Here is a 72089-nt window from a genome sequence, read left to right as displayed (position 1 = left end):
TATTGGCTCTCCAATTTTTGCTTCCAACAAGGACTTATCTACAAACAAGTCTTCTCTTGACTCTAGAAGTTTTGCGCAAGTGGTGAACTCTTCATAACCTTTAAATGCTATCTCTATTCCAGAAGCTCCCCCCCTATTTGTTGGAAGGTTTCTTTCTCACATTTTCAGAAAGGTTCTCCCTCTATTCAAGCGTTTCTTCTTCTGCGGCCCGAGGCCAAGAGGCTGATCCTCCTTGATATGCAGGAGGAGGTTCTGGATGCTAGATTCCTTTTGGAAAATGAAAGGGTTCATTCTAGTTTGATCTTAGACCTGAAATCACATACTGTGTTGGTGGGCGAGCGCATTATTTCAGACTCTCTCGTTCTAGGGGTGCAATTGTTGAAATCTACAAGAAATTCTTCACACAACTCTCAAGAGAAAAATGGTGCAGGGTTTTCTTCCAAGGATCCTGCCTTGGACTTCACAAGAGGAGTTTCTTTTGAAGCAGCATGTAAAAGTAAGTTTGGCCACCCCATTACCCTTGCCAACTTTTCACATCGAAGGGCTATTTTGCTGGTGGTTTCTTTTGGAAGAGCTATCTTCAAGCTCGATATTCATATTGTTGTTGTTACTCTGCAATCTTACTTTGGAGGGAATGCTGCTTCATTCAAAGTTAAGTTTTTACATGATAGAACTTTTCAATTCTCTGTGGCCTCAACAGCAGTAGGGTTTGAAATTTACAATCAAGCGAAGATTAGCACTCCCTTGTTTGAATTATTCTTGAGTCTTTGGGGTCGTGGTGGCCCAAACTGGTTGATAGAAGAAAAGAGATTTTACAAGGAAAGTGACTCAGAATGGCAGGTGGTAAAAAGAAAAAATTTAACTTCAAAGCGTCTATCGGTTTTTCAGCGCATGAAGTCACCTTCCAAACCTGTTTTGGAGCCCAAGCATAACTCCTATTTTCAAACGGCTTCTTCCTCTGATCACGCAGAAGTCTTTCAAAGCTCTCATTTTAAGAGAGATTCTTTCCGATTAATTTACCGGGCTTAATTCCATTTTTCAAATTTCCCACATTCAATGTTATTCAATGGACCGACGATAGTTACCGTACCTAGTTTAAGGCCCATGGGACGGCCCCTTTAATCCAGGAGGTTTCCTCCTTTTCGGACTTCTCGAGTTTCCTTTTTGGGAAAAAAATATCCCCTTCCTTTGTCGCTTCCGCCTCCTCGCATTCACCACCATCGTCTGCTCCGCAACCGCCCCCTCCATCGACCACCGGCGCCGAGAAGTCAGATGCTCCGACCACGATAATGGCCAACATCCCAATTGACCCCAGGCCGTTCGTACAACTTGGCTACTAGATTCAGCATATTGTCGGGCGCGTTGGAGTCAAAAGGGTGGTGGTTCCGCGCCGCCCGAAGGAGCACGAGCAGTACGCCATTGCCACCATCAACCCTTTTCGTGAAGGCTTGGTTCCTTTTGCTAATATCACTGAGGTCCTTGAGGAGTATCTCACAGAGGTGGCTAGAGTTGGTTTCGTTAGCTTGCATTCTTGTCCGTTTGGAGCAGTGATGTCTACTTCCCCCTCCTTTTCCTGTAGACAGTATTGGGCCTCCAAGAGCAGAGGTTTGTAGAACAGCAGCAAGTTTTCCCTTAAGTGGATCACCCAAGGTTTATCGAACTCAGGGAGGAAGAGGTCAAAGATATCCCTCTCATGCAACCCCGCAACCACAAAGCAAGAAGTCTCTTGTGTCCCCAACACACCTAATAGGTGCACTAGTTCGGCGAAGAGATAGTGAAATACAGGTGGTATGAATATATATGAGCAAGTAGCAACGGTGCGCGAAAATAGCTTGGCTGGCGTGTAGTTGATGGTGGTGGTATTGCAGCAGTGAGTAACACAAGAAACAAGAAACAAGCAGCGATAGCAAGTATTTAGGAACAAGGCCTAGGGATTACACTTTCACTAGTGGACACTCTCAACATTGATCGCATAACTGAATAGATAAATGCATACTCTACACTCTTGTTGGATGATGAACACATTGCGTAGGATTACACGAACCCTCAATGCCGGAGTTAACAAGCTCCACAATTAATGTTCATATTTTAGTAACCTTATAGTGTAAGATAGATCAAAAGACTAAACCAAGTACTAACATAGCATGCACACTGTCACCTTCATGCATATGTAGGAGGATTAGTACACATCAATACAATCATAGCAATAGTTAACTTCATATTCTACAAGAGATCATGATCATAGCTTAAACCAAGTACTAACACGGATGCACACACTATCACCATTACATCGTGCAGGAGGAATAAAACTACTTTAATAACATTGCTAGAGTAGCACATAGATAAATTGTGATACAAACACATTGCAATCATAAAGAGATATAAATAAGCACCTCACTATGCCATTCATAACAGTGAATAAGTATTCTCGTGAAATATAGCCTAAGAGACCCACACGGTGCACACACTCGTCACCTTTACACACGTGGGACAAGGAGTCTCCGGAGATCACATAAGTAAAACTCACTTGACTAGCATAATGACATCTAGATTACAAGCATCATCATATGAATCTCAATCATGTAAAGCAGCTCATGAGATTATTGTATTGAAGCACATATGAGAGAGATGAACCACATAACTACCGGTACAGCCCCGAGCCTCGATGGAGAACTACTCCCTCCTCATGGGAGCAGCAGCGGTGATGAAGATGGCGGTGGAGATGGCAGCGGTGTCGATGGAGAAGCCTTCGGGGGCACTTCCCCGCTCCGGCAGCGTGCCGGAACAGAGACTCCTGTCCCCCAGATCTTGGCGTCGCGATGGCGGCGGCTCTGGAAGGTTTCTGTGGGTTTCGTCGAACGTATCGAGGTTTTTAGGTCAGGGGCTTTATATAGGCGAAGAGGCGGTGCAGGAGGGCTTCTGGGGGGCCCACACTATAGGGGGCGCGGCCCCCCCCTGGCCGCGCCGGGGTGTGGTTTGGTGGCCCTGTCCCCCTTCTCTGATCCTTCCCGGTGTTCGGATGCTTCCGGTGAAAATAGGAACTTGGGCGTTGATTTCGTCCGATTCCGAGAATATTTCGTTACTAGGATTTCTGAAACCAAAAACAGCAGTAAAATAGGAACCGGCACTTCGGCATCTTGTTAATAGGTTAGTTCCGTAAAATGCACGAATATGACATAAAGTGTGCATAAAACATGTAGATAATATCAATAATGTGGCATGGAACATAAGAAATTATCGATATGTCGGAGACGTATCAGCATCCCCAAGCTTAGTTCTGCTCGTCCCGAGCAGGTAAAACGATAACACAGATAATTTCTGGAGTGACATGCCATCATAATCTTGATCATACTATTTGTAAAGCATATGTAGTGAATGCAGTGATCAAAACAATGTATATGACATGAGTAAACAAGTGAATCATATAGCAAAGACTTTTCATGAATAGCACTTCAAGACAAGCATCAATAAGTCTTGCATAAGAGTTAACTCATAAAGCAATAATTCAAAGTAAAGGTGTTGAAACAACAAGGTGTTGAAACAACACAAAAGAAGATTAAGTTTCAGCGGTTGCTTTCAACTTGTAACATGTATATCTCATGGATATTGTCAACATAGAGTAATATAACAAGTGCAATAAGCAAGTATGTAAGAATCAATGCACAGTTCACACAAGTGTTTGCTTCTTGAGGTGGAGAGAAATAGGTGAACTGACTCAACAATAAAAGTAAAAGAATGGTCCTCCATAGAGGAAAAGCATCGATTGCTATATTTGTGCTAGAGCTTTTATTTTGAAAACATGAAACAATTTTGTCAACAGTAGTAATAAAGCATATGTATCATGTAAATTATATCTTACAAGTTGCAAGCCTCATGCATAGTATACTAATAGTGCCCGCACCTTGTCCTAATTAGCTTGGACTACCGGATCATCACAATGCACATGTTTTGACCAAGTGTCACAAAGGGGTACCTCTATGCCGCCTGTACAAAGGTCTAAGGAGAAAGCTCACATTGGATTTCTCGCTATTGATTATTCTTCAACTTAGACATCCATACCGGGACAACATAGACAACAGATAATGGACTCCTCTTTTATGCATAAGCATGTAACAACAATTAATAATTTTCTCATTTGAGATTGAGGATATATGTCCAAAACTGAAACTTCCACCATGGATCATGGCTTTAGTTAGCGGCCCAATGTTCTTCTCTAACAATATGCATGCTTAACCATAGGGTGGTAGATCTCTCTTACTTCAGACAAGACGGACATGCATAGCAACTCACATGAAATTCAACAAAGAGTAGTTGATGGCGTCCCCAGTGAACATGGTTATCGCACAACAAGCAACTTAATAAGAGATAAAGTGCATAATTACATATTCAATACCACAATAGTTTTTAAGATATTTGTCCCATGAGCTATATATTGCAAAGGTGAATGATGGAATTTTAAAGGTAGCACTCAAGCAATTTACTTTGGAATGGCGGAGAAATACCATGTAGTAGGTAGGTATGGTGGACACAAATGGCATAGTGGTTGGCTCAAGTATTTTGGATGCATGAGAAGTATTCCCTCTCGATACAAGGTTTAGGCTAGCAAGGCTTATTTGAAACAAACACAAGGATGAACCGGTGCAGCAAGACTCACATAAAAGACATATTGAAAACATTATAAGACTCTACACCGTCTTCCTTGTTGTTCAAACTCAATACTAGAAATTATCTAGACCTTAGAGAAACCAAATATGCAAACGAAATTATAACATGCTCTATGTATTTCTTCATTAATGGGTGCAAAGTATATGATGCAAGAGCTTAAACACGAGCACAACAATTGCCAAGTATCACATTATCCAAGACATTTATAGCAATTACTACATGTATCATTTTCCAATTCCAACCATATAACAATTTAACGAAGAGGAAACTTCGCCATGAATACTATGAGTAGAAACCAAGGACATACTTGTCCATATGCTACAGCGGAGCGTGTCTCTCTCCCATAAAGTGAATGCTAGGATCCATTTTATTCAAACAAAATAAAAAACAAAAACAAACAGACGCTCCAAGTAAAGTACATAAGATGTGACGGAATAAAAATATAGTTTCAGGGGAGGAACCTGATAATGTTGTCGATGAAGAAGGGGATGCCTTGGGCATCCCCAAGCTTAGATGCTTGAGTCTTCTTGAAATATGCAGGGATGAACCACCGGGGCATCCCCAAGCTTAGCCTTTTCACTCTTCTTGATCGTAGTATATCATCCTCCTCTCTTGACCCTTGAAAACTTCCTCCACACCAAACTCGAAACAACTCATTAGAGGGTTAGTGCACAATAAAAATTAACATATTCAGAGGTGACACAATCATTCTTAACACTTCTGGACATTGCATAATGCTACTGGACATTAGTGGATCAAAGAAATTCATCCAACATAGCAAAAGAGGCAATGCGAAATAAAAGGCAGAATCTGTCAAAACAGAACAGTTCATATTGACGAATTTTAAAATGGCACCAGACTTGCTCAAATGAAAATGCCCAAATTGAATGAAAGTTGCGTACATATCTGGGGATCACTCACGTAAATTGGCATAATTTTCTGAGTTACCTACAGAGAATTTTGCCCAGATTCGTGACAGCAAGAAATCTGTTTCTGCGCAGTAATCCAAATCTAGTATTGACTTTACTATCAAAGACTTTACTTGGCACAACAAAACACAAAACTAAGATAAGGAGAGGTTGCTACAGTAGTAAACAACTTCCAAGACACAAATATAAAACAAAGTACTGTAGTAAAATAACACATGGGTTATCTCCCAAGAAGTTCTTTTCTTTATAGCCATTAAGATGGGCTCAGCAGTTTTAATGATGCACTCGCAAGAAATAGTATTTGAAGCAAAAGAGAGCATCAAGAGGCAAATTCAAAACACATTTAAGTCTAACATGCTTCCTATGAAAAGGAATCTTGTAAATAAACAAGTTCATGAAGCATAATGCAACAAGCATATAAAGATAAAACAAGTGTAGCTTCAAAAATTTCAGCACATAGAGAGGTGTTTTAGTAACATGAAAATTTCTACAACCATATTTTCCTCTCTCATAATAACTTTCAGTAGCAACATGAGCAAACTTAACAATATAACTATCAAATGAAACATTCTTATCACGAGTCTCATGCATAAAATTATTACTCTCCACATAGGCATAATCAATTTTATTAGTAATAGTGGGAGCAAATTCAACAAAGTAGCTATCATTATTATTCCCATCAAGTGTAGGAGGCATAGTATAATCACAACAAAATTTACTCTCCATAGTAGGTGGCACCAAAAGACCACTATCATTATAATCATCATAAATAGGAGGTAAAGAATTATCAAAGTAAATTTCCTCCTCAATTCTTGGGGGACTAAAAATATCATGCTCATCAAAGCCAGCTTCCCCAAGCTTAGAATTTTCCATATCATTAGCAACAATGGTGTTCAAAGCGTTCATACTAATATCATTGCTACTAGCATGCAAATAAGATTCCATAGGTTTTTTAATTTTCGCATTAAACCATTCATGTCTTGACTCAGGAAATAGAATAAAAAGCTCACAGATGTTTTCCATTATGCCTTACTAGTGTAAACAAGAAACAAAAAGTTGCAATTGCAGGATCTAAAGGAAATAGCTTCGAGTACTTACGGCGCCGGAGAATAGCTTAGTAGCCGAGATCCGGAGTGTGAGTACCTTTTACCTTTCCTCCCCGGCAACGGCGCCAGAAATTAGCTTGATGTCTACTTCCCCCTCCTTTTTCTGTAGACAGTGTTGGGCCTCCAAGAGCAGAGGTTTGTAGAACAGCAGCAAGTTTTCCCTTAAGTGGATCACCCAAGGTTTATCGAACTCAGGGAGGAAGAGGTCAAAGATATCCCTCTCATGCAACCCTGCAACCACAAAGCAAGAAGTCTCTTGTGTCCCCAACACACCTAATAGGTGCACTAGTTCGGCGAAGAGATAGTGAAATACAGGTGGTATGAATATATATGAGCAGTAGCAACGGTGCCGTAAAATAGCTTGCTGGCGTGTAGTTGATGGTGGTGGTATTGCAGACAGTAGTAACACAAGAAACAATAAACAAGCAGCGATAGCGTATTTAGGAACAAGGCCTAGGGATTACACTTTCACTAGTGGACACTCTCAACATTGATCACATAACAGAATAGATAAATGCATACTCTACACTCTTGTTGGATGATGAACACATTGCGTAGGATTACACGAACCCTCAATGCCGGAGTTAGCAAGCTCCACAATTAATGTTCATATTTTAGTAACCTTATAGTGTAAGATAGATCAAAAGACTAAACCAAGTACTAACATAGCATGCACACTGTCACCTTCATGCATATGTAGGAGGATTAGTACACATCAATACAATCATAGCAATAGTTAACTTCATATTCTACAAGAGATCATGATCATAGCTTAAACCAAGTACTAACACGGATGCACACACTTGTCACCATTACATCGTGCGGGAGGAATAAAACTACTTTAATAACATTGCTAGAGTAGCACATAGATAAATTGTGATACAAACACATTGCAATCATAAAGAGATATAAATAAGCACCTCACTATGCCATTCATAACGGTGAATAAGTATTCCGTGAAATATAGCCTAAGAGACCCACACGGTGCACACACTGTCACCTTTACACACGTGGGACAAGGAGTCTCCGGAGATCACATAAGTAAAACTCACTTGACTAGCATAATGACATCTAGATTACAAGCATCATCATATGAATCTCAATCATGTAAAGCAGCTCATGAGATTATTGTATTGAAGCACATATGAGAGAGATGAACCACATAGCTACCGGTACAGCCCCGAGCCTCGATGGAGAACTACTCCCTCCTCATGGGAGCAGCAGCGGTGATGAAGATGGCGGTGGAGATGGCAGCGGTGTCGATGGAGAAGCCTTCCGGGGCACTTCCCCGCTCCGGCAGCGTGCCGGAACAGAGACTCCTGTCCCCCAGATCTTGGCGTCGCGATGGCGGCGGCTCTGGAAGGTTTCTGTGGGTTTCGTCGAACGTATCGAGGTTTTTAGGTCAGGGGCTTTATATAGGCGAAGAGGCGGCGCAGGAGGGCTTCTGGGGGGCCCACACTATAGGGGGGCGCCCCCCTGGCCGCGCCGGGGTGTGGTTTGGTGGCCCTGTCCCCCTTCTCTGATCCTTCCCGGGTGTTCTGGATGCTTCCGGTGAAAATAGGAACTTGGGCGTTGATTTCGTCCGATTCCGAGAATATTTCGTTACTAGGATTTCTGAAACCAAAAACAGCAGAAAACAGGAACTGGCACTTCGGCATCTTGTTAATAGGTTAGTTCCAGAAAATGCACGAATATGACATAAAGTGTGCATAAAACATGTAGATAATATCAATAATGTGGCATGGAACATAAGAAATTATCGATACGTCGGAGACGTATCAAGCAGCATATGTACAGTTCAGGAATATGTCGGTGATAGGGACATGCTTATTTCCTCTAGTCCTAATCAGTTTGGAGATGTCACTGTATCCTTTGTTAGACATGATGAGGGTCCTAATTGGAGAGGGGTTACTTTTAATAGAGATGTTTGGATGCTCCTGGTTGGTCCTCCTCTGGATCATATGAAAACTGAAGACTTGAATGCATGTTTTGCTATTGGCTCTTTACTTCTATGGGAGAGAGATCCCAACAGAAAAGGTCGAGTTCTGGTTAAAGTTAGAGTCACTGATCTACAGGACATTCCAAGAAGCATTAGGATGACTCGAGCTCCGGGCCCGATGCAGAGTCTTGGACTTTTCTTGTGGAAGTTTTACAACACAATCTTCTTGGAGGTTGGCCACCGGATGAAGATCCTTTACCTGATGAGGGAGTGGACCCTCACCCATTGCCTGGACATGCTTTGTCGGCTCCTTTGTTTAATCAAGCACCAGCACAGCCAGATGATCAAGATAATGCAGAAGTTGGTGATGGATGGGGACACTCAGGCCATGGGAGCGGAACAGGCCTATGGAAGTGGAAGTGGAGGTCCAACTGCCTCGCTCAAGCAAGAGGAAATCTATCTATTATATTATTAAAACAACAAACAACCAACGGTAAAGATTTGACATCCTAAAACTAGACTAGTAAGTGTGCACGTGCAACGCACGTTTCAATACCAACTAATACAAATTGCAATAACCGATATTTATAAACAAAAAGCTTTTCATAATACAATTTTGCCTAAAAATAGTGTATTTTCTGATGATTAAAGTTTGATTTACAATGAGAAATTATAGCAATTATAACTCGAACACATTTTGAAAACAAAATGCAGGGTTCTACAAAATTGAAACCATACTTAATCGTACATGAGCTTAGTTTAACCATGCACAATCTTCTTTGAGGTATCACTTAAGTTCCAGATTATTAGATCTCCACCAAATAGAATGCCAAAACCTTTCTCAAGGAGATACATGTCTTAAAATGTTCACGGTAGTAGTTTATTAACAATAGAACAGAGATACCTATATTTTTTATTTTGAGCATTACAAAATGAATGCCAAGATCAACTGAAAGCGTTACTTGCACTCCCTGGTTTACACTAGTAAAGGTGCACGTGCCACGCACGTTTTATAATCTAAATTTTTTTTTGAGTCATGTTTATTTTTATAAAGAGCCACTTTAATGTGTCTCACGTCCAACCATCTGAGGAGCGCGCGTAAAAAAGATCCACCCACAGAAATTTCTGATCATATAAACATATTTATTATAGTTAATTTAAATATGTCTACAATGTAAATGTGTGCGGAATGTACTATTCACACAAAGATGATTGGTTTAAATCCATGAATCACAAAACGAAGTACAAAATGAACAATGACATAGTTTGTGAAAGAGATTCTTTTTGTCAAGTATAAAGACACATGAATTTATGCAAGCTTTAAATTTTGAAGCACCGAGAATAGATATAAATTTATGAGACAACTCACCTAGCAAGTGGAAGACAAAATAAAGGCGAGGTAACATCCCTTAATACATACATGCCCTACGGGAAGGAAAAAAAACATCACCGACATGTCTTATCAACATATTCCTGAATCCTTGCAGTACCACTCTCTTGCTCCTCTCTGGCCGTGTAGCCGGGTTCATAGCGTCCCCTCCAGTCCTCCACTACCTCTCTGTCGATGGCGTGTGCACGGTCCATCCCCTTACACCAGCCGCCAGCGCGAGGACCACTACCTCCCAACAGCCGGTGTGAGGACCATGGCCCCCTACCACTCCGCCCCCACCACCGCGAGTTCGGCTCCTATCATGCTTCCCAGCAGCCGGTGCAAGGACCATGGCCGCACTTGCCTCCACGCTGTCCCCACGAGTTCGGGATCCTCTACTGCCTTCCTGCAGCCGGTGTGAGGACCACAACCACCCATGTCTCCTCCCCGCCGCTATGAGTTTTAGCTTCTCCTCGGCCTCCCCGATGCTGCCGACATTTCCAATTGCACGGACCACTTGTCAACCCAATCGTGACCATGGTCACCGCGCGCGTGTTGGAGGGCTCCATAGCGCAGACCCTCCTCCTCCCACCGGACAAGCCTGTCAATCGGAGCCAACATCAAGGGATGCCGGTGAGGAAGCCCTGTTTCGGTGGGTTGGTCGTTTCGTGACCCTTTTGGAGTGGATGGTAAACACGCCTACCCACCTCGCCCGCCATGACCGTCTGTCCGCAGTGCTGCCGGAGAAGCCTGTAGCACAAATCGTTTGTATCCTACCGTTTCAATGTTTTATCAAAACCCTCGCATCTCCACAAGGTTCGTCGTTCTCTCTCATCTCGCACATTGGACGAAATCCACAATATCTGATAACACTGTAGTTGAATTTGTTAAGTTCATATGCCTTCTCCAAGGTTAGTGTGTGCTTGTACATGAATAATTTGCCATCTCCAAGAAATATGATTGGCCAATACCTAGTTGATCTATAGAGATTTTTTTGGGTCATCCCAGGCCCTTACAACAACCACTAAACTTGCCTCCTCACGGTAACTTTCAACAAACCATTACTCAACCCAAATCCACCTAGGAGTAGAAATCAACCATAGGATCATCTACATTTGAAATAAATCAGTTTTAAACTATTTACAACACAATAGCTACCTATTAGAGTGTTATGCTATAGAGCATAAAGCTAAGCTACTCAGTTCAAATTGTAACATTGCAACCCCGTCGATGGATCAAATAACCTTCAGTAAAAAAAGGCCGATGGTTGAATATGGTAGCTGTCACAAAAGTCATAAAGTAAACCTAGTGAACTTGGTGGTTCACCATAAATGAACAGAAAAAAATGTTGATACGGATCATGATATGTCATTCATCCAGAAATAAAAGTGGTGCAGCTGTCTATAACGTTTTATCACGGTTTGCATTTCCATCGCTGCCCTCTGCTTACATTCTGGACTTATAACATGAACTCAAAGGTAAACAATCCCTGTAAATGACTTGAGAACAACTTCAACATCCAACAGCCTAAATAGCGATTTATAAAATAAGTAGATACACTTAACAAAATTCGAAAATTATCTTGAGTGAATGTATAAGAAATATGTATTTATAATCCCCTGTGTAGAATGATAAACTACAGATATATGTCATGTTGTATTTACAATAGCTAATCGACTCAACCCCAGATAAGTATTTGTAAAGGACACGGCTTGTGTCTTTAGCTGTACTAGGAAATGTGCGGCGCGGCGCACGCCGCGCCCGTGCTGTCTACGTTGTGGGAGAAATGTTTTATTGATGATGGTTGTTATCGTCTAATAATGAAGAAAGCCAATAGTTCATCAACCATTGCTGTTTTTTTAGCAGAGTGATGTGCGTCGGTTTGATGGTGTTGTTGCATGGGCGGCTAACACACTGGCAAAATATGCCAAGGTTAATGTTCAGCGAATTTTGTATTTTTTAGGAGTTTATCTTTATTAATAAGAGGCTGGCATGGCGGGTATATTTTTTGGCATGTGTTCATGTGTAGTTCTTTTTGTTGTTCAGTTATGGTGTCTTTAGAGTGGATACGATACACAAAGCATGGATATGTTTATTGTCACGTAGGAGCTGCAGATCAAACATAACAGCAAATCAAGAAATTGTCTTTGTGTTTAGTAAAATAACCACGTTGTTGCTATGACGGCTGTGGTTATCTGTTCATTATTTATATTCAAGAGCGTACTCTAAATATGTTCATGCCGTATTATATATGATGCATGTTTTATGAATCTCTGTACGTGGCTAGTGTAGAGGTTGAAATGTTGCCGAAAATGGTGGTAATATATAGATAGAGTCATAGAGATAGTGAATAAGGGTTTGTATTTAAAAAGTTTATCACATGGCTTGGAGTTTAATTTAAAAAAACTGATGAAGGAACATCTAAAACGTATGGCTGAAACAGCCGGTTTCGTATTTTTTTTAGAAGGCTGCAGGCGGGCCGTTTTTTTAGACTCATTTAGAGTGTAACATGACATTGCCGATGGCCGCTGTTGTGTGAAATAAGGAAGCAGTGGGAGTGTCGCCGGTGAATCAGTGAGTGGCTTTCGTGTTTGTTTCAGGAAAAGAAAAGAAAAACAGTAGATCGGCTTGCCGTCACCTACCTCTGTCTAGCTCGGTAGTGTTTTTTTTTTTTTTTTTTTTTTGAACAGGCTCGGTAGTGTTCAGAAGAACGTAACAGTAACGTAACACTAGATAGCTAGCTCGAATTCAGGCGACCGGCCGACGCGCCGTGCTCCTGCGCCCGATGCCGAGGTTATCTCCGTTCGTCGCTTCCGCCCAGTCGCCCTGGGCGGCCCAGTGTGATGCACATCCTAGTCACGATAATCGGCCTGGAGGCGAGGCTCTGCAGCGCGCCCGTGGTCATCTGCCTGCTCTAGGTGGAGGTCGACCCGAGGAAGAGGAGTGGAGGGAGAGAGAAATAGAAGGGCGCCGCCCGGCCTCCTCGAGGTGGAGCTCGGCTCGAGGAAAAGGGAGGAGTGGATCAGTGGAGGAAGGGGCAGATGAAGAGGCGCCGCTGGGCCAATCCTCCAGCCAGAGTTCGGCCTGATGGAGATGGAGGAGTGGAGAAGCTACACCTGGGCGGGGGCGGCGCCCGTCGACTTCGGTGTGAGCATCAATTGCTCGTCGTCGGCACTGTCTGCCGTGAAGGAATCGATGGCCTGGTACACTTCTTATGTCTCTGCTGCTGAATTGCTAGTCTGTGTATCTAGGGGAATGTTGCTTTAGATTTGGTTGCAAAAGTGTTTTCATGACTGAATTGCCTGTATGCGTGTCCTGGGAGCTGAAATGCATAGCATATGGTTGTACTACTGGAAAGAAGACACCTTAGGAAAGACATTCAAATGGAGAAGTAAAACATTGCACTACAAATACATATATACTCTGATTCTTACATCGAAAGTACCCAAAGAAATGTATAGGTAATTAAGCCAATACGTTGCACTTTTAATTACCTACACAGTGGAGAAGACAATAGCCAATTCTTTGTCCTCTCAGCTTGCTGTGAGTTACTCACAGCCAGTCTGAATCTTATGAAAACAATCCATTAGTCTGAATAGAAGGTCCAGCAGTAATTAAGAGGTGTGGATGATAGAACAATAAAGGGTTGCTGCACTAAGAGGAGTACTAACTCTGATGAGCAGAGTGTCGTAAAGAAATTAAATGATACCTTGCACTCTGAAAACTGAAGATCAAGAACTGTCACTCAATTTGGTTCTGTTCACTAACTGAAAGACAGTGCAAAAGCTGCAAAAGCCTTTTCTCTCTGTTCCTTCTTCAATCACTAATTAAACCGAAGAACATCAACTGAACCGCCCAGTCTTTACATATACATATTCGCATATTAGAATAGTGGAAGCACTACAGACATGTTTAAAATACATAAAACAAACCAAACCGAACACATTCATGCTTTGTTAAGACATGCTACAGACGCAAACGACACGGTGGTGCCGGGGTATGCAGTATGTTCGTCTTTACAGAGGTACTAATGTTCAATCTTCTTCATATGCATTACCTGAAATCTGCTCTGAGTGCACTGTCTTTAGATCTTGCTCCATGCTCAAATTTGTTCCTTTTGTTTGCTCAAATCAACTGAAGCTTTATTTTGCTCGTACAGGCAGCCATAGGATTTTTTTTTCTGATCAAGATCTATCTCCTTGGGACCACTGATTTTGTCAGTAAGCCTCTAGCTAAGAACAGGTAGAAAGGAGGTGCTCAGTGGCAAGCGATGGCAGCGGATAAGAAGGCATGGAAGCTGATTTAAGCTGGTAGACGGTAGACAAAGAGCAATGGAAGAAAAATTAAGGTGTTGTGCTACCAGCTGGTATGTTCTCTTCTCTGAACCAGTTAAACTGAATTTTCATATTAGGATTGCATTATTTTCATGAACCTCATGCTTTCTTCAGTATTACTATCCGGTTAGCAGGTCCTATTTTGTTTTTTCTATCTGCAAATAAGTTGTAACTGAATAAGCAAAACTAAGAACAAAATAGATGGACGTCATAACCTTTATCACAAGGACTTCTTACAGATAGAAGTTGTACAGAGAGAGGGGAAACAAAAGACAGCCTTCAACACATTCATTACATTTGTGAAGAGCAGTACAAATACACACAAAAATCTACCGACTGTGCCATCAAACAGAAGCAGATGGTAGTAGCAAACACGTACTATGATGTGTGCTAAATGATCTGCCTTAATATTTGCAGCAGCCGTAGACTGTAGTTTGAACATCCAACACCTAGTATTGTTATATGCACACAACTCTACTACGGTGCGTCGATATCTGCAGCAGCTGTGGATAGTAGTCCGAGTACTCAACACTTGCTGCTGTTATACGTAGGTACCTAAAGTTCAGCTCCCTAAGCACTGTCTCGTGCAAACTTTCAGAGTTGGATTCTCTGTTGTAAATCTGCTCCTGCAGTGAAATTTAAACAGTTAATCCCTATTTGTTCATACTAATAAATAACAGAATAGTGAACAATTTTTAAAACTTCCCACAGAAGGGCCTAGGTAGAAGGTACAGTATTTAGGAGTGCACTGAGCTATGTGAAAGAAATGCTGCTTCCTCCATCCATTTTTAAAAAATAAAGTCTATAAACCTGGCATTCCTTTTTAGAGCATGGCTCTTGAATCCAGTGGCACAGCTGGCTGTTGCATTAGGATGCAGTGCTCAACTGCAGGTTTTTTTACATCTGCGCGACTGAGAAAAGAAACACTGAAAAAAATCATGGCAAGTCCACTGCTGCAGCGGCTGCTAGGCTGGGAAACGATACATGAAGTTGCTGCAGTATGTGAGAACCAACTAAAATAAATAAAGAGCAGAACAATAGTATAGCTAGCAAGCTGCTCTTCCATTGAGCGTTAAGCTGGATAGTTTTGGATTTTCCTATATTTACTCATATGACTAAAAATTGAGTACTATACATCTCAAACCGAAGGTTGTTGTGCATAGCGAAAGAGCTAAAAGGAAAGAGAGCACTCTCCTAGGCAACCACAACGCAAGTGGATAACATGCTAAAATATTGGTTACAATTCAGAAGTAATTCCACTTATATGTTCAATGAGCAAGCTGAGTCTGTAATACGGCAGAAAAGGTATTCGTTATATATGTAATGAAAGAGTGAGATTCAGTTTAGTAAATTTACAGCAGAGATGATTAACAACCACACTGAAATAAGCAATATAGATAGAGATTACCTCAACACTGAAGTAATCAACATGACGAAGTCGTTGGATGGCTTTCTGTCAAAGCTAACCATGAATTCCGCTGCTGATAGCTTCTGTTGAGAGCAACAATATATGATCAATAATATTAATAGGATTCCCATAACCTGTAAGCCAATAAATCAAAAGGCTTAATAATTCTAACAGCAAAAAAGGAAGGCAACTATGAGAGTGCCTAGTGAAAATGAAATTTGAGAGAATAACATACAAAAGATACCAACTGCTATATAATAGTGTATTAAGAGAGGCTTGGAGAGTGGTATCACAACCAAAAGAGTAGTCCATAATTTTACATGCAAGATATATCAACTGATACACAAACATGATATGTAAAATATGATGAGCTGCAAACAGGACACACGAAACAACAGTTAGGCGCATTTTTAATTCTTTCCTTGATGCTACTCTGAAAGCGGCAACATTTTACTGCCAAGGAGAAATACAGGTTTCGGCAAGTAAACACCAGCCTTATCAGCCGTATGTCCGTGACTTTGCTTTATCATGACCAGCAAAGATGAATTGTACCGTGCTGTAATGTGAATGACCATTATATGCATTTCTTAAAATGAAGCCAACTAAGCCCAAACGATTCGATCTAACAGAACCGCAGCAGATTTTGTGTAAGCGATGAATATTTAAAAGTTAAAACAATTATTATGTACACACCTTTACCTTGATGGGACCCAGAGCTGAAAGAACCATGGACTATCTACAATCAAATTCTTAATATAGGGCACCATCCTAGTAAAGTTTATCTACTGATCATACTTCCTTTTGGAAATTTATTTAATAATCAAGATGACGATCTACAGAGTCAACTTGACTGCAGGTCTACAATTTATCTTCTTGTGCAAGAAGTCGGACACATTATTGCAAAATAATGCACATCTATGAAATGAACAAATACCTGACCTCATGTACGTTTTTATAACCTTAACTAACTAAACTGCATGTCAGTACTGAACTGAAAAATTCTGCTCATTCAATATCAGTAGGAAATTATTTTTTTTTAATGCAGCAAGTCAGCAAGTTCACTTCGCTCCTAAAATAACAGTATGCTTCCTTCAAACCGTTTTCTGCGTGGAGAACCTGAATTTCAGGTGAAATCCTTATTGGCCTGTTAACCTGACACTATTCCCTCGTGAAACTTGGCCCTCATGCCTCATGTCTACTCCTTCAGTCTACCGGCAATGTCATCAAGCATCAACGCAACATCATCATGCTATAAAAAATATGGATTCGAATCAGAAGCCATGCTCAGTAAAGGCAAAATATACGTACCATGTAAGCCGGGATATTTCCAAGGAGGCGGGTTGTGGAGGGTCTCACCATTGAGCGTGACACTATCGTGGAGGATCTCTCTTGCGTCCTGGCCACCGATCCGCCGATCCGCATAACGCGAACAGATCGCGTTCCAAATGAAGCCGGGGTGGCGCCGGGAGGGTTGAGCGCCCATCACCACAGATAGCACGATCTGGCCCTCCAGCACGTGGAGATGCGGACCCCCATCCCAGCGAGCAGCTTGCCCTATCGAAGGAGCAGGGGATACACCAGAAGCCCAGCCTTAGCGCGGAGGAGGCAGGCCGGGGCGAACCTCCGAAAAGTGGCGTAGGCGCCGTCCCGCGGCGGGTGCCAACTCGACGCGGAGCTCGTCGACCATGGTGGCTGCATCTCGCCATCAGCTTGCCCCGGCCAAGCTCCGGCGACCTAGACGTGGGACACCGTTCTTCGCCGCCTCTATCTCGCTGCCCAAGCACCGCCACCTGCCGCACCATACATCCTCGGCCGGTTGCAACGTGCCTCCATTAGAAGCGGACCATCGGGAGCCTCGTCTCCGGCCGGGGCGATTTGGCCTCCTAGCGATTGGTTTCTCTTTGGAGGAAAGGGATGAGGAGGGGATGTACTTCTTTGATTTTCGTGAGAACTCAGAACCGCTTTGACTAACTAATGTTTCTGGATGGGCCGATTACGCTGAAGAGAAGAGGTGGACACGTAAAAAGGTACGTGTCAATGAGATAAGAGCAGTAATGGGGCAATACCGATAGAACCGGAGATTGAAGGTAAACTGCAGGCATGAAATTGAAAGCAACCTTCCCGTAAGTAAAGGATGACCGGCTGGCTCCCGGTAAATCGGAATTGTACGAAGTAAAATAAGGAAGGAAAGGGAAACGGACCTCCCGCATGTATAGGAGGGCTTGCCCATGAACAGTGGGAAAATACGACGTGTTTAAGGCTGATTGGATGAATCAGAGGATGAAACAGTTGCCAAAACGCTGCCGTTGCGGCAAAGAGGGTCAGCCTTGATATAGTTAATAATGTTGTAACTCCTTATATATATACGTGGGACACGAGCCTTGAGAGCTACGTGATCCAATACCCCTACATCCTTTGTTTCATACTTTATTTCATGGTATCAGAGCCGAAACTCTGCCCAGATCCCATCTACCTCGAACCCAAGCTACCATGATGACTTCTCCGTCTACGAGCGTGTCTTCCGTTGGTTCAAAGAGCAGTTCAAGGCTCACCAATCCCACGCTCAATTTTACCACTACCGTCGGCTCGTCGTCATCAGCGTCGGCAGGCCCGTTCAACTTTGCGCCGCTCATCACCGTTCGTCTTGGGACGGAGAACTACCTCTACTGGCGCGCCCAGGTGGTGCAAGTACTTCGGAGCCACCTTCTTCTAGGATTTGTCGATGGCGGTTTTCCCTGTCCGCCGGAAGAGATCGACAATCCCGCGCCGGCCGAGGACGCTAAAGCTCCGCGTCGCATCTACAACCCGGCCTTCACCATGTGGAACCAGCAGGATGCTGCCATCCTTTCCGCCATCATGTCTACGTCAACTGAGGCGGTACAAGGGATGATCCTCTTCGCCTCCACCTCGCAAGAAGCTTGGACTTCCCTTGCCGCTAGCTTTTCCTCGCAGTCGACCGCGAGATTCATGCAAATCCGCCGTCAGATGCAGGATCTTCATAAGCTGGACTCGCCGATGTCGGTCTACTTCAACAAACTGCAGTCCATGTCCGACACCCTGACCTCGATAGGGTACCCGCTGCGTCCAGAAGAGTTTACCTCGTATGTACTGGACGGCCTCGATGATGACTATGAGGCATTGGTAGAGGTGATCAACAATCGTACTACACCTATTCCTGCCCGTGATCTGTACTCCCAGCTGCTTAGTTCGGAGCAGCGACTCGCACGTAAAGCTGGACAACGATCTCTAGGCACTGGTTCTTTCCAGAGTGCCAATGCAACCTCTCGAGGCGGACAGGTATCACCTGCTTACCGATCGGCACCAGACCCACGACACAACGCTCGGCCCAACTACTCTCCTAGGCCGAGTGGTTCAGGCTACTACCCTGGCGGCGGGAGTGGCTCACGTCCGGGAGACTACCGTGGAGGCAACGACAACCGCAATGGCGGTGAATACCGTGGCGGAGATGGCCGTGGTAATGGAGCAGCACGTCCTGCAGGTGGCGGCGGCGGTGGCAGTGGCCGCCCTATATGTCAGATTTGTGACAAACCGGGCCATAAAGCCTCTAGTTGCTTCAAGAGGTTTAAGCAGGATTATCTCGGGGTCGACAACGACGGGCGTTACATTGATCGCCAAGTTGCTGCTGCTACTACACATGCTGCTTCTCCACATGGCCAAACAAGCTCCTACAACGTTGATTCTGGCTGGTACATGGATACCGGTGCACCGACCACCTCACCAACAACCTCGACAAGCTCACGGTGAAGGAGAACTACAATGGCACTGATCAAGTGCATGCGGCAAACGGTACTGGTATGCTTATCCATCATATTGGCCACTCTCAACTTTCCGCTCCATCTAAATCTTTGGTTCTTAGGGGTGTCCTACATGTGCTTTCGGTTACTCGTAGTCTTTTATCTGTTCGTAGGTTCACTATGATAATAGAGTTTTCATTGAATTTCATCCCAACTTTTTTCTTGTTAAGGACCAGTACACGAGGGCAATTCTTCTTAGTGGTTGGTGCCATGGTGGTCTCTACCGACTAGATGTGTCTCCGTCTAAACAAGTCTTCAGTGGAATAAAGGTGTCACGCGATAAGTGGCACTGTCGTCTAGGACATCCAACTAGTCAGATTGTCCAGCATATTTTACACCATCGTCAACTTCCGTCGTTTCATGAACACAATAATGTAATATGTGATGCTTGTCAACAAGGCAAAAGTCACCAACTACCTTTTTCCCTTTCTACACATGTTATTTCTGCTCCTCTTGAGATAATTTATTCTGATGTTTGGGGTCCTGCCCAACCATCAGTTAGTGGACACACATATTATGTCAGTTTTATTGATGGTTATAGTCGTTTTACATGGTTGTATCTTCTCAAACGCAAGAATGATGTCTTTAATGTCTTCATACAATTCCAACGTCATGTTGAACGTCTTCTTGATCGAAAAATTATCCATGTACAAACTGACTGGGGAGGCGAGTATATTAAGCTCAATCAGTTTTTTAGCAACATTGGTATATCTCATCGTGTCTCTTGTCCACATACACATCAATAAAATGGTACTGCTGAGCGGAAACATAGACATATTGTTGAAACTGGCTTAACTCTTCTAGCACATGCTTCTGTTCCTTTTCATTTTTGGAGTGATGATTTTTCCACGGCGTGCTTTCTCATCAATAGACTCCCTAGTCGTGTCATAAACATGAAAACTCCTTTGGAGCGTCTCCTTGGTGAAGCACCAGATTATACATTTTTCCGTGTGTTCGGATGTGCCTGTTGGCCTCACCTTTGACCTTACAACAATAGAAAGCTTGAGTTTCGCTCTAAAAAGTGTGTGTTTCTCGGATATAGCTCTTTACACAAGGGATATAAGTGTCTTCATGTGCCCACAAATAGAGTCTATATCTCCCGTGATGTCGTCTTTGACGAGAGTGTTTTTCCTTTTTCCCAACTACCTACCTCCACTTTGGAATCTACAAATCATTCTACTCCTCATATTGGCCAATTTGATGATATTGCAAATACCTTGTTACTATTGCCTAACCATGGTGCAGGAAATGCTCGTGGTGCTCGGTTGGAACTTCTCACGCATGATTCTGACGTTGCTCAGCCCCTTTCAATCGATCTGCATGAGGCTACCTCGGGTGGCGTTACATCCCATGATGGGTCAGGTTCGCTTCCTGAGCATGTTACTCCTCTGGTCGGTGTGGAGGCCTCGCCTGCTTCTGGTAATAGGCTGCTCACTTCGCGCCGGCTCGACTTGTCTTCTAGCCCAGTGGTTGGGGTCGCAGTGGCGCATAGATAAATTGTGATACAAACACATTGCAATCATAAAGAGATATAAATAAGCACCTCACTATGCCAGTCATAACAGTGAATAAGTATTCTGTGAAATATAGCCTAAGAGACCCACACGGTGCACACACTGTCACCTTTACACACGTGGGACAAGGAGTCTCCGGAGATCACATAAGTAAAACTCACTTGACTAGCATAATGACATCTAGATTACAAGCATCATCATATGAATCTCAATCATGTAAAGCAGCTCATGAGATTATTGTATTGAAGCACATATGAGAGAGATGAACCACATAGCTACCGGTACAGCCCCGAGCCTCGATGGAGAACTACTCCCTCCTCATGGGAGCAGCAGCGGTGATGAAGATGGCGGTGGAGATGGCAGCGGTGTCGATGGAGAAGCCTTCCGGGGCACTTCCCCGCTCCGGCAGCGTGCCGGAACAGATACTCCTGTCCCCGGATCTTGGCGTCGCGATGGCGGCGGCTGCGGAAGGTTTCGTGGGTTTCGTCGAACGTATCGAGGTTTTTAGGTCAGGGGCTTTATATAGGCGAAGAGGCGGCGCAGGAGGGCTTCTGGGGGGCCCACACTATAGGGGGGCGCGCCCCCCTGGCCGCGCCGGGGTGTGGTTTGGTGGCCCTGTCCCCCTTCTCTGATCCTTCCCGGGTGTTCTGGATGCTTCCGGTGAAAATAGGAACTTGGGCGTTGATTTCGTCCAATTCCGAGAATATTTCGTTACTAGGATTTCGAAACCAAAACAGCGAGAAAACAGGAACTGGCACTTCGGCATCTTGTTAATAGGTTAGTTCCAGAAAATGCACGAATATGACATAAAGTGTGCATAAAACATGTAGATAATATCAATAATGTGGCATGGAACATAAGAAATTATCGATACGTCGGAGACGTATCAAGCAGCATATGTACAGTTCAGGAATATGTCGGTGATAGGGACATGCTTATTTCCTCTAGTCCTAATCAGTTTGGAGATGTCACTGTATCCTTTGTTAGACATGATGAGGGTCCTAATTGGAGAGGGGTTACTTTTAATAGAGATGTTTGGATGCTCCTGGTTGGTCCTCCTCTGAATCATATGAAAACTGAAGACTTGAATGCATGTTTTGCTATTGGCTCTTTACTTCTATGGGAGAGAGATCCCAACAGAAAAGGTCGAGTTCTGGTTAAAGTTAGAGTCACTGATCTACAGGACATTCCAAGAAGCATTAGGATGACTCAGAGCTCCAGGCCTGATGCAGAGTCTTGGACTTTTCTTGTGGAAGTTTTACAACACAATCTTCTTGGAGGTTGGCCACCAGATGAAGATCCTTTACCTGATGAGGGAGTGGACCCTCACCCATTGCCTGGACATGCTTTGTCGGCTCCTTTGTTTAATCAAGCACCAGCACAGCCAGATGATCAAGATAATGCAGAAGTTGGTGATGGATGGGGACACTGGGCCATGGGAGCAGAACAGGCCTATGGAAGTGGAAGTGGAGGTCCAACTGCCTGCTCAGCAAGAGGAAATCTATCTATTATATTATTAAAACAACAAACAACCAACGGTAAAGATTTGACATCCTAAAACTAGACTAGTAAGTGTGCACGTGCAACGCACGTTTCAATACCAACTAATACAAATTGCAATAACCGATATTTATAAACAAAAAGCTTTTCATAATACAATTTTGCCTAAAAATAGTGTATTTTCTGATGATTAAAGTTTGATTTACAATGAGAAATTATAGCAATTATAACTCGAACACATTTTGAAAACAAAATGCAGGGTTCTACAAAATTGAAACCATACTTAATCGTACATGAGCTTAGTTTAACCATGCACAATCTTCTTTGAGGTATCACTTAAGTTCCAGATTATTAGATCTCCACCAAATAGAATGCCAAAACCTTTCTCAAGGAGATACATGTCTTAAAATGTTCACGGTAGTAGTTTATTAACAATAAAACAGAGATACCTATATTTTTTATTTTGAGCATTACAAAATTGATGCCAAGATCAACTGAAAGCGTTACTTGCACTCCCTGGTTTACACTAGTAAAGGTGCACGTGCCACGCACGTTTTATAATCTAAATTTTTTTTTGAGTCATGTTTATTTTTATAAAGAGCCACTTTAATGTGTCTCACGTCCAACCATCTGAGGAGCGCGCGTAAAAAAGATCCACCCACAGAAATTTCTGATCATATAAACATATTTATTATAGTTAATTTAAATATGTCTACAATGTAAATGTGTGCGGAATGTACTATTCACACAAAGATGATTGGTTTAAATCCATGAATCACAAAACGAAGTACAAAATGAACAATGACATAGTTTGTGAAAGAGATTCTTTTTGTCAAGTATAAAGACACATGAATTTATGCAAGCTTTAAATTTTGAAGCACCGAGAATAGATATAAATTTATGAGACAACTCACCTAGCAAGTGGAAGACAAAATAAAGGCGAGGTAACATCCCTTAATACATACATGCCCTACGGGAAGGAAAAAAAACATCACCGACATGTCTTATCAACATATTCCTGAATCCTTGCAGTACCACTCTCTTGCTCCTCTCTGGCCGTGTAGCCGGGTTCATAGCGTCCCCTCCAGTCCTCCACTACCTCTCTGTCGATGGCGTGTGCACGGTCCATCCCCTTACACCAGCCGCCAGCGCGAGGACCACTACCTCCCAACAGCCGGTGTGAGGACCATGGCCCCCTACCACTCCGCCCCCACCACCGCGAGTTCGGCTCCTATCATGCTTCCCAGCAGCCGGTGCAAGGACCATGGCCGCACTTGCCTCCACGCTGTCCCCACGAGTTCGGGATCCTCTACTTGCCTTCCTGCAGCCGGTGTAAGGACCACAACCACCCATGTCTCCTCCCCGCCGCTATGAGTTTTAGCTTCTCCTCGGCCTCCCCGATGCTGCCGACATTTCCAATTGCACGGACCACTTGTCAACCCAATCGTGACCATGGTCACCGCGCGCGTGTTGGAGGGCTCCATAGCGCGGACCCTCCTCCTCCCACCGGACAAGCACTGTCAATCGGAGCCAACATCAAGGGATGCCGGTGAGGAAGCCCTGTTTCGGTGGGTTGGTCGTTTCGTGACCCTTTTGGAGTGGACGGTAAACACGCCTACCCACCTCGCCCGCCATGACCGTCTGTCCGCAGTGCTGCCGGAGAAGCCTGTAGCACAAATCGTTTGTATCCTACCGTTTCAATGTTTCATCAAAACCCTCGCATCTCCACAAGGTTCGTCAGTTCTCTCTCATCTGCACATTGGACGAAATCCACAATATCCGATAACACTGTAGTTGAATTTGTTAAGTTCATATGCCTTCTCCAAGGTTAGTGTGTGCTTGTACATGAATAATTTGCCATCTCCAAGAAATATGATTGGCCAATACCTAGTTGATCTATAGAGATTTTTTGGGTCATCCCAGGCCCTTACAACAACCACTAAACTTGCCTCCTCACGGTAACTTTCAACAAACCATTACTCAACCCAAATCCACCTAGGAGTAGAAATCAACCATAGGATCATCTACATTTGAAATAAATCAGTTTTAAACTATTTACAACACAATAGCTACCTATTAGAGTGTTATGCTATAGAGCATAAAGCTAAGCTACTCAGTTCAAATTGTAACATTGCAACCCCGTCGATGGATCAAATAACCTTCAGTAAAAAAAGGCCGATGGTTGAATATGGTAGCTGTCACAAAAGTCATAAAGTAAACCTAGTGAACTTGGTGGTTCACCATAAATGAACAGAAAAAAATGTTGATATGGATCATGATATGTCATTCATCCAGAAATAAAAGTGGTGCAGCTGTCTATAACGTTTTATCACGGTTTGCATTTCCATCGCTGCCCTCTGCTTACATTCTGGACTTATAACATGAACTCAAAGGTAAACAATCCCCGTAAATGACTTGAGAACAACTTCAACATCCAACAGCCTAAATAGCGATTTATAAAATAAGTAGATACACTTAACAAAATTCGAAAATTATCTTGAGTGAATGTATAAGAAATATGTATTTATAATCCCCTGTGTAGAATGATAAACTACAGATATATGTCATGTTGTATTTACAATAGCTAATCGACTCAACCCCAAATAAGTATTTGTAAAGGACACGGCTTGTGTCTTTAGCTGTATGTTGTAACTCCTTATATATATACGTGGGACACGAGCCTTGAGAGCTACGTGATCCAATACCCCTACATCCTTTGTTTCATACTTTATTTCATGGTATCAGAGCCGAAACTCTGCCCAGATCCCATCTACCTCGAACCCAAGCTACCATGATGACTTCTCCGTCTACGAGCGTGTCTTCCGTTGGTTCAAAGAGCAGTTCAAGGCTCACCAATCCCACGCTCAATTTTACCACTACCGTCGGCTCGTCGTCATCAGCGTCGGCAGGCCCGTTCAACTTTGCGCCGCTCATCACCGTTCGTCTTGGGACGGAGAACTACCTCTACTGGCGCGCCCAGGTGGTGCAAGTACTTCGGAGCCACCTTCTTCTAGGATTTGTCGATGGCGGTTTTCCCTGTCCGCCGGAAGAGATCGACAATCCCGCGCCGGCCGAGGACGCTAAAGCTCCGCGTCGCATCTACAACCCGGCCTTCACCATGTGGAACCAGCAGGATGCTGCCATCCTTTCCGCCATCATGTCTACGTCAACTGAGGCGGTACAAGGGATGATCCTCTTCGCCTCCACCTCGCAAGAAGCTTGGACTTCCCTTGCCGCTAGCTTTTCCTCGCAGTCGACCGCGAGATTCATGCAAATCCGCCGTCAGATGCAGGATCTTCATAAGCTGGACTCGCCGATGTCGGTCTACTTCAACAAACTGCAGTCCATGTCCGACACCCTGACCTCGATAGGGTACCCGCTGCGTCCAGAAGAGTTTACCTCGTATGTACTGGACGGCCTCGATGATGACTATGAGGCATTGGTAGAGGTGATCAACAATCGTACTACACCTATTCCTGCCCGTGATCTGTACTCCCAGCTGCTTAGTTCGGAGCAGCGACTCGCACGTAAAGCTGGACAACGATCTCTAGGCACTGGTTCTTTCCAGAGTGCCAATGCAACCTCTCGAGGCGGACAGGTATCACCTGCTTACCGATCGGCACCAGACCCACGACACAACGCTCGGCCCAACTACTCTCCTAGGCCGAGTGGTTCAGGCTACTACCCTGGCGGCGGGAGTGGCTCACGTCCGGGAGACTACCGTGGAGGCAACGACAACCGCAATGGCGGTGAATACCGTGGCGGAGATGGCCGTGGTAATGGAGCAGCACGTCCTGCAGGTGGCGGCGGCGGTGGCAGTGGCCGCCCTATATGTCAGATTTGTGACAAACCGGGCCATAAAGCCTCTAGTTGCTTCAAGAGGTTTAAGCAGGATTATCTCGGGGTCGACAACGACGGGCGTTACATTGATCGCCAAGTTGCTGCTGCTACTACACATGCTGCTTCTCCACATGGCCAAACAAGCTCCTACAACGTTGATTCTGGCTGGTACATGGATACCGGTGCCACCGACCACCTCACCAACAACCTCGACAAGCTCACGGTGAAGGAGAACTACAATGGCACTGATCAAGTGCATGCGGCAAACGGTACTGGTATGCTTATCCATCATATTGGCCACTCTCAACTTTCCGCTCCATCTAAATCTTTGGTTCTTAGGGGTGTCCTACATGTGCTTTCGGTTACTCGTAGTCTTTTATCTGTTCGTAGGTTCACTATGATAATAGAGTTTTCATTGAATTTCATCCCAACTTTTTTCTTGTTAAGGACCAGTACACGAGGGCAATTCTTCTTAGTGGTTGGTGCCATGGTGGTCTCTACCGACTAGATGTGTCTCCGTCTAAACAAGTCTTCAGTGGAATAAAGGTGTCACGCGATAAGTGGCACTGTCGTCTAGGACATCCAACTAGTCAGATTGTCCAGCATATTTTACACCATCGTCAACTTCCGTCGTTTCATGAACACAATAATGTAATATGTGATGCTTGTCAACAAGGCAAAAGTCACCAACTACCTTTTTCCCTTTCTACACATGTTATTTCTGCTCCTCTTGAGATAATTTATTCTGATGTTTGGGGTCCTGCCCAACCATCAGTTAGTGGACACACATATTATGTCAGTTTTATTGATGGTTATAGTCGTTTTACATGGTTGTATCTTCTCAAACGCAAGAATGATGTCTTTAATGTCTTCATACAATTCCAACGTCATGTTGAACGTCTTCTTGATCGAAAAATTATCCATGTACAAACTGATCGGGGAGGCGAGTATATTAAGCTCAATCAGTTTTTTAGCAACATTGGTATATCTCATCGTGTCTCTTGTCCACATACACATCAACAAAATGGTACTGCTGAGCGGAAACATAGACATATTGTTGAAACTGGCTTAACTCTTCTAGCACATGCTTCGTTCCTTTTCATTTTTGGAGTGATGATTTTTCCACGGCGTGCTTTCTCATCAATAGACTCCCTAGTCGTGTCATAAACATGAAAACTCCTTTGGAGCGTCTCCTTGGTGAAGCACCAGATTATACATTTTTCCGTGTGTTCGGATGTGCCTGTTGGCCTCACCTTTGACCTTACAACAATAGAAAGCTTGAGTTTCGCTCTAAAAAGTGTGTGTTTCTCGGATATAGCTCTTTACACAAGGGATATAAGTGTCTTCATGTGCCCACAAATAGAGTCTATATCTCCCGTGATGTCGTCTTTGACGAGAGTGTTTTTCCTTTTTCCCAACTACCTACCTCCACTTTGGAATCTACAAATCATTCTACTCCTCATATTGGCCAATTTGATGATATTGCAAATACCTTGTTACTATTGCCTAACCATGGTGCAGGAAATGCTCGTGGTGCTCGGTTGGAACTTCTCACGCATGATTCCGACGTTGCTCAGCCCCTTTCAATCGATCCGCATGAGGCTACCTCGGGTGGCGTTACATCCCATGATGGGTCAGGTTCGCTTCTCGAGCATGTTACTCCTCTGGTCGGTGTGGAGGCCTCGCCTGCTTCTGGTAATAGGCTGCTCACTTCGCGCCGGCTCGACTTGTCTTCTAGCCCAGTGGTTGGGGTCGCAGTGGCGCACCCCAACGACCGGAGTTCGATTCCTGTCAGGGACGAATTTCGGAATTGTCACGCCAAGTCCCGCTTCTACTATATCAAAAAGTGTCTAGTTCCTCCTAGACACGGTTTCATTTTTTTTTGTCTTCTAACGATGATGCGCCTTCGTCGCTTGCTCCGTCGTCTGTGCAGCCCGAGCAAGCTGTTACGCGTTTGCAGCGTGGTATTTGCCAGCCAAAGAAAAGAACAGACGGAACGGTTGCCTGGAATACGATCTGCCTAGCACATGCAACTGAGCGTGAGCTTTCTGAACCACGTAATCTAAGTGATGCTCTTAGTACTGCTCACTGGAAACAAGCCATGGACACTGAATACACGGCTCTCATCAAGAATAAGACATGGACACTCGTTCCTCCCCGTCTTCATGTTAATATCATAGACTCTAAATGGGTCTTCAAAGTGAAGAAACGGTCTGATGGATCTATTGAGCGCTACAAAGCGCGTCTTGTGGCCAAAGGTTTTCGTCAGCGCTATGGACACGATTATGAGGATACTTTTAGTCCAGTGGTTAAGCCTACTACTATTCGGCTTATTTTGTCTATTGCAGTATCTCATGGTTGGCATCTCAGACAGTTGGATATTCAGAATGCTTTTCTAAATGGTGTACTTGAAGAAGAGGTGTTCATGAGACAACCTCCTGGGTTTGAGGATTGTACTCGTCCTGGTTATCTATGTCGTCTGCAGAAGGCTATTTATGGTCTTAAACAGGCTCCTCGCGCTTGGCATGCTCGACTCAATTCTGTTCTTGGCTCTCTTGGTTTTAGAGCCTCCACTGCTGATACTTCGTTGTTCATTCTCAGCAGGTGTAACCTTACTATGTTCCTTTTAGTCTATGTTGATGATATTATTGTGGTCAGCTCTTCTCCAACTGCTCCGGATGTATTAATTTGAGAGATGAGTTCTGCATTTGCTGTCAAGGATTTGGGCTCCCTTCACTATTTTCTTGGTATTGAGGTTCATCATCAGTCTTCTGGTCTTATTCTCAGTCAGAAGAAGTATGATATGGACTTGTTGCAGCGTGCTGGTATGCTTAAGTGTACACCTGCTTCTACACCTATGACAGTTGTTGACCGACTTTCTGCTCATGAGGAAACTCTTCTTTCTGTGGCTGATGCGACTCGCTATCGCAGTGTTGTCGGTGGCTTACAATATCTTACACTTACTCGTCCAGATATCTCTTTTGCTGTAAATAAGGTCTGCCAATATCTTCATGCTCCTCGAGATCCCCATTGGACAGCAGTAAAGCGAATCCTTTGGTTTGTTAAGTTTACAGTTTCTCATGGCTTGACTCTTCGCCGCACACCCCATTCTCTCTTATCGGCGTTCTCCGATGCTCTTTTTTTTGTCTTCTAGCGATGATGCGCCTTCGTCGCTTGCTCCGTCGTCTGTGCAGCCCGAGCAAGCTGTTACGCGTTTGCAGCGTGGTATTTGCCAGCCAAAGAAAAGAACAGACGGAACGGTTGCCTGGACTACGATCTGCCTAGCACATGCAACTGAGCGTGAGCTTTCTGAACCACGTAATCTAAGTGATGCTCTTAGTACTGCTCACTGGAAACAAGCCATGGACACTGGAAACAAGCCATGGACACTGAATACACGGCTCTCATCAAGAATAAGACATGGACACTCGTTCCTCCCCGTCTTCACGTTAATATCATAGACTCTAAATGGGTCTTCAAAGTGAAGAAACGGTCTGATGGATCTATTGAGCGCTACAAAGCGCGTCTTGTGGCCAAAGGTTTTCGTCAGCGCTATGGACAAGATTATGAGGATACTTTTAGTCCAGTGGTTAAGCCTACTACTATTCGGCTTATTTTGTCTATTGCAGTAGATGCTTTTCTAAATGGTGTACTTGAAGAAAAGGTGTTCATGAGACAACCTCCTGGGTTTGAGGATTGTACTCGTCCTGGTTATCTATGTCGTTTGCAGAAGGCTATTTATGGTCTTAAACAGGCTCCTCGCGCTTGGCATGCTCGACTTAGTTCTGTTCTTGGCTCTCTTGGTTTTAGAGCCTCCACTGCTGATACTTCGTTGTTCATTCTCAGCAGGTCTAACCTTACTATGTTCCTTTTAGTCTATGTTGATGATATTATTGTGGTCAGCTCTTCTCCAACTGCTCCGGATGTATTAATTCGAGAGATGAGTTCTGCATTTGCTGTCAAGGATTTGGGCTCCCTTCACTATTTTCATGGTATTGAGGTTCATAATCAGTCTTCTGGTCTTATTCTCAGTCAGAAGAAGTATGCTATGGACTTGTTGCAGCGTGCTTGTATGCTTAAGTGTACACCTGCTTCTACACCTATGACAGTTGTTGACAGACTTTCTGCTCATGAGGGAACTCTTCTTTCTGTGGCTGATGCGACTCGCTATCGCAGTGTTGTCGGTGGCTTACAATATCTTACACTTACTCGTCCAGATATCTCTTTTATTGTAAATAAGGTCTGCCAATACCTTCATGCTCCTCGAGATCCCCATTGGACAGCAGTAAAGCGAATCCTTCGGTTTGTTAAGTTTACAGTTTCTTATGGCTTGACTCTTCGCCGCACACCCCATTCTCTCTTATCGGCGTTCTCCGATGCTGATTGGGCAGGAAGTGTTGATGACAGGCGATCCACGGGGGGATATGCCATATTCTATGGTGGCAACTTGATCGCCTGGAGTGCACGCAAACAAGCCACTGTGTCACGCTCGAGTATTGAGTCAGAGTACAAAGCAGTGGCTAATGCAACAGCTGAGATTATTTGGGTCCAGTCACTTCTTAAGAAATTGGGGATTTCTCAAGATCGAATACCTACACTATGGTGTGATAATATTGGTGCTACATATCTATCTGCTAATCCTGTTTTTCATGCTCGCACCAAACATATTGAAGTTGATTTCCACTTTGTTAGAGAAAGAGTGGCTCAGAAACAACTTCAAATTAAGTTCATATCATCCAAGGATCAAGTAGCAGATATTTTCACAAAGCCTCTACTTTTACCAGCGTTTCAGGCATGCAGAAGCAATCTCAATTTGTTGGACGCCGGTTGAGATTGAGGGAGGATGATAAACTACAGATATATGTCATGTTGTATTTACAATAGCTAACCGACTCAACCCCAGATAAGTATTTGCAAAGGACACGGCTTGTGTCTTTAGCTGTATGTTGTAACTCCTTATATATATACGTGGGACACGAGCCTTGAGAGCTACGTGATCCAATACCCCTACATCCTTTGTTTCATACTTTATTTCATAGAACACATCATACAATTTATGTCCAACGTCAATAGTCCTTACCAGCCTCTCATTCAATCAGAAAAAGACAGTTTACAAGTAGAAAACGAACTAAAAGTGGAATTCTGAACCTAGAAGGCATTCCATTATGAACAGGAAATTAGGACAAGCCTATATATTCACCGGCAAAGTTCTTTGTTGAACCCCCAGTGTAGAAAACAAGTAGCTAGAAACAAACCCTCTATGAGATTTGTCGATCACTGAACCACAGACTCAAAAAGTCTGCATGTTGTCAACGATCTAGATAATATAATTTGCTATATGAGAAAAAATGAACCGGTAAAGTGGCAAGCATGTTTCTTCAGCAGATATTAGGAAACAAAATATAAAATATATTCTAAACTGGTAATCACAAGAAGCTATGATCTGAGAAGAATGGTAAATAGCTAAAGCAAAGGACACACCATTAGAAAACCTTTCCAAACCTGCAAATTTTGTTCACTAACATAAGATCAGAGAGGGGCATTTATGTTCTATAAATGAAAGAATTTGACAACGGCATAAGTTGAAACCATACAAAGTTAACACAAGATGATACATAGACAAAGCCACTGTATTGCTATACTCGGAGGAACGTTTTAAATCACCTGACTACCTCAAGTGAAGCATCTATGCTTTGATACCCCTGAAAGACGGTGTGCACATTAAAAATTACAACATGTCACTAAGACCAAATGAGGAATGCAGACATTAGCTAACATAAATGTGAATCGCGATGTTAAAAGTTATCACCAGGTATTTCCCGAGCTTCTGCAGAGGGCTACACATCTTTGACCGGAGAAATGAGCACAACTTTCCATTCACCAGTTTTGCATATTATCCAAAAGAAAAGAAAACCTGGTATGAAATTGTTCATTTAGCATAACACTGTCCTTAGTAGCATGGATATCTTTGCAAGAAAAATCTCTGGCCTAAAATTAACGAATCAGTTATCCTTTCAAGAAAAGGCATATATTCAATGCATACATGAAAGAAATTTTAGGTAAATCTTTCATAAACCGTAACAAAATTTCATCAATAGGGTCCATTGGGTATTAGATAAGGTTCAAAGTGTCATCTGTTCAATTGGAAATCACAGGAACCTACAGGGGATGTTGATTGAGAACAACCCAAGTACCTGGCTAACTGTACCCAGTTGCGGCAGGGCACGATCCTCCAGCATGGTTTCTGGTTGAAGTGGGGATGGATGAGCGCGAACGGACAGCTACGCCGTTGAGATGAAGGACTCGTGATGGAGGTCCCCCTTGTTGGGGATCACCCGGTCGTGCGGGCGTGCCAATTCCAAGACGGCGACTGCGGGGAGGCGACGTACGGCGATGGAGTGGTGAAGGGCTCGCTGCCGTGCAGCAGGGCGAGGTGGGCTCGGGGAGGCGCCGGTGTGGGTGGCGCCGGAGCATGTCGCGTTGGCGCACTGATCCGAGGAGGCGGCGGCGAAGGCAGCGCAACTATGGAGGTGGAGGCGTAGGGCAGGCCACCGTGGGCTTGGGGAGTCGCCACGGGCAAGACGACGCAGGCGGAACTGGATGGATCATGGATCGTGCCATCGTGGGGCGGAATTAGGCGGTTGTTGGAAAGGGGAGGTTACGGGGTTGAATTAGCCTAGCGAGATATCAGGTGGCCTTTAACGCTCAACACGTTTGCTATTCAACATTGGAGCGATCTTGACCATTAAATTGACTTGGTGAACGGCTGAGGTCTATTGGATCTCCAGGTCTGCCTCTTTTTATATTAGTGGAGATGTGTAAACCAGACAATTGTTTCCTTAAGAATTGTTATGAACAGACATAAGAAAGCAAACTACAACTTCATTACTAACAGGAGCTTGTGAGACTTTATTATAACCGTATCAAACTAAGGGATATATCAAACTCTGATTGTAGTGAGTGTTGAGTGCATGCGGTTTTTTTACCCTGAGGCCGCAGTCACCAAACCATTCCTTCTTCCACCATTTATCAAATAATCATCATGCGTTTATCCCATTGATTTCCATTTTCTTTAGCTATATACTATTTAATAAAAAGAATAGTAAGATCAAATTCAACGCCAAAAAAAACTTTGGCTTCAATTAGTTTAACTTGTACACCTCGTTTATGGTAGTGAAGATAAGTATTCCTAGAGGGGTCAAGTACATGAGATGCGAAAATAGCTGGGTGATGCATACATTTAGCGTATGCATTACTGCCAAAATTGACCTAACCTAACATTGATTAAGAAAAACTAAAGCCTAATGTCTTGCTTACAAAATATTACCTCACGAATTAATACTCAAATCAAAAGTGCATTTCCGATATTCTATGAGGTAACTAATATTACGGAAGTGATCCGTATCTGAAATTGCATCAGCGAACAATGCATAGAAGGGAAGAGTTGAGGCACCTGAGCTTAGCAAGGACATAGTTTAAGGTGAAGACTGAAGAGCCGCACGGCCATATTCACCATCCTTCTAGCATGTATGTCCATGCCTTCATTCAGTCACATGACCTCATCGATAATGGAGGTGAGCAAGAGCAGCGGGGTCACTGATGTGACATATTCGGCATGGCTGGTGGTGAAGGATATGTGCCCTAGAGGCAATAATAAAGTGGTTATTATTTATATCTTTATGTTTATGATAAATGTTTATATATCATGCTATAATTGTATTAACCGAAACATTAGTACATGTGTGATATGTAGACAACAAGAAGTCCCTAGTATGCCTCTTAAACTAGCTTGTTGATTAATGGATGATTAGTTTCATAATCATGAACATTGGATGTTATTAATAACAAGGTTATATCATTATATGAATGATGTAATGGACACACCCAATTAAGCGTAGCATAAGATCTCGTCATTAAGTTATTTGCTATAAGCTTTCGATACATAGTTACCTAGTCCTTATGACCATGAGATCATGTAAATCACTTATACCGGAAAGGTACTTTGATTACACCAAACGCCACTGCGTAAATGGGTGGTTATAAAGGTGGGATTAAGTATCCGGAAAGTATGAGTTGAGGCATATGGATCAACAGTGGGATTTATCCATCCCGATGACGGATAGATATACTCTGGGCCCTCTCGGTGGAATGTCGTCTAATGTCTTGCAAGCATATGAATAAGTTCATAAGAGACCACATACCACGGTACGAGTAAAGAGTACTTGTCGGAGACGAGGTTGAACAAGGTATAGAGTGATACCGAAGATCAAACCTCGGACAAGTAAAATATCGCGTGACAAAGGGAATTGGTATCGTATGTGAATGGTTCATTCGATCACTAAAGTCATCGTTGAATATGTGGGAGCCATTATGGATCTCCGGATCCCGCTATTGGTTATTGGTCGGAGTGAGTACTCAACCATGTCCACATAGTTCACGAACCGTAGGGTGACACACTTAAAGTTGGATGTTGAAATGGTAGTACTTGAATATGGAATGGAGTTCGAATATTTGTTCGGAGTCCCGGATGAGATCCCGGACATCACGAGGAGTTCCGGAATGGTCCGGAGAATAAGATTCATATATAGGAAGTCATATTCCAAGTTTGGAAATGATCCGGTGCATTTATGGCAGGTTCTAGAAGGTTCTAGAAAAGTCCGGAAGAATGGCACTTTGGAAAGTGGAGTCCCGAAGAGACTCCACTTGCATGACCAGCCAACCCTAAAGGGGAGGAGTCCAAGGTGGACTCCCCTAGGGTGGCCGGCCAACCCACCTCAAGGAAAGGTGGGAGTCCCACCTTGGGTAGGACTCCCTCCTTGAGTAGGTTTCCCACATATGGGAGGTTTTAGTGTTGGGGTCTTATTCGAAGACTTGGACTAGAACTCTTGGGGCTTCCACCTATATAATGACGGGCATAGAGAGGGGGCTGACCACTTCAAGCCTCAGCCTTGGCCGCACCCCTTAGAGGGCCGGCGCCCAACCCCCTCTCTCCCCAAACCCTAGCGGTCTCTCTCCTCCACCACATCCCGCACGCTTAAGCGAAGCTCCGCCGGATTTCTCCACCACCACCGACACCACGCCGTCGTGCTGTCGGATTCAAGAGGAGCTACTACTTCCGCTGCCCGCTGGAACGGGGAGGTGGACGTCGTCTTCATCAACAACCGAACGTGTGACCGAGTACGGAGGTGCTGCCCGTTCGTGGCGCCGGAAGCGATCGTGATCAAGATCTTCTACGCGCTTTTGCAAGCGGCAAGTGATCGTCTACCGCAGCAATAAGAGCCTACTCTTATAGGCTTTGGAATCTCTTCAAGGGTTAGTCTTGATCATCCCCTCGTTGCTACCGTCTTCTAGATTGCATCTTGGCTTGGATTGCGTGTTCGCGATAGGAAAATTTTTGTTTTCTATGCAACGTTATCCTACGAGTGGTATCGAGCCGTGTCTATGCATAGATGGTTGCACGAGTAGAACACAATGGTTTTGTGGGCGTTGATGCTCTTGTTATCTTTAGTTTGAGTACTTTGCATCTTTGTGGCATAGTGGGATGAAGCGGCTCGGACTAACTTTACATGACCGCGTTCATGAGACTTGTTCCTCGTTCGACATGCAACTTGTATTGCATAAGAGGCTTTGCGGGTGTCTGTCTCTCCTACTATAGTGAAGATTCAACTTACTCTTCTATTGACAACACTAGTATCACCGTTGTGGTTCATGTTCGTAGGTAGATTAGATCTTACTCGAAAACCCTAAACCACGTAAAATATGCAAACCAAATTAGAGACGTCTAACTTGTTTTTGCAGGGTTTGGTGATGTGATATGGCCATAATGTGATGATGAATATGTATGAGATGATCATTATTGTATTGTGGCAACCGGCAGGAGCCTTATGGTTGTCTTTAAATTTCATGTTGAGTAGTATTTCAAAGTAGTTGTAATAGTTGCTACATGAGGTGAACAACCATGAAGACGGCGCCATGAACCTTGACGCTACGCCGACGATGATGGAGATCATGCCCGTTGATGATGGAGATCATGTCCGTGCTTTGGAGATGAAGATCGAAGGCGCAAAGACTAAAGGGCCATATCATATCACATATGAACTGCATGTGATGTTAATCCTTTATGCATCTTATTTTGCTTAGATCGCGACGGTAGCATTATAAGATGATCCCTCACATTAATATCAAGATAATAAAGTGTTCTTCCCTCGTATGCACCGTTGTAACAGTTCGTCGTTTCAAAGCATCTCGTGATGATCGGATGTGATAGATTCAACGATTCACATACAACGGGTGTAAGCCATGTTGCACACGCGGAATACTTGGGTTTGCTTGACGAGCCTAGCATGTACAGACATGGCCTCGGGACAACGGAAACCGAAAGGTTGAACACGAGTCATATGGATGATATGATCAACATGTTGATGTTCACCATTGAAGCTACATCATCTCACGTGATGATCGGTTTTGGTATAGTGGATTTGGATCGTGTACCACTTAACAACTATGAGGGATGTTGTATTAAGTGGGAGTTCATTAGTAATTAGATTAAAACATGAACTAATTATCATAAACATAGTCTGAGTAGTATTTTGAATTAATTTTGTAGTATTGGCATCCGTTTTCTACCATGCGCTAGTCTTGTTATTGAGATAGAAATATTGTTAAAATCTGACAAGAAACTTTACGGATTGGTACCGTATTGTTAAAGAATCAAGAATTGATTAAGTCCTATTGCAAACTTTTAGTAAACCTCACATTGTTGATTCAAAGAGCTATGGTTTCAATTAGTACCTAAAGTTATCTTGTCTCCGTCAAACTTGAAGTTCAAATCTGTTTGAAAAGTAAGGAGCTGAAAATTTAGTTTTCAGAAATAATCAAGGTATGAGATATATGTGATATCTAAGACCTTATTGCAAGATGATAGAATATAAATTTGGTGAGACTACATAAACTCATAAGTTTTATGGGAATGTATGAAGGTTGAAGACGCCAGGCGTCACAATCCTCCAACTATTGGGGCACTAATGATATTCGCATATCCATGAAGTTATCATCCTTAGTATGCACCGTTGCTAAGACTCGTCGTTTCGAAGCATCACGTGATGATCGGGTGTGATAGATTCTACGTGTGCATACAACGGGTGCAAGCCAGATTTGCACATGCGAATACCAAGGTTAAAACTTTACGAGCCTAACATGTACAGACATGGTCTCGGAAAGTCGTCATGATATAATGGATAAAATTATGAGTGAAATTGTTCATCATATTACAAAGTTACTAATAGTGAAATCTAGAACACTTGTCATATGATGATCAACTTCAAAATAAGAACCTCAAGGTTATTGGTATTAGACCAACAAACCTAGAAGTTTTTAATGTTGAAGTGTTTTTCTGAATAATGAGGAAAGCTAAAAGAGAAACTGCAAAAGATTTTTTGGCAGAAAGAAAGAAAAGACTAGAAAGTCTAGCTCAGGTGTATATAAATGATATACATGTTATGGTTGTATTCCTAGTTAGGTCACACTATGAAATTCTTGGGTATTAGTACTATATTGGTTGGTATGAAGTGTCATACAAAACAACGCAATACAAGAATACAATGGCCTAAGTGATCGACAAGGAATATGATAGAAATGCACGTCCGGAACAAAATAAAGTGTTATTATGTTCGTCGTTGGCATTCTATCTAGCCCTTAGAATTTATAATAAAGAACTTAATAATTGTTATTTTGCTCCGGTCAAATGAAAACAATGAGTTGTTCAAATTATGACATTACTCCATGTACGATGGATAAGTTATTATAAATCTTAATGGTGAAACACACATACATAAAACCGACGCTAAAATGCCATAAGGCAAATGATTTGAATTCCACTTATTTGTGGAACCGCCATTTAGGTCATGTTAGAAAGGAACGCATGAAGGAACTCCATGCAAATGGATTTTTGGAGTCATTTGATTTTTGAATCATTTGGCGCTTGCAAATCTTTTCTAAAGAGAATGATTAAACTACCGTTCATAGGCCAAGAGTTGAACGGGCAACAAACTTAGTGGAAAAATACATAATGATGTATATGGTTCACTGAGCATAGTTGTGTGCGGGAGATTCTTCTACTTCATGAAAACTTTCAACAATGAATTGAGTATATATATATATGGATATATTCGATAAGGAAGAAGTTTGAAACATTTGAATGGGTTCAAATAAATTTCAACATGAAGTGGAAATCAACGTAATAGAAAAGTCAAATATCTATGATTGGATCATGGTGGAAATATTTGAATTACGAGTTTTAGCGAACATCTAAGAGAGTTATGAAATTGTTCTACAACTCACATTTCTTGGAGTATCATAATGATGATATAGTATCCGAGATATGTATCCAAACCTTGTTGGATCAATGATGAGATAAAATATTGATGCCATTATATTTTTGTGGATTATGCTTTAGTGACTACCGCTTTTACACTGAATAGAGCATCATCATGATCCGATGAAATGACATCATACAAGTTATGACATGGGTATAAACCCTAATAGTCTTTTCTTTAAATTTTGGTCTAAGAGTTTACAACCAAAATCGGATGAATGTCTTTGTTGGTTATCCCAGAGATTTAATTGGGAATTCTTCCCACAAGACAAAGACAAAAGTGTTTGTCAATGTTTCTTATTTCGAGAAATTGTTTCTAATGAAGTATTTGAGTGGGAGGACAATATAATTTGATAAGGTTTATGAACCTGAGCATAATGATCAGAGTAGCGCAGCATCGGAATTGGTTTCGTAAGCGGCCACAACGATCATGGCTCCCATGACTACAAAGTGTTTTAGCCATGGAGATCAAAGTACATATTGAACCTTGTAGGTATGGTTTACTTTGTGATCAAATAAATGATTTGTGGACAAAGGATTGATTTTGAACAATGATAAACCAACTACAAACAAAGAAGTTATGATGGGCCCTGACTCCGTTAAAATGGCCATGCGCCATGAAATCCATAATAGATGAATACTTTTTGAAAGTAAATGGATCTATAGACTTGGATGAAATATCTTTGAAGAAGCTCAACTTGTCGAAAAATTGTTTACGACAAAGTTCAAAGAGTTGACTACGATAAGATTAGATCTTCCGTAGCAATGCTTATAGTCTATGTGGATTATTCTAGTAATCACTACATATTTCTTTTATGAGATATGCTAGTAGGATGGCAAAATACATTACTTATCAGAAGTATGTATTAAAGGTGTATACAAGATACAACCAAGAGTTTTGCTGGTTCGTGGAATACTAGATAGGTATACGAACTTCAATTGGATGAAGTAAGTATCGCGGAGTTGGAATCTTCACCAGATGAAATAGTCAAAGAGTTTTTGATTTCATCAAGAGATGATGAAGAGGCTTGCATTTGCAAGAAATTAAGTGAGAGCGCTAAGACATATTTATAATACTTTATGTAGGTGACATATAGTTGGTTATAAATGATGTAATTATATACTTGATTAAAAGGTTTCATTGAGAAATTAATTTCAATGAAAGGATATGGACTGAAACAAATTTAGTGTCAAAATCTATGAAGATAGATTGAAACACATAAATAAGTTTAAGTCAAAGTACATAGAATAGATATTGAAATAGTTCAATATAGAAATATTAAGAAAATATTCTTGTCATGTTAAAGTTTTAACAAGACTTAAGTGTATCTGACACTCAATGAGTAAAAACACATGAGTGATTATAGATCACGAATAATATGTACACAATCAGATATCATGTGCTATAAAGTGTTATGAGCATTTACCAGAATGATTCATATGATGATCATTGGGAGACAGTAAGAATATCCTTGAGTACTTTAGAAGAACTAAGGATATATATATTTTTTTGTATGAAGAAATGACAAACAAATCGCTGTAAGGTGTTACACCAATATTGTTTTTGTCACATATAAAATATAATTTCAATCTCAAATTAGACTAAGTGTTGTTTAAAAGGTAGCACAATAAGCTAGAAGTTGTCTATGCTAGATTTAGAAGAGTTCTAAATATTGTGATGGATTCTACAAATGAAGGCAGAATATGTCATTGTTTTGACAATGACAAAGGATGTTAAGTCAGGAGGTTCTTTGAGAACTTGGTGTAGTTCCGACAGAGTCAGAACTTTGAAGCTATATTGTGTGTGACAATATTAGTGACATATTTTCAGACCGCGGAATTAAGGTTCCACCAGAAGACCAAACATATTTAAATGCCGACTCATTTGGAAATGAGTGATGCGTTGAGACGCAAATGAATTACAAAATACATACGTTTCTGAGCGTGTCAGATCCGTTGACTAAAACCTCTCCCGTAAGCAATACGTGATAAAGCACCAGAAGGCCAAGGTGTTATATCTTTACAAATGTAAACTAGATTATTGACTCTAGTGCAAGTGGGAGACTGAAGGATATATGCCCTAGAGGCAATAATAAAGTGGTTATTATTTATATCTTTATGTTTATGATAAATGTTTATATATCATGCTATAATTGTATTAACCGAAACATTAGTACATGTGTGATATGTAGACAACAAGAAGTCCCTAGTATGCCTCTTAAACTAGCTTGTTGATTAATGGATGATTAGTTTCATAATCATGAACATTGGATGTTATTAATAACAAGGTTATATCATTATATGAATGATGTAATGGACACATCCAATTAAGCGTAGCATAAGATCTCGTCATTAAGTTATTTGCTATAAGCTTTCGATACATAGTTACCTAGTCCTTATGACCATGAGCAGAGCCGGCTCTGGCCATAGGCGAACATGGGCAATGCCCATGGGCCACCGCCTGGAGAGGGCCCCATCAGTGCACATCTCCACTATACTCTCCCGCTAGATAAAGGGAGAAGGGCCAAAGGCCCAACATGAGTTTGCTACAGAATAAAATAAAACCATGAGAAGAACCTACACACCATGACGGGAGGGAGTTAGACGGAAAGAAAAGAGCGATCAGACTCGATCGCCTCCGCCTCGCCTAGTCCCCGAGTTGCCTGGACTCCCAGGAAGGAGCAGCCGAGCAGGCTCCCAGTCCCAGTCCAGATCGTCAAGCTAGACAGCCAATTGCTAGATCCCGATCCCCTTCTTCTATGATCTATTGGTTAGGCACTTCTTCTACACGCCTACACTGTTTACCGATCAGAAATTGTAAAGTGGGTAGTTGTTCCTGCGCAAGCTCTAAATTTTGGAGCGGTAAAAGTCGGTAGTTGTTTCTGTGCGCGATTTATGCCGCGCGCTCTTTCCGGTACGGTAGATATAGTGCACGAGATCGTTTTTGCAGCGCGCTCCATTTTACATCACCGGTTGCATCATCTGTTGGTGCATCAATTTGCGTCTCTCGCGCGCAAAATTAGTCGCTTTTTTGGATACAACGCCGGTTACAACGACTGTTAGAGATGCTCTTAGGGGCCTCTTTTGTCACCTCGCCCAAGGGCCACGCGAAAGATAGAGCCGGCCCTGACCATGAGATCATGTAAATCACTTATACCGGAAAGGTACTTTGATTACACCAAACGCCACTGCGTAAATGGGTGGTTATAAAGGTGGGATTAAGTATCCGGAAAGTATGAGTTGAGGCATATGGATCAACGAGTGGGATTTGTCCATCCCGATGACGGATAGATATACTCCGGGCCCTCTCGGTGGAATGTCGTCTAATGTCTTGCAAGCATATGAATAAGTTCATAAGAGACCACATACCACGGTACGAGTAAAGAGTACTTGTCGGAGACGAGGTTGAACAAGGTATAGAGTGATACCGAAGATCAAACCTCGAACAAGTAAAATATCGCGTGACAAAGGGAATTGGTATCGTATGTGAATGGTTCATTCGATCACTAAAGTAATCGTTGAATATGTGGGAGCCATTATGGATCTCCAGATCCCGCTATTGGTTATTGGTCGGAGTGAGTACTCAACCATGTCCACATAGTTCACGAACCGTAGGGTGACACACTTAAAGTTGGATGTTGAAATGGTAGTACTTGAATATGGAATGGAGTTCGAATATTTGTTCGGAGTCCCGGATGAGATCCCGGACATCACGAGGAGTTCCGGAATGGTCCGGAGAATAAGATTCATATATAGGAAGTCATATTCCAAGTTTGGAAATGATCCGGTGCATTTATGGCAGGTTCTAGAAGGTTCTAGAAAAGTCCGGAAGAATGGCACTTTGGAAAGTGGAATCCCGAAGAGACTCCACTTGCATGACCAGCCAACCCTAAAGGGGAGGAGTCCAAGGTGGACTCCCCTAGGGTGGCCGGCCAACCCACCTCAAGGAAAGGTGGGAGTCCCACCTTGGGTAGGACTCCCTCCTTGAGTAGGTTTCCCACATATGGGAGGTTTTAGTGTTGGGGTCTTATTCGAAGACTTGGACTAGAACTCTTGGGGCTTCCACCTATATAATGAGGGGCATAGAGAGGGGCTGACCACTTCAAGCCTCAGCCTTGGCCGCACCCCTTAGAGGGCCGGCGCCCAACCCCCTCTCTCCCCAAACCCTAGCGGTCTCTCTCCTCCACCACATCCCGCACGCTTAAGCGAAGCTCCGCCGGATTTCTCCACCACCACCGACACCACGCCGTCGTGCTGTTGGATTCAAGAGGAGCTACTACTTCCGCTGCCCGCCGGAACGGGGAGGTGGACGTCGTCTTCATCAACAACCGAACGTGTGACCGAGTACGGAGGTGCTGCCCGTTCGTGGCGCCGGAAGCGATCGTGATCAAGATCTTCTACGCGCTTTTGCAAGCGGCAAGTGATCGTCTACCGCAGCAATAAGAGCCTACTCTTATAGGCTTTGGAATCTCTTCAAGGGTTAGTCTTGATCATCCCCTCGTTGCTACCGTCTTCTAGATTGCATCTTGGCTTGGATTGCGTGTTCGCGATAGGAAAATTTTTGTTTTCTATGCAACGTTATCCTACATGTGGAAAACTAATGCATCGACGAACCGACATGCTGCTTCCTGGACTTTCATCTGCAACTCTGTGATGTAGTTGGGCTTGATGATCTCTCTCATGAGCACCGTGACCACCTTCGACATGGAAGGCCGTATGTTTAGGGATCCCTGGGTGCATATGAGCGTGAGGTGGATCATTTGAACCACCTCGTCGTTGATGAATTTGGAGAGCTTGGGTCCAACAAGTCCAGGGGGATTGCCATTCTCTTACTGGACCCACACCTGAAAATGCATTTAGAGTTTCAGAGGTTACATTTGGGTATATACTGGCACTTTGCAATCAAGATTTAACATGGAATCCAGCAAAAAAAAAGGTTGAAAAAAATAGTAGGCTCTTCCTCCATCAAACAATCTGCAATCAAGACTTAACACGGGCCATCCGTTTTCTTGAGTTCGAAAAAAATGACATCTAGAACAGAGCCATGCGCAACAGAAATTAAAAGCTAACCTTGAGAACCTCGGCATCTTTTACTTTCTTTTATCTAAGCCCACCATGCAAACTCCCTTATCTATACAACAGACTGATTACTGAATAGAAAGGCCAGAACCATAATCTAAAATTTAACATAAATCAAATAAAGAAACCTTGAATACTTTTCTAACATCCCCTCTTATTCATGCTTTCCAACGGAAAACTTATAATCACCGTAGAAATAGGTACTTGCAAACAAGGTACAAAAATTGTATCTTTGTCTTTCAACCATCGGATTTTTATTTTTTTTTGAAATGGGGACAACCACGGCCTCTGTATCAGTAGATGCACATAGCCTTTCCACTTTATAGAAACGTTTCAAATAGTAGCTATGCACAAAAACAAAGGTTGTGGGTTAGTTAGACAAAACGAAACCTGTTCGTAAGTTTTACAAGCCAATCTATTGCTAACCTTAGACCATGTCAAACTTGTGTGGTACATCTTATAACAGAGAAGATTTATTGTATGCCAGCACATCCAAACAAAAGGGCCCTGAAACTGTCCAAGAAAAAGAAAGAACATATGCACACTTTCAGTACAAGAAACAATGTGATGGTACCTTTCACCTATGTCTAATAATATATATATATATATATATATTGTTCCATAATGGTCTTTCTTGATCTTACAGAATGAAGCGTTAGATGTTGTCCTATATTGGAGCGTTCCTCCAATCTCAAAGCTACATTTTCTTTTGGTTGATGTGCCCTCTGCAAGTTATGCACGAATTGGCATTGGTAGGCACAATAAATAGCAAAAAAAATCAAATGCAATAGATGACAAACTGAACCTAATTTTTATCGGTAAGAGCAAACTAAAATGCTATACATAAATATTTTGAAATAGAGATAAACAGAAAGCTCTTATATAGTCAGAAACGAAGACCAATTAGGCATAGATGGCTTAACGGGATTTATTTTTAGTCTGACACCGAACAATTCCATTAGAATTCAGTGCTGAAGTGAAATAAATTTCGTGTAAATATAGGGACGTGCAATATAGAGCAAAACATCCTCATAAGAAATAGTATTGGCAGCCCCAGGAGAGCATGCAGTTAGGCATAGTACATTTGTTTGTGACTAACCAGTGCTTTGTACAATGATTATGTTAGGCCCTCATAAAATATTACAGACAGTGAACATGCTATCACATAAGTGAACAGTCGATGAGCATGCATATACATTCAGAGCTGAAGTGAAATTATCGTCCAATGAGTGAACCTGATTAATTTCCAGGATGACAGTACATCAAAAAGGCCAAGTAAACCCTGCAAAGGCAGTTGAGCAGTGCAATTTACAGATGAAAGAAAGTTCATTCGCAGTTGCGTACTGCAGTTTTCACATGTAATAAGACTCAGTCCCTCACTGCGTACTGCAGTTTTCACATGTAATAAGACTCAGTCCCTCACCGATCTGGGAAAAGAGAGGAACGTCGAGTAGAGGAAAGGGCCAGCACAATCTAGGAGATCCAATCCAACGCCCAAATCAATGGTGTATCAATCGAGGAGTACATAATTTATACAAAATCTGTCGTGCTTAATTACACATGACACAACGCATTAATTGGGATCAAATTTTTTTTGGAATGTAGAGAGCATGACGAAGGGGAACCGCAGCGCATACCCTATAATCCAGAAGTGGAGAGCGGGACGCCGGGTAGTATCATCGGAGCCGGACGGCAGGACGGTTACACCCAAAGAGCGTTCCCTCGATGCGCGTTCCTTCCGGGAAGCGCAACCTCCGGGCGGCGGCGGTGGTCCGCGGCGGGCGGCTCGGTAGCGGGGATTACGCCCTCATCGCGTGGTCGAGCGAGTCGAGCAGATGTGCTACAGGAATTACCCTCTGCACCTAGTCGTGCAGGCGTGCCGCAACTGCGACATGAGCACGACGGCGGCGATGATTTTTTTTCTGTAAGGCAGCGGTTTTTTTTTTCGCGAGTGGAGAGAGGATCGGTGGAGACGGGGGGACTCAACGCATTGAGCTACTCAATATTGGGTGGTTTTGGGACGTTAGATATCTTGATTGGAGGACTCAGATTGGTTGGATCTGCCTCTCCCTTTCTTTTTATATTAGTGAAGATGAAGATGAAGATGGAGATGGATTAGCGGTGCAGATTTTCCACCCTCCATACGCGCACGTACGCAATTAGGTTTTTGTTTTACCGAGGTAGGAAAACATATCTTCTCCCACCGCCTTCTGTTTTGTTCGTCCCGCAGCCATCAATACCTAGCTAGCTCCAGCCCTTTCCTCCACGTTTCCTTTGATTCCACCAATGCCAAGGAGTGGCATGGTATGCATAGCCCCATCTGCTTGGTGGCATGCCATGTGCTATGAACCTGCGATCCAAACGGAGCAGCTCAGCAACAGGATATCTTGGCAGGAGATCCCGACGTGTCCCCGACAAAGAGCTTCCTCCGATGTGGCAAGGGTTTCAGCCACGACGATGAGCGGCGATATTTGGCCATCCGCTCGCAGCATATGTCCGATAAGAGGCCGTTGGCCTGGAGCTCTCAACCATGCGATGAGGTACAGAGGCACCAAACAATGGCTGGATAGGTACGTCACAAAGGCATCCGCTCTGTGCTCCATTAATTCATTGATCGTGGTTCTCCGCAACAGGTTAGGATTTGTTTTGGTGAGGTATTGAATCTTTACATCTTGGTCTTTCATGTTCTACCTTGGGCTGTTAAAATATTGGGCGCGCCTGGAGATCAGGCGACTGGTCGATAGTTATTTCTCAGTCACCTGACATCGTACCGGACATGTGCAGCCCATTTACGTCATTTCTTGTTGTTGTCATTTGTGGGCCTCATTGACTTGTACTTGCTGGTCCTGAAGCCCATGTTTGACTTGTACTTGCTGGTCCTGAAGCACATGTATCTTTTGGGCCTTGGTCTGTGCTGCACAAAAATAAAATCAGGCCCAGGATAAAAAAGCAAAACTTGCAAAACAAGAAAAACTCCCAGATTGGATCCCAGATTCGTTCCCCAGCAGAAGATACCTTTCTTCTCCGTTTCTTCCCTTCTCCTCCCGACGAGCACAGACGAGCACCAAACAATGGAGAGGAAGGTGCATGAAAAGGGGAAACAAAAACAAGCTGAATTCGATCAAAACCTATGTGGAAAGGAGATTCAACAGCCAGATCTGATTGGAGGAGGAAATATTCACCTTGGTTAGTTCCTCTCAAAACTGAATCATGTCCTTTGCTGTGTAGTTGATCATGCTGTTTCTTGTGAGAAATGAATCAGCTCCTACAAACTTCTTCCTTCAATTCCTTACACAACATATCTGATTTTGTAGGTATAAGTGATCCAGCTGGACAGTGCACAAACCAGGGTAAGAAAAAGAGAAGAAAAATCATATTTAATCAGAAAAAGTACACAGGTTGTAGTAAAAATGTTCATAATTTTCAGGTATAATGGACTTGTATGGTGAATACCTGCTAGGATCAGGATCTTACACATCACAGGTATGCAAAAAAAAACTTTATGTTTGAAAGCAAACAAGACTTAGTTCATTTCTCACATCACAGCTCTTCCTTTCATGCAAACAATGTTCATTTTCATGCAAAAAACATGGTTCATTTGTCATACGAGAAAAACTTGATATAAGATCAGTATCTTACACATAACATGTCTTCTTTTCATGCAAACATGTTTACAAAGAAAACATGAGATATATGTGAAGTTACTTTCAGAGCAGCAAATCAGATTTTACCATTTTTTTAGAAAAGCTAATTCATGTTCACCCAATACTTATCATACAAACCTCCGATCACTTAACAAGCAACAGGAATCTAGGCGGAAGATATAGTAGAAATTACCTGAACAGAGAGCTTCATCTTAAAATGACATAAAAAATTGACATTTTTTGCTAGTAGCCGATTGAGTCACCCGTGTTGGGTGATTGCGTGTAGCTGGCCATATCCGCGGAGCTGCAGCCTGCCCTTGACAACTAGCGTATGAGAAAATTCATGTGTTACAATTATTACACAGACAAATGTAACCTCCGATCATTTAACAAAGCAACATGAATGTAGAGGGGAGATATAGGATAAATTATGTAGGCAGATAGCTTCATTGAAAAATGACAACTATGTACAGTTTCTGATAGTAGGTGATTAAATTACAAAATATTGGGTGATTGCGTACCCCTGGACCTTGCCACGGTACTGCAACCTGGGAGAATTAAAGTTTCCTGGGAACATGCTGCTAACAACACAAGCTGACAGTATTACATGGTAGTACATGTTGCAAATGTGGGTCCCGCTCTGGCCTGCAAAATGGATGGTTAGTATAAATTACACTATATGCGCCGCTCTACAAATTGTACTGCGTGAACCGAACTTAGCCTGAATCAGCTGCCCGCAAACCAGCCTGCTTGCAACCCTACACCACACATCACAAGGGATACTATCACAAGAGCAAAGGAGCACGCACGCATGGCTAACATGCCCTAAGCAAGTCTACCGTTGGGCTCCCGCGATGGATTGGGAAGAAAAGGAAGAAATAAAAGACGTACGACCAGGTCAACGCACATGTTAGCCCTTGTAAAAAAACTGTACTAGGCACAACATGGCATCAGCAAAAAATCATGTAGATTTCTCAAATTTTTTGTATCATTTTAGTTCATGAAATGCTAATCTCAATGATAAAATGAGAAAGGTAGTACCAACACATTGTTTTAAAACAGAAAAATTCAGTCAGAGTCACATGCATAAAAATTACAGCTTATGTAAAAATGTAAAGTTAATGTCGAACAATGCAGTACAGGCCCTAGTACAGTCATAGCAAGGTAGTTTTTGCTGTTGCTAATACTTCTTATAAAATACAGTTGCTATAAAGATATACTTGACATTGTTTAGCTCTGTCGAGCAATGATTAGCACAAAAGCTTATTCTTATAAACTCAAAACTACCAAACACATCAAAAAAGTGCTGCCCCGATGAACTCCTACAATCCTAAAGAAATGATAATTTATGTATGATTTACATACTTACATGCTTTCAGATTGATGTAACCACTTTTTGTACATAAATTACTAATAGAATAGTTTGGAAACACTTACCATGCTCTATCTTTCATGCAGGATGATAATCCAGCTGGATCATCTAGAAATTATTCCAACAACTCAGTACAGGCCCCCTACATGGTGAGTAAACCAAACTGATCAATGTATATCTTAGGGATTCAGAAAATCTTTTTTACAATGAATAAAATTATACAAAAAATGCAGGTAGATGGTGCCTTTTCGTACACACAGATGTTGCTTGGCATTGATGAAACAGCAAATTCTGAATACTACAATGATTATCTACAAAGACCAGCCAGTTATGAGGTAAAACAAAATAGATCATGCTAAATTCAAATTGATGTTACAAAACAATTATTTTAGTTACAAAAAAAATTTATGCAACATTAAAATAGATGTTAACACTACTAAAATCAAAAAATGCAGAATAGGATGTTCATGATCACTGGGAGGTATACAGATGGAGCAGATAGTATGTTTGACTTGGAAGAGACAAATCATGAGCAAAAAACTCTGCAGCAAGCAAATGATTTATCACCAAGTACAAACAATGCAAATGCAAGCAATTGTACCCATGACTGCATGTTCGAAGATGATAACTGCAACGATGATGCATATCACAAAGAACAAACATTTCCTAACCAGTTTGATGACAACTCATCGAGACACAATTGCAGCAACATTACTGAAGAAGGGAATCTTACAGATGAAGAGCTTGATGATGTAGCACCCAAATATGACTTATTTGGTGATGATGCTTCTAATGCTGTCGATGAAGTCGATGATTTGGTACAAGAGTCAGACAACTTGGACAATGTCGAGCATCTCTCCCAGGAAGATATTCAAAGTTTCCTAGATGCTGAGGAAGCTGCTGCCACTGCAAGAAGTAGTAGTCAAGAAGTTCGTGAGCAACATGCACCTCGTATGGGAATGTCTTTTGATTCATATGATGCAGCTCACAAGTTCTTCAATGATTATGCATTGTTATGTGGTTTTGCAATTACAAAAGCTGGAAATTACCATGCAAAGAAAGAAGGAAGCACTGGACATACGCGTGTTACCTTTCGGTGCAATCGTTCGAGGGAAGCTCGTGGATGAGGAGACCTTAGAAGCAAAGCGGAAACAGAAACGATTAAAGAGGCAAGAGAAGACAGGGAAAGTTATAGCTGAAAGCGGTAGGAGGAGGCGCAGTAACATAATTCAACAAACTGGTTGTAAAGTAAAAATGATAGCTACATTGAAAAATGAGAAGTGGGTGGTCATAACACTTGACCTTGAGCACAATCACGAACTCAGTCCGCCGGATGAATCAAAGTTCCTTAGGTCACACAAGAGCATGACGGAAGATGAGCAGCTATTCATCCGCACCTTCAATTCCGTGAAACTACCCCCAAGGAAAATAATGTCCATCCTTAGATACCTGCGAGGAGGTGATGTGCCATACACAAAGAAACATGTGAGCAACGTTCAGACAGCAATAAGAAATGAGTGCAAACAAAATGACATGACAAAAGTGCTAGAATATTTCAGGAAACGAAAGGAAGAGGATCCTCGATTCTACTATAACTTCCAATTAGGTGATGGTAAAAAAGTGCTAAGCATTTTTTGGTCAGATGGGAACTCAAGAAGAATGTATGAGATGTATGGAGACTGCTCGAGCTTCGACACAACATACAAGACGAATAGATATAACCTCCCGTTTGCTCCATTTGTTGGTGTTACAGGGCATGGGAAAAATTGTCTATTTGCTTGTGCAATAATGCAGAATGAAACTGCGGATTGTTTCAAATGGTTGTTCAATGAATTCCTTGATTGTATGGGTCAGAAGGCTCCAGTAACAATTATAACAGACCAATGTGTTTCAATAGGCATAGCCATCTCAGAGGTTTTCCCAAATGCTATACACAGAAACTGTTTCTTCCATATCAGGAAGAAAGCAGATGAAAAATGTGGAAGAACATTTGCCACTAATGAGAACCTATATGCAGATTTCTCTAATATTCTTTGCAACTCGTTGACTGTGGAGGAGTTTGAATTTCTCTGGCAAGAAATGATTCATAAGTATGATGTTGGACATGTCAAGTACTTGAAGGCTATGTGGAAGTTTAGACATAAGTTTGTCCCTGTTTATTTCAAGAAGGCATTCTTTCCGTTCATTCATTCTACGGCTAGAAGCGAAGGCACAAACTCTGTATTCAAAGATAATGTGGGCTCCAATTTCAGTATCATAAGTTTCTTAGGTGAGTATGATAGAATAACTAGAGACATTGAAGAAAAGGAGAAAGAGCAAGATTCAATTACAAGGATAACTAAGCCAAGTTATGTATTCAGGAGTGAGATTGAGTTGCAAGCTGGACGCATATATAACAGAAAAATATTCTACAAGTTTCAGAAACAGCTCTCATTCACAAATAAGCTTCATGTAGACGAGGTTGTTAAAAATGAGAGATATGAAGTTTACAAGACAAGATTTGTTGCTCAAAAATATTACAGACCTTGACGGTTTGTAGTACTTGTCAATCTTGAACAACAAGATTTCTCTTGTATCTGCTGCAAATTCCAAAAGGATGGTGTTGTATGCAGGCACATTCTCCGTGTTCTTGTCAACCTGAACGTATCAGAGCTGCCAGATAAATATTTCATTGATAGATGGAAACCCCAAGACAGGAAAATATTACGAGACAAGAAGTACAATGTTCCGCAAGAGCTTACAGAGAAGAACCGCCACCTAAGGTTTGCGATGTTAACCAAAAGGCTTGTAGATATTGCATCAGAAGGCTCCAAAGATAATGCAAGGTATCTCCTTGTAATTAAGCTTGCTACTGAGTTAGAAGAACAGCTGGATGCAATAACTCAAGGTGAGGAACAAGCTGAAATGGAAAAGAGAACAAATGAGTTGCAGAAAAAAGGTAATGAAATTGACGATGGTTATGGTATTTCCCTTGAGAATCCTGATGTTGCTAAGGCAAGAGGACGTCCTACTATTACAAGCCGGCAAAAAACTATAGCTGAACACTATCGCACAAAACAGAGAATAACATGCAGTCACTGTGGTTCTCATGATCACAACATTGCTGGTTGTGACAACAAGCATATTGACAAATCAAATTTCGAGAAGAAGACTCCCAATAAGAAACAATCAGGTTTGAATCAATCATACACAAACAAAAGCAGTCCATATTTACAATAAAAAAATTCTTAACATATATATAATATTTCAAAAGACAACAGACAACGCAAGCATCTCCAGGCTCCAAGAAATCAAAAGTTCAACAAAGTCCATTGCAGCTTTGATTTCATTTTCAATCATAAATGAAATTCATTTATGAAGTGTTTGTGATGACAGTGAAATATTGTGATGACAGTGAAATATTTATGATGACAGTGAAATCCTTGTAATATTGTGACGACAGACAGATATTTATGAATGATTTTTGATGGGTTTGTTACGAGAGTAAAACTATATAGTAACAAATAGTGATGTACCTATCTTTAATGTTTGTTTACTCTCCAGCTTTTGCAATTGGAAATGATTTTGCATACTTCTTACTGCTACAAGACAGGCAAGTTGAATTTGCATATTGTCACTACACTTACAAAAAAGCAGAGTGAAAAGAAAAAGAAGTATGAAACTACACGCCTTTGAACACTTACAAAATTAAATTCAACAGGTACATTATTTCAGGTGAGAGATGACATGTGCCGTGACACATAAATAAACGAAATATATTCAGGTAAGCAAAAAACAGAAACTTGTGCCAAACTGAGAAATAACAGTTGCGATGTAGTTGCAACTGAAAAATTGGGGAAGTGTGAAACTAGGAAAGAGGTAATGAGCTAGATACTGAATAATTACTGAAAATTGAAGTAGAGGACAGACACTGCGTACTGAACACTCAGGAACTAAAACTGAAAAATACACTAAATGCTGAGAATAAAGTAACGGATAGAATCAGAGACAAGAACAACTGAAAAAAAATGCTGAAAAATACACTAAACGCTGAGAGAGACCCTCCTCCTTTATCCGGGCTTGGGACCGGCTACCGAGAATATGGTAGGCGGAGTTACCCCCCCCCCCCCAGAACCCAAAATCAAGTGTAATTCAGAATAAAAAGTGTGCATAATAGATAGTGCGACATATAGAGTCAAACAAGCGACCAAATGTAGCAAATCGACATAAACAGACAGTGGACACACACACAAATGTAGACTAGAAAACAATAATGACATATGATAAAAGATTATATCATATGATATCAACTGGAACTTCAATACCACCCTGACCGCCCTGATTGAACAGAAGGAGAACAACATTCCCAGATTCAAAATTGTGCTCCTTAACAAACTCCGACCAGCAGGAATCGAACTTCATCCTTCCATCAGTAGTAGTGTAGTATACACCCTTAGGGCGGTAGCTATAGTCATCAACAAAAAACATGCCTCGCCGCTTTCAGAGATATTCAAGGACCTAACAACTTCCTTCGGTATACGCTGAATAATAAAAATTAAGTTATATATGGAAAAGGATAAAAAGGATAACTAAGATTATATAAAGAAAAAAAGAAACGTACCAGTCCATTGCCCCTCAGATCAGTATTCGTCAAGGTGTGCACAAAAACAACACCAAGACCAAGACCACGCTCACGGAGAAGTTGATCCTTCTTCAATGTTTGAGCAGTAGTAAGTGTAACACCTTGAGTGTGAACAACTGCAGTTGGAATTTCTGCATACAAAATTTAAAAATTAAAACCAGATTAAAAAAAAGATGAGATATGAAATCAGTTATATTACAAAATGGACAACACATGGTAAAGGAGAAACAAAATTACCTTCCACACGATGCTTTTCAATGCCATCAGGGCCTTTTGCAAAAATCCCAAACAGTTCAGGAGCATTATCAAAATCAAACATGATATAGTCACCAACTTTTAGGTCATAGTCATGAAGAAATTTCTGGTATCCACTTCCAAAAACACGTGTCTTCGAACTGCCTTTCTTAACATGAAACTTGTACTGCACTTCATCCGATGTAGCGACAAAAAAGATATTACCAACGAGGTCATTGAACTGCCTCCTCACAAAACAAGGCACAGTCTGAAAACAGTAGAACATAAATTCAGAAAAATAAAGGATATAGTCTACAAATTGTCAACAAAAAAGATCAGTACTAAAAAAGTATATATACCATGAACTCGTCAAATCTGCTTCCAAGGTGACAACGAAATGAATTGAGAGTCTCCCGCCTCTCATGACAACGGTTTCCCATCGAACCACAAACAACACAACTCATCTTGCATATATTTAGCAATTATTCAGAAGACAAAAAGGATTTAGAACAAACAGAGAAAAAAGGAGATGAAGTAGTGACATGTAAAACACATTATTCCTACCTCTTTAAACAAACAAAAGAATCTTCAGAGAGAAAGAAGTTTTTCTGGACAAAAACAGAGAAGGAAGATGAAGGAGAATGGCTTCACCACCAGGTGCTTTATATAGGACTGGGTAGGGGGTGGAGCAATAAATGCAATAAATGGTAGTAACTGCCTACATCCCATTTAATGACTGTGTGTAGTTGGTGGTTGGTATTCTGTAAGTTCAAAATTCAAACACATATGTTCTTTACTATCTGTCAATGTGTAGTTGGTGGTTACTATCCTATGCAAAATTATGGCCCACTGTTATCCTATGTCTCTGTCCAGAGGTTGACAGTCCTACAGAGATAGGGCAGCAGGCAAAGATAGGTGATACGTCTCCAACGTATCGATAATTTCTTATGTTCCATGCCACATTATTGATGTTATCTACATGTTTTATGCACACTTTATGTCATATTCGTGCATTTTCTGGAACTAACCTATTAACAAGATGTCGAAGTGCCGGTTCTCGTTTTACGCTGTTTTTGGTCTCAGAAATCCTAGTAACGAAATATTCTCGGAATTGGACGAAATCAACGCCCAGGTTCCTATTTTGCCCGGAAGCATCCAGAACACACGAGAACCGCCAGAGAGGGGGCACAGGCCCACCAAACCCTGGGCCGGCGCGGCCAGGGGGGGCCCGCGCCCCCCTATGGTGTGGCCACCCCTTCAGCCCTCCTGCGCCGCCTCTTCGCCTATTTAAAGCCTCCGTCGCGAAAACCCTGATACGTTCGACGAAACCCACAGAAACCTTCCAGAGCCGCCGCCATCGCGAGGCCAAGATGCGGGGACAGGAGTCTCGTTCCGGCACGCCGCCGGAACGGGAAGTGCCCCGGAAGGCTTCTCCATCAACACCGCTGCCATCTCCACCGCCATCTTCATCACCGCTGCTGCTCCCATGAGGAGGGAGTAGTTCTTCATCGAGGCTCGGGGCTGTACCGGTAGCTATGTGGTTCATCTCTCTCCTATGTACTTCAATACAATAATCTCATGAGCTGCCTTACATGATTGAGATTCATATGATGATGCTTGTAATCTAGATGTCGTTATGCTAGTCAAGTGAATTTTACTTATGTGATCTCCGGAGACTCCTTGTCCCACGTGTGTAAAGGTGACGAGTGTGTGCACCGTGTGGGTCTCTTAGGCTATATTTCACAGAATACTTATTCACTGTTATGAATGGCATAGTGAGGTGCTTATTTATATCTCTTTATGATTGCAATGTGTTTTGTATCACAATTTATCTATGTGCTACTCTAGCAATGTTATTAAAGTAGTTTTATTCCTCCTGCACGGTGTAATGGTGACAGTGTGTGCATCCGTGTTAGTACTTGGTTTATTCTATGATTATGATCTCTTGTAGATTATGAAGTTAACTATTGCTATGATAGTATTGATGTGTACTATTCCTCCTACATAAGCATGAAGGTGACAGTGTGCATGCTATGTTAGTACTTGGTTTAGTTGTGTTGATCTTTCATGCACTCTAAGGTTATTTAAATATGAACATTGAATTGTGGAGCTTGTTAACTCCGGCATTGAGGGTTCGTGTAATCCTACGCAATGTGTTCATCATCCAACAAGAGTGTAGAGTATGCATTTATCTATTCTGTTATGTGATCAATGTTGAGAGTGTCCACTAGTGAAAGTGTAATCCCTAGGCCTTGTTCCTAAATATCGCTATCGCTGCTTGTTTACTCGTTTTATTGCGTTACTATCTGCTGCAATACTACCACCATCAACTACTCGCCGACAAGCTATTTTCCTGGCACCGTTGCTACTGCTCATATATATTCATACCACCTGTATTTCACTATCTCTTCGCCGAACTAGTGCACCTATTAGGTGTGTTGGGGACACAAGAGACTTCTTGCTTTGTGGTTGCGAGGATTGCATGAGAGGGATATCTTTGACCTCTTCCTCCACGAGTTCGATAAACCTTGGGTGATCCACTTAAGGGAAAACTTGCTGCTGTTCTACAAACCTCTGCTCTTGGAGGCCCAACACTGTCTACGGGAAAAGGAGGGGGGCGTAGACATCAAGCTATTTTCTGGCGCCGTTGCCGGGGAGGAAAGGTTAAAGGTACTCACACTCCGGACCTCGGCTACCAAGCTATTTTCCGCCGTTGTAAGTACTCGAAGCTATTTCCTTTAGATCCTGCTATTGCAACTTTTTGTTTCTTGTTTACACTAGTTTGGCATAATGGACAAGAATGATCTTCTTATTCTATTTCCTGATTTAAAACATGGATTGTTTGATGCGAAAATTAAAAAACCTATGGAATCTTATTTGCATGCTGGTAGTAATATTAGTATGAACGCTTTGAACACCATTGTTGATAATAATATAGAAAGTTCTAAGCTTGGGGAAGCTGGTTTTCATGATCTTTTTAGTCCCGCAAGCATTGAGGAGGAAATTTGCTTTGATGATACTTTGCCTCCTATTTATGATGATAATAATGATAGTAGTCTTTTGTTGCCACCTACTATGGAGAGTAAACTTGATTATGATTACAATATGCCTCCTATATATGATAGCTACTTTGTTGAATTTGCTCCCACTATTACTAATAAAATTGATTATGCTTATGTGGAGAGTAATAATTTTATGCATGAGACTCATGATAAGAATGTTTCATTTGATAGTTATATTGTTGAGTTTGCTCATGATACTACTGAAAATTATTATGAGAGAGGAAAATATGGTTGTAGAAATTTTCATGTTACTAAAACACCTCTCTATGTGCTGAAATTTTTAAAGCTACACTTGTTCTATCTTCCTATGCTTGTCACTTTGCTCTTCATGAACTTGTTTATTTACAAGATTCCTATGCATAGGAAGCATGTTAGACTTAAATGTGTTTTGAATTTGCGTCTTGATGCTCTCTTTTGCTTCAAATACTATTTCTTGCGAGTGCATCATTAAAACTGCTGAGCCCATCTTAATGGCTATAAAGAAAGCAACTTCTTGGGAGATAACCCATGTATTATTTTGCTACAGTACTTTGTTTTATATTTGTGTCTTGGAAGTTGTTTACTACTGTAGCAACCTCTTCTTATCTTAGTTTTGTGTTTTGTTGTGCCAAGTAAAGTCGTTGATAGTAAAGTCAATACTAGATTTGGATTACTGCGCAGAAACAGATTTCTTTGCTGTCACGAATCTGGGGAAAATACTCTGTAGGTAACTCAGAAAATTATGCCAATTTACGTGAGTGATCCTCAGATATGTACGCAACTTTCATTCAATTTGAGAATTTTCATTTGAGCAAGTCTGGTGCCTCGATAAAATTCGTCAATACGAACTGTTCTGTTTTGACAGATTCTGCCTTTTATTTCGCATTGCCTCTTTTGCTATGTTGGATGAATTTCTTTGTTCCATTACCTTCCAGTAGCTTTATGCAATGTCCAGAAGTGTTAAGAATGATTGTGTCACCTCTGAACATGTTAATTTTTATTGTGCACTAACCCTCTAGTGAGTTTGTTTCGAGTTTGGTGTGGAGGAAGTTTTCAAGGGTCAAGAGAGGAGGATGATATATTATGATCAAGGAGAGTGAAAGATCTAAGCTTGGGAATGCCCCGTGGTTCACCCCTGCATATTCTAAGAAGACTCAAGCGTCTAAGCTTGGGGATGCCCAAGGCATCCCCTTCTTCATCGACAACATTATCAGGTTTCTCCCCTGAAACTATATTTTTATTCCATCACATCTTATGTGCTTTGCTTGGAGCGTCGGTTTGTTTTTGTTTTTGTTTTTCTTTGTGTTTGAATAAATTGGATTACATCATGCTTGTGTGGGAGAGAGACACGCTCCGCTGTAGCGTATGGACAAGTATGTCCTTAGGCTTTACTCATAGTATTCATGGCGAAGTTTCCTCTTCGTTAAATTGTTATATGGTTGGAAACGGAAAATGCTACATGTAGTAATTGCTATAATGTCTTGGGTAATGTGATACTTGGCAATTGTTGTGCTCATGCTTAAGCTCTTGCATCATATACTTTGCACCTATTAGTGAAGAAATACATAGAGCATGCTAAAATTTGATTTGCATGAGTGGTTTCTCTAGAGTCTAGATAATTTCTAGTATTGAGTTTGAACAACAAGGAAGACGGTGTAGAGTCTTATAATGTTTTCAATATGTCTTTTATGTGAGTTTTGCTGCACCGGTTCATCCTTGTGTTTGTTTCAAATAAGCCTTGCTAGCCTAAACCTTGTATCGAGAGGGAATACTTCTCATGCATCCAAAATACTTGAGCCAACCACTATGCCATTTGTGTCCACCATACCTACCTACTACATGGTATTTTCCGCCATTCCAAAGTAAATTGCTTGAGTGCTACCTTTAAAATTCCATCATTCACCTTTGCAATATATAGCTCATGGGACAAATAGCTTAAAAACTATTGTGGTATTGAATATGTACTTATGCACTTTATCTCTTATTGAGTTGCTTGTTGTGCGATAACCATGTTTCTGGGGACGCCATCAACGACTCTTTGTTGAATTTCATGTGAGTTGCTATGCATGTTCGTCTTGTCTGAAGTAAGAGCGATCTACCACCTTATGGTTAAGCATGCATATTGTTAGAGAAGAACATTGGGCAGCTAACTAAAGCCATTATCCATGGTGGAAGTTTCGGTTTTGGACATATATCCTCAATCTCAAATGAGAAAATTATTAATTGTTGTTACATGCTTATGCATAAAAGAGGAGTCCATTATCTCGTTGTCTATGTTGTCCCGGTATGGATGTCTAAGTTGAGAATAATCGGTAGCGAGAAATCCAATGCGAGATTTCTCCTTAGACCTTTGTACGAGCGGCATAGAGGTACCCCTTTGTGACACTTGGTTAAAACATGTGCATTGTGATGATCCGGTAGTCCAAGCTAATTAGGACAAGGTGCGGGCACTATTAGTATACTATGCATGAGGCTTGCAACTTGTAAGATATAATTTGCATGATACATATGCTTTATTACTACCGTTGACAAAATTGTTTCATGTTTTCAAAATCAAAGCTCTAGCACAAATATAGCAATCGATGCTTTTCCTCTATGGAGGACCATTCTTTTACTTTCATTGTTGAGTCAGTTCACCTATTTCTCTCCACCTCAAGAAGCAAACACTTGTGTGAACTGTGCATTGATTCTTACATATTTGCATATTGCATTTGTTATATTGCTTTGCATTGACAACTGTCCATGAGATATACATGTTACAAGTTGAAAGCAACCACTGAAACTTAAATCTTCCATTGTGTTGCTTCAATGTCTCTACTATGAATTTATTGCTTTATGAGTAACCCTTATGCAAGACTTATTGATGCTTGTCTTGAAAGTACTATTCATGAAAAGTCTTTGCTATATGATTCAATTGTTTACTCATTGCATTTACATTGTTTCGGATCGCTGCATTCACTACATATGCTTTACAAATAGTATGATCAAGATTATGATGGCATGTCACTCCAGAAATTATCTGTGTTATCGTTTTACCTGCTCGGGACGAGCAAAACTAAGCTTGGGGATGCTGATACGTCTCCAACGTATCGATAATTTCTTATGTTCCATGCCACATTATTGATGTTATCTACATGTTTTATGCACACTTTATGTCATATTCGTGCATTTTATGGAACTAACCTATTAACAAGATGCCGAAGTGCCAGTTCCTGTTTTCTGCTGTTTTTGGTCTCAGAAATCCTAGTAACGAAATATTCTCGGAATTGGACGAAATCAACGTCCAGGTTCCTATTTTGTCCGGAAGCATCCAGAACACACGAGAACCGCCAGAGAGGGGGAACAGGCCCACCAAACCCTAGGCCGGCGCGGCCGGGGGGGGGGGCGCCCCCCTATGGTGTGGCCACCCCTTCAGCCCTCCTGCGCCGCCTCTTCGCCTATTTAAAGCCTCCGTCGCGAAAACCCTGATACGTTCGACGAAACCCACAGAAACCTTCCAGAGCCGCCGCCATCGCGAAGCCAAGATCTGGGGGACAGGAGTCTCTGTTCCGGCACGCCGCCGGAACGGGGAAGTGCCCCCGGAAGGCTTCTCCATCAACACCGCTGCCATCTCCACCGCCATCTTCATCACCGCTGCTGCTCCCATGAGGAGGGAGTAGTTCTCCATCGAGGCTCGGGGCTGTACCGGTAGCTATGTGGTTCATCTCTCTCCTATGTACTTCAATACAATAATCTCATGAGCTGCCTTACATGATTGAGATTCATATGATGATGCTTGTAATCTAGATGTCGTTATGCTAGTCAAGTGAATTTTACTTATGTGATCTCCGGAGACTCCTTGTCCCACGTGTGTAAAGGTGACAGTGTGTGCACCGTGTGGGTCTCTTAGGCTATATTTCACGTAATACTTATTCACTGTTATGAATGGCATAGTGAGGTGCTTATTTATATCTCTTTATGATTGCAATGTGTTTTGTATCACAATTTATCTATGTGCTACTCTAGCAATGTTATTAGAGTAGTTTTATTCCTCCCGCACGGTGTAATGGTGACGAGTGTGTGCATCCGTGTTAGTACTTGGTTTATGCTATGATTATGATCTCTTGTAGATTATGAAGTTAACTATTGCTATGATAGTATTGATGTGTACTATTCCTCCTACATAAGCATGAAGGTGACCGTGTGCATGCTATGTTAGTACTTGGTTTAGTTGTGTTGATCTTTCATGCACTCTAAGGTTATTTAAATATGAACATTGAATTGTGGAGCTTGTTAACTCCGGCATTGAGGGTTCGTGTAATCCTACGCAATGTGTTCATCATCCAATAAGAGTGTAGAGTATGCATTTATCTATTCTGTTATGTGATCAATGTTGAGAGTGTCCACTAGTGAAAGTGTAATCCCTAGGCCTTGTTCCTAAATACTGCTATCGCTGCTTGTTTACTGTTTTACTGCGTTACTACTGCTGCAATACTACCACCATCAACTACTCGCCAGCAAGCTATTTTCTGGCACCGTTGCTACTGCTCGTATATATTCATACCACCTGTATTTCACTATCTCTTCGCCGAACTAGTGCACCTATTAGGTGTGTTGGGGACACAAGAGACTTCTTGCTTTGTGGTTGCAGGGTTGCATGAGAGGGATATCTTTGACCTCTTCCTCCCTGAGTTCGATAAACCTTGGGTGATCCACTTAAGGGAAAACTTGCTGCTGTTCTACAAACCTCTGCTCTTGGAGGCCCAACACTGTCTACAGGAAAAGGAGGGGGGCGTAGACATCAATAGGGCAGCAGGCAAAACAAACCAGGTGCATTATATGTAAATACAGAGCAGATACTACTGAAAATTTGAAGTATAAAACTGAAGATTTACTGAAGTCTTACAACCAAGAGGTTCCTCCTTATCAACTACATCTGAAAAAATATGCTTAAAAACAGTGGTTCCTCCTCCTTTATCCGGGCTTGGAACCGGCTATGCCTGCACTCATATGACATAGGCGGAGCTCCCCACCCCTCGAACAAAGAAATAAAACCCCACCCAGAAAATAATCAAATGAAAATAAAATGCACAGAAATTTCAAAAAGTAGAAACAAGCAATTAGAAACAAGACATTTTTAGGGAAATAATTCAAAAGTGCAGAAAATAATACACTTCAAATAAAAACAACTAAAGGCAACCAAACATAAAAGATTCAGCATTTAAAAATTTAGAAAAAAAAGATGCAATTACTAGCTTCTGTAATGTCACTTGCAGTCATTAATATTTGTACAACCAGAATATGAAAAGTATTGCATGCAATTCAATGTTTTTACACAACCAAACAGTGAATATCTTCAGTAATGTTGCTGCTCACTTGAAGAACTCTGTATTTGCTTCATTCAATTGAGTGTCCTCCTATATTTGCATCATATTTCAATTTCATGAAGATAAAAAAATAGAACCATCTGTACAACAAAATAAGACATGAATAGACAAGTAGTTACCACAAACTATCTCAAGTGAAATAGAACTTGCTGCTTAATCTGTAGAATCAACTTGTAGTGATCTTGTTCTTGTTCTTGTATGCCTATTATATTTTAAAAAGGATAAAAAAATGAATTGAGGTGACAAAAATGACTTCTTAAAAAGTATGCAGCACATGAAAAATATTAGAAAAAAGATTATTAAGACGTCAATATTTAATTACCTCCAGGTCAAATGTACTTAGGAAATCCATTTGCTCTGTCTCAGAGTTGTAGTCATTATAGACTGTGTCAAGTGCGATTTGTACACGGAAATCTGGTATATCTTCTGCTGAGAATGCACAAGATTTAGGATTCCTAGTGCAATAGCACTCCATGTACTTGGCAATGAAACACCGCAATCATTCCTACACATTTTAAGTTTGGAAAAGATTAACGGTGAAAATAGAACAAAACTAAAAGAAAGTTCCAAACCAAGGCAAAGCATAGAATTATATATACGGTGTTTTCTGTTTTGGTAAATTAGGATAAGCTTTCCCAAAATTATGAAAATGCATATCTTCGAGATTGCACTCATTCCATATTTGCTTGAAGTTTGTTATCTGCAGTAACAAAAACATAGAGAGAAACCCAATAAAAAAGTGAGAGTGCATATATTTATTTTCCATAAGAATAATGTATTTCTAATTAATAAAAGGCACTAACCATTCTCTCATCTACTTCCTTATGTAATTCACTTCCCGGACCAAACAATGAGTCCATGAACAAGAATTTACGAGCTTTCATATCAACAGCAAAAAGAAACCAGTGTCTGTGATACAAAGCTGGGAAGTTGAGCTGCATTTGAACAAAAACAAACTACAAAAATTGAGCATTCCATATATATAATTCATTAAGATACAATTTATTCTTGTTGATCGGTGAAAAACAATGTTTACCCGTTCAGATAGGTGTAACTTCCTTGCTGAATCAGCTGCTTGGAAACCCTTCATAACATTCTTGTGCCAAACTTCTTTCATGTAATCATTTGGCCATTTTTCAAGGAAGTATTCCTGTGTGTTTGGTAATATTAAAGTATTTCATTACCATTTCATTTTAGTCATGCACAAAAAACAAAATGATTTCATACAGGATAATGTTCTTACTGCTGATGTGTGGAAAAAGAAATGCTTGTTGGAAATCCTAGGATGTTTGTCCTTGAACAATTTGCGACAAAAGACATTAATAACCCAAGCTTCGACCCATCCATTCTGTTTCATTGAAGTTCCCAGCTGTTCCAATGTGACTTTACAATTATTCATGTTGATAATCCAATTGCTGTTGTACATAAGAATATATATTATCAGGAAGCCAACAGAATGAATTAATAAAAAAAACTAAATGTTTCATTACATATAAATGAAATGAATTAAAAAAGAATAAACAACAAAAGTCAACAATAATTGCTGGAAAAGAAGCATAGCAAAGAAACAATGACAAGTTTGTGATGCACTTACTCTCGATACAATGGATCATCACGTAGAGTAGTTATTGTTTCATATATCTTCATCTCATGATGTGGCACAAACTTGCTTGTGCTTTTGACGTCATATGGTGAGCAGAGGTAGTTTCTCCGGTTAATAACTCTCTTTGGTGGAATATTTTCCTTTCCTGTAGACACACTAGCGCTACCTAGTGTCAAACCAGCGTTGTACAAGTCGTCACTCAATTTAGACATGTTGATGCAAACATTGTTGAAGACTCTTTCGCCAAGAAATTGGACTTCTGGTGATGAAGCCATCCTTTCTCCTAGGAATTGAACTTCAGGTGACACTGTGACCTCTTTGTTCATTCTTTCTCCTAAGAATTGAACTTCTGGTGACATCTGTCATAAAGAAAAATAACAGAAGAAATATTTCAAATTACAAGTAGTTCCTGGCTGCAGTAGTTACTGATCAGAAGTAGCAACTGTATTCCAATCGATGCAAAGTTAGTAAAGTTCATACAGAGAAAAATAAAAGTGATCTAGTTGGAACTCATTCAACCAAGTTCCAACCTAGATGAAATTTTTCTTAAAAATATCAGTTCCGACATAGTTGAAATTGCGTCCTAATTGAAATTGACGACTAGTAAAAATATTCAAAAATTGTGACATAGTTGCAACTGTTAGAGACCAAAGAAAAAACCATAACCTAGGTACCTCAGTTACAGAACCAAAAAAGTTGCGGAAAAAATGTGACATAGTTGCAACTGTCAGAGACCACAAGTTTCAACCTGGTTGAAACTGCCAGAAAAGTATAACCTATGTAGTTCCACAACCAAAGGTTGCAACCTAGTTGAAAACTTTACATAACCTAGCTACCTCGGCTCCAGAACCAAAATTGCAACCTTGTTGCAACTCATGGTCAATCTACGCAAAAAACCAACTTAGTGCGCATTGTGAATTACAGTCTGGTTGGAACTCTTACTATGAAATGGCAAAAAGGAAGTACTTAAAAACTGATAATTTGCAATCATGTTGAAACTATGTAGCTTTATCAAGTATATCTTCTTTAAAAATCATGTTGACAAATTTGTAATCATGTAGACAACAGTTGTTGCAACTAGTATCTTGATGGGATATCGAAGAATCTTAATGGCAAATTGCAATGAATTAAAAAGTACAAAGTAATATGAAAATTTCTTCAAAACATGAGGAAAAGATATGATGAAAACTCACATCTTCTTTCTTGTTTTGATTAGCTGAGATAGGACTGTCATCTAAGCTTTGGAGTAATCTTCTTCCAGTGATACTAATTACTCCATTATCTTGTTTTTCATAGCGACTATCTGAAGAACGGGATGTCTACAAAATAGAATCAGAAAAAAATTGTGATTCAAAAAATGAATTTATCATTCTAAAAAAACATCAGAAAATTCATAAAACAAAAATTTAAAAATTATGACAAACTCACATCTATGTGCACATTGTCTTGTTTCTCTTCAGTTGTGTTTACTACTATTTCTTTCTTTCCAGAATAGGTTGCTTGGCGTTGAGCACATTGTATTGAGCTAAACTCGAAATCACTTTCTCCTTTAGACTGCATTTTTTGAGATCATCGAAATTATCATAAAAATGTCAAACGCAAGACTACATCACGCATTTCCAAAAAAGATGCTTAAGAATCATATAATAAAAACCTTGTAAGTTGGAGTATTATCTTTCTTCTGCGAATAAGCATAGCTGCATGTGGCCTCATGATGGTTCTTAAGAGGCAACTGCGGTTGAGGTATTTCAAGTGGTTTTGCATCAGTACTTCTTGTTTGTAAATTCAGGGTGTCACCGTTTGCCTGCATACAAAAAACAATTCCAAGAAAAAATCATTTTCGCAAAAAAAAGACAACTACTGCACTATAATTGGAATCAACAAATAGAAATAAACATAGAAAATATTAGAGTTCAACAAACCTCAGACTGCTTCTCGCAGTTATAACCTAGAGGGCGCCATAATTCTCTTTCTTCAATTTCTTTTCCATTATCATCAACAAACTCGAACAACCTGAATGAAGGTATAGATGGATCCAACCAAAAATACTTCTTACTAGCCTCTTTGAGATATTCTTCCCTGTCAACCTTATTCACCACTTCTAACTCATGGTCACCATTTCTTAACACATCTGGCAATACATAAAAACTATAAATGAATACAAGAAACTATTTCATGTGATGAAGATACAGACATGTTAAAAAAATCAAATAGAAAATAACCTTTAGAACTGTTGTCAGCTTTGTGTGGTACAACTACTGGTCTACGGACTGATGAATTGTTTCCATCATCTTCTGTAGGCATGTGATTAAGGCTGATAGATTCAGATGGTTCATGATTAAGGCTTAACACTGATGAGCTTCTCCGTCCCTTCTCTACTGATTTTGATTTCAAGTCAGTTGCATCCTGCTAATTCTAGAAATGTTAAATGACAGATAAAGCAATCATGGCAAAAAGAAATGCAGATTCTCAGCACATAATACAAAAAAATAAAATTAGAAAAATAATTAAATCTCCAGAAACATACATCTGTTACAGTGTTGTGTGACATAGCAATATTGCCAGAAAAAATAGCTTCATCTTGCTTACAAACTCGATTCCTTTTCCTATGATGTAATTCTGCCAATAATACTAAGTATTAGTTAGTATATATTATGCATAAAACATATGTAGGAATTTGATATGGTGATATGTTCGAGACCATTATCATCCTCTGAGTGATATCTTCTTTTGCTTTCATTATAATGACCTGCTAGTATTAAAGAAAACAATGATATTTAAAAATATATAACCAGATAATAAAAAGCAAAAAATAAAGATAAAAAATAAAGGTTAAAAGATGTAAAGTACCTTGACCAGCATCTGTTTTGTGCTTGCTTGATTGAGTTTGCATAATCTCTGTTGTCTGTGATAATGGTTTGTGTATAGTTTCTTTTATTATCATTCCAAGACAATCAACAATTAAAGATTGGGCTCTAGAAACATTCTCAATATCAGCATCCATCATATGGCTTTGAAAACATTGAATAATGTCAATCTTGAGCTGTGCATATGAATAACAAAAAGGGAAAGAATTAAGTTTTGAAAATTCGAGTAATAAAATTACCATATTCCAATATTTGCATAAAATATTTAAGTTTTGAAAATGACATATTAAAAAACGAGCTAACCTTATCAGAGAATTGTGGACCTATAACATTGTTTATCATTTCGCTCAGGCAGACATTTTGGTCTCTGTCAGTGGAGTGGCGTGCATAGCATGTTTCAGAGTAGTCTCTTATCTAACAAATGGAGAACACATATATATAAACAAAAAGTTTAAGAAAAAAATTAGTTAAAGCAAGAAGGTAATTTGTCGACCATGACTTACAGGGCAATTTCCATAGTATCCATCTCTTCCTTTATCCATTTCACTAAAATGTTTTATTAACTTCCCTTTCCACACAGAAATCCTTGGAATTGTTGATGGCAATGATATTGCCCCAAAGTCAATGAAATCAAGATACCTCACCTATTGTTTTCATGAAAAACAAAAATAAAGTTAATTAAGAACTATATGTAAAAATAAATCTAAAAATATTAAGAAAAACATATAAACAGATATAACAGTTTGAATCCATCATTTGGTTGTTGAGTAACTCACAGTTAGCTGGTATATACAACCACCAAGTGTCATAGATAATTTGTTCTGTTTTGCTCTTTCTTTCTGATACTTCTTGATGTACCACATCAAACACACATGTGCAAACTTACAGCAATTCCTGTTCCTAATTTCATCAACATCTATGAGAGCACCGAGATACTTAGTGCTAGGCTTAGCTGAGGAGTTTGGGCATAAGAATGTTGCAAGTAGAACAGCCATGAAACAACGACAGAACTCATCATCCGGCATAACTTTCTGTTTGATGATTTTGTCGCCAAAAAACCGAACAGTGGGTACCTCAGATAAACCAAATAAACTAAGGAAACCAAGTTTGCCTGCCTCTTCATCTGTCTCAACAGGAATTTGGCCAGCAGGGATGCCTAGTACAAGCTCAAAAGACTTTGCATCAGTTGGTATAGATTTCTCGCCAATTATAATTGCTTCATCGTCAGGCTTTGTCTTATCAGCAATGAACTGTGCAAACTGTCTTGGAACATTGCAATCATCAAGATCTAGCATGTGTTGAAAACCAATTTTCTTGACAAGACCTTTCCTATGGTTTGAGCAAGTGATGCTTTTGAGAACAGTAAAGAGATAAGGAACACTACATCTGCTGTACGCTGTAATTTTCTTGACAAGACCTTTCCTATGGTTTGAGCAAGTGATGCTTTTGAGAACAGTAAAGAGATAAGAAACACTACATCTGCTGTACGCTGTAATTTCATCTTCACTAATGTGTCCTTCATCAGCAATAGTCTTCTCTTTCTGTTTTATTAGAAGATCCAAAAATTAACAGACAGAATACAATCAAAAAAAGGTATAGAAAAAAAGAATCATACAAAAGATAAAAAATGTTTGTTTCAAACAGACAGAAAACAAGCTCAAGTACAATGAAAAGGGTAAAAAAATAAGATCACAGATGCACCTTCTTCTTTTTCCTAAGGTAAGTTCTCCGCTTCACTATTCTTTCAACACTCTTCTCAACCTGAGAAGCAAGAAAAGAAAAAGACATGCTCAAAAAAGTGCAAGCAACCAACAAAATGAATGCACCTATGTAGTAACTTACCAGTTCTTTGATATTATCAAACAACTCCTTCTGTGATAGTTCTGGGTCAGATATGTCACCATGAATGAAATCTCCTTCATATTGTTGTCCATGATTGAATCCAACAAAAGTATCTGCTAAGACTTGTTTTCCAGAGTTATCTGTAATCAGCAGGCAAAAAGAAAATTGACTTATTTATGAGTTGAATTATTTACAAATCAGCAACTACATAGTACGATATAGTAACTTTCATACAACAACATCATGCATTTCGACAAAAAAATACTGTTTACCAATCGGTAATAGTGAACATATGTCCATGTAGTCAGAAAATACCAAAATAATCTCTAACAGTAAGTCATCTTTTTGCGTATAAGAAATCGGCTGCTTAGAATTTTTTAAACAGGCGTAGTAGTTGGCTTATGCTAGAACAATAAAATCTCAAAATCAAGCCTTACAAAAGTCTGGAAGTATATAACAATCTGACACTATTCACAATTAATGCCAATTAAAGATTCACACATGGACATAAGCCATACAAATGTGTGCAGCAAGCATGCAAAGGTTAAAAAAAACAAACCAAAGATTTTGACTAACTTGATTTGCAACTCTTGGGTTTAGAGTTGCAGCTATGTAGCACATCATTGGTACTAGTTGCAAAACTTCTTGCAACTCTTGGCTATCAGTTTCACCTAGGTTGAAAATTAACTAAAAAAACAGTTTCAACCAGCCTGCAACTCATAGCTACAGAGATGCATCCTGCTTGCAAAACTGATGAATTTCAGCTAGGTAGAAACTTGTAAGTAAAAATACACCTAGAAAGTAACTCACTGATCATAGTTGCGCCTAGGTTGAAATTAGCTGAAAAAGCAGTTTCAACCAGCCTGCAACTCATAGCTACACATATGCATCCTGCTTGCAAAACTGATGGATTTCAGCTAGGTTGAAACTTGCAAACTAAAATTACACCTACAAAGTAACTCATTGATCACAATTGCGCCTAGGTTGAAAATTAACAAAAAGACACCATAGCTCACAGTTGCAACGTGGTTGTAACTCCTGTTCTCACAGTTATGTTGAAAAATTCACGAGAAAACTCAGGAAAAGACACGAAAAAGGCTCACAGTTTCAACTTGGTTGCAACTCATGTCTCATATACAACAACTAAAGACAAAAAAGGCAACCAAGTTGCACATAAATGCCAACTCAGTTCCGACCCCACATGCAACTTGGAAAAAATCCCAATCATGAATCGGCGTATAGTTGTGATCCACATGCAAGTCTCAGTTGTGACGACATTGCGACTTGGAAAACTCTCAGTTGCGACCCACATGCAACTGGGAAAAATAATCAGTCGTGACTTGCGATTCACATGAAACTGTAAAATCTATCAGTTGCGACCCACACATGCTCGTAAAAAAAATTAAATAAATATAAAAGCATGGAGTTTACAAGATCAGATAGGTGCATATCTTACAGTAAAAACACAATCAAAAAGCAATCATAAAATCATGCAAAAAAAAAGAGTTTCAACCAGCATGCAACTCATAGCAACATAAATTCATCCCGCTTGCCAACTGAAAAAGGGTAGTATTTAGCTAGGTTGAAACTTGCAAGTACAAAACACCTAGGATGTAACTCATTGATCACAGTTGCGCCTAGGTTGAAAATCATGGAGAAATACACCACACCTTATAGTTGCAACCTGGTTGTAAATTATGTTAAAAATTCACGAGGAATACATACTCAAATTATGTTTTGAAAAATTCACGTTGCAACGTGGTTGAAATTCACGAGAAACTCAGAAAAAGACACGAAAAATGCTCATAGTTGCAACCCGGTTGGAACAACTGGCACTCAATTGAACCTAACTAGAATACTTGGCCATCATGCCTACAGTTGCAACCTTGTTGCAACTCATGTCTCATATACAACAACTAACAACAGAAAAGGCACCCCCAGTTGCACGTAATGCCAACTCAGTTCCGACCCAAATGCAACTTGGAAAAAATATCAATTGGGAATCGATATGCAATTGTAATCCACATGCAAAGTATCAGTTGCGACCACCATGCAACTGGGAAAAACTCTCAGTTGCGACCCACATGCAATTTGGGGATTATAAAACGGCATAACTCATGATTCACATGAAGATTATAGTTCACATGCTCAGCTACGTGCAAAGCGAAAATAATAGACCCACTCCATGAACAAATTCACAAAAAAATACAAAAAGAACGCAAGACAAATTCTGCTGGGATTATGCGCTATTGGTGCTCATATAAACAAATGATTAGATAAGAAAAATTATATGTCAGTTGCAAACTAAATGGATTAGTGGGTGCGTGTGCCGTTTCCCTACATGTTAGGCCACCAAAAAGAGGTCTAATACACAATCACAAAAAATACAAAATTAGTTTCGAGGTCTAGAACTACCAAAAGAACACTTACAACCTGGTTGCAATTACCAATTATAACTAGATTGAAACTAATGATCAATTGCAACCTGGTTTGGAACTAGCTCGAAAGTTGCAAGTTAGTTAGTTAAACAAGTTAGCTTGAAGTAATGATCCATTGCAACCTGCTTCAAACTAGCATGACTCTAAAATTACCACCTGAGTTGCATACATTCGACATACAAAAACTAGTTGCAACCAGCTACAAAACATGTTGAAAAACACAAGCTACAAAAAACACAAAAATGGATTCACCAAATACAAAAACACATCCCAAACCATACTGTGACAGAAAAATGTATGCAATTACATGTGTTTGGCGCATCATCATCTACAGCACAAACAAAAGCAAAACACAGAGACCAATGAATGAAGGGGATGGACAAGAGGTACCTGACAGGATGGAAGATGCTTGGCGAAGAGGAACACGGTGATGTTGCAGCTCCTCTCCATCGGCAACGAGCCCATGAATCCTTCCTCCCATTGACGTACTTGAGGCCTTCTCCACCAAATTTGGGGCAGAGGTGCGCACACAATTTTGGGCAACATGAGCTACACACGAAGGAGGTGGAGATGATTCCAGTAGCATCAACGACAACACAAACCAGATCTCGAACAAAAAAGGGTAGAGCAGGAACACGGTCTACCTGAAGGGACGAAGCTCAAATCGCGAAGAGGAACACAGTGATGCTGCACCTCATCTCCATCGGCGACGAGCCCGTCCATCCTTCCTCCCCTTGACGTGCTTGAGGTCTTCACCACCAAATTTGGGGCAGAGATGCGGACAGAATTTTGGGGAACAGGAACTACACACGAAAAGAGGTGGAGATGATTCCCGCAACATCAACGACAACACGAACCAGATCTCGAACAAAAAAGCTGGGGCATGAACACGGTCTACCTGAAGGGACGAAGCTCTCATGGCGAAGATGAACACGGCGATGCTGCGCCTCCTCTCCATCGGCGACGAGACCGTCCATCCTTGCTTGCTTTGACGGAACTCCCAACGAAGCGTCGGAGATGCGCTTGTCGCTCCGCCGAATCAACTGATTCGCCTCTTCTGATATGAAATCAGCCGGATGTCGCCGGTGAGCCATGCGTTGTCGCCGGATTTTGTGCTGTCGCCGGATGTCGCCGGCTATTCCAGCTAATCCCCTCCCCTCCCAAACCTTATCTCTTCTGCCGTTACTGTT

Source organism: Lolium rigidum, chromosome 3 (genome assembly GCF_022539505.1).
Source record: "Lolium rigidum isolate FL_2022 chromosome 3, APGP_CSIRO_Lrig_0.1, whole genome shotgun sequence".
Taxonomy (NCBI): Eukaryota; Viridiplantae; Streptophyta; class Magnoliopsida; order Poales; family Poaceae; genus Lolium; species Lolium rigidum.
This window is presented reverse-complemented; position numbering follows the sequence as displayed.